This window comes from Rhopalosiphum maidis, chromosome 2, assembly GCF_003676215.2.
Source record: "Rhopalosiphum maidis isolate BTI-1 chromosome 2, ASM367621v3, whole genome shotgun sequence".
Lineage (NCBI taxonomy): Eukaryota > Metazoa > Arthropoda > Insecta > Hemiptera > Aphididae > Rhopalosiphum > Rhopalosiphum maidis.
The window spans coordinates 51474193-51546281 of NC_040878.1; the positions used below are offsets into that span (position 1 = coordinate 51474193).

The 72089-nt window shown below is 27.5% G+C and overlaps 1 protein-coding gene across 1 annotated transcript; it reads right to left on the reverse strand.

The window, feature by feature from the left end:
• Positions 1–3591: 3591 nt before the first annotated feature.
• On the reverse strand, positions 3592–54319 carry LOC113552058 (nuclear receptor-binding protein). Its single transcript, XM_026954723.1, has 10 exons — positions 54155–54319; positions 11813–12037; positions 10726–10856; positions 9270–9364; positions 8722–8805; positions 7233–7517; positions 6375–6528; positions 5343–5550; positions 4966–5085; positions 3592–4329 (listed from the first exon to the last, which is right to left on the reverse strand). The coding sequence occupies exons 1-10, from the start codon at positions 54317–54319 to the stop codon at positions 4126–4128; spliced, it is 1671 nt and encodes a 556-aa protein (XP_026810524.1). The 3' UTR covers positions 3592–4125.
• Positions 54320–72089: the final 17770 nt, after the last annotated feature.

Genomic DNA, 72089 nt, shown 5'->3' on the forward strand with positions numbered 1-72089 from the left:
TGATATAGTTGAAACATCATACACTAAATTTAATGAATTGTTCGAAAATCGAAAACATAATTATGTATTTATGTCAGTTGATAAAATAGGTCTAGATCATGACTTTAGATACAACTATCTAGTTTGAATAGAATACATTTTAATTAATGTGCAGTGCATGTTTTTGTGTTCAACGCAAAAAAGTGCCTGAATTGAAGAAATAAAATAAATACCTATCGTAGTATGAAGTATTTTTAATTAGCCATATTCATTCTAATGCTTATTTGTATAACATATAGTACATTAATAATATATTACATATATTAATATGTATTAATATTGCATATATTAATGCAATGGATATAAATATATAATAATATCAACTATATCATTGATATTAATATATTATGTATCCGAAGATTAATGTATAAAATATAATCTAGTAATTCAGATATAAATAACGTAGCAGCACATAGTGGAACAATAAATTATACGCAAACTATGAACAGCAAAACGTACTACTTCTCCACGATCCTAATTTAGCAATAAAATTGTATAGGACAAATTCCGAATTATAATATCGTTGTTGTCACTTATGTCTATATATAAATATTTGTAAACACGTATCCATAACTTTCTATTCAACAGAACATGAAGAATAAACAATAATTATGGCTTACATAAAAATATATAATGATATAGATAATATGTAGAATGTTGTTCTTTCATATTATTAAAAATTAAAGATTTTTATGTTTTTAATCTTTCGATCGCTTTGATTTAGTTTAATTGCATGAACATGTTTAACTATAAAATTTGAATTTTGTAAAAGTAAATCTTCATTTTTCACTGTCTATTATGTGTTACAAAAGTCTCACAAAATTCTGTATTTATTGAACTTATAATTATTAACCAAACGTATTAATCCATTGTTAATTTTATGAAATTCAATAAATAAAATAATTACTTACATTAATGATGACTTTATTTAAATTATAATTGTTCTCCCGTTTTTAAAGTCTCCTAGTTGAAAGCAGTAGATAGGTAGTTACTTAAATAATAATTTGGACTAAAATTTACAAAGTATAACTTCAGCAAGTATTTGTTATAGTTCTATACATATTCATAAATTTCCGTCCATTATAAATATAATTGATTATATTATTATATCTAAATAATAAATAAAATACTTAATTACATAATTTATATACTCAATTATTTTATATACTATGGTTTATAGGTTAGGTCACCTATTCAATAACGATACAATACCCTTGTTTAATACAAATCAATACTTTTTGGTAATTGTTGATATGTTTAATTATTAATTTTAGTTTTTCGGATTATCCGCGGAATTCGCTTATCCATGAATGCCCTGCCACCTTATTCCGCGGATAATCGAAAGTACACTGTATCTTTAACAAAAGTGATGACACGCACTTATAAAACTTAAATACTGCAAATTATCTTTATGAAAATAATAAAAAGTGAATTCAGAATTTGACTCACGTTATGTCTTTTGTCATTGTCGCACAAAAATAGTAACAATACATAGTAATACGATTAAAATAAAAAATAAAATGCAAATAAGTAATCTTAATTAAAAAAAACTACGATTAACGTCAATATATGTGGTATAATCTAAAAAATATTATAATTTAATAATAGTATAACGTAACGTTTATCACATATAATTAAGTTTGCATAACAACCCGATTTTATACAATTAATATAATAATAATAATATATAATACTACATTTACTTTAATATTATTTTTCCATTTTCACTGATAATTTTAGGATTTGAAAATCAAAAATATGGAAATGTAATATTTTTGAAATAAAAACATGATTACTTCAGAAAAATGAATTACTTACAGCAATATATAAATATAAAATAAAATATGCTAGACTAACAGATCGTCTACGATCATGATTTTTTTTTACATATTATGAAATTCTTGATGGTTAGTTTGTATTAAATATATACACACTTTATTAAAATCTCTTCAAAACTTTTAAAATAGATTATAATAATTGAGTAAGTATGCAACATAATATATTTGTATTATAATCAATTCAAGTCAACTCATAATGTAATAAGTTATTACTAATAACTAAGGCTCAGATTTCAATGTATTTGCACCTTTTTTTTGGAATGTTTTACAAATTACAATGTAAGACTTTTATGATTTTTTTCAAGCTATACATGTGTTTCAAGTGCTCCATGTTATAACTATACATGTTTTTGCGGCATTTTTAACGATTTTTGTTTTTTTTAAGACTTTTTTTGACCTATTTCTCGTATCATGATTAAAATATTGAAATATAAACATAGTACATAATACAAATGTAAAATACATAGTGAATATAAATTTAATTTATCAAATTTAAGTTTTTACTCACTTTTCATATTTATAAACATATATAACGGTTATATGCTTTGTTTTGGATAAATTTTAATATTTTTATTTCATTAATATATAATTTTTGTACTTTAAAAAAAAACGATTTAATATAAATTCATGTTTAAATTCATTTTTTTTGAGAGTTTATAGGCCATTGAAGTGATCAGATTTATTTAGTTAAGAAACTTGGACATTTTAAAAGATAAAACTTATAAGTGCTGTTAAAATTCCTTACTAATTTGATTGTTAAACTGTTAAACAATATAATATCTTCATTTTACAATAAACTGAATTAACAAACTTATATCATTTTCACCGTAAAAATCACTATTCTGAGATTTTTTTGTTGTAAGTTAAGCTTATTTAATGTCTCTATTTTTAATTTCTTATTTGGTAGTCTGTTCTGTAATTCTAATATGGATCTGAATAATTGAGTATTTCTCATAACTTCATTTTGTATTATAAAATTTAAAATAACCACGATATTAATTAATAATAAACAAAGTCATTTAGTTGTAAGTATCACAGTTTTTAATTCATCATTAATAATTTACACGTAATATTCATCATAATATTCAAAAATCATAAGTAAAATATAATAAAGCCTAAATCTAATATATTTTCTCTTCTTTTTTTTTTTTTTTAATTAAAAACATATCACATTTTGAACGCAACACACCGTACATTTGTTAGGCGAATGACATAAATTGGTACATAGTAAACGTGTTAAAATTGTTCTACATGTACTCAGTGTAAATAGCGGAAGGTCATACGACTTTTGAGACCATACATAATATAATATAATATAATACATAATTGGCCGAAAAAGACAGGTAACTGAACGACGAGTTTGAGAAAAGATAATAATAATATGTTTAAATTATGAATGTGAACAATAATAATAAATAGAGCACGTTGAATAAAAGCATCAATAATAATAATTAAAAAAAAAAAATAATAAAATAAAATAAATAATTATATAAAAATTACATTGAGCGATTCTTTTAAAATCTTTTTATTATTATTTTTTTTTTTGTTGGAATGAATATGATGTGATTAACATCAATAACAATAAAAAGTGTACGACGGATATTGAATAATTGAATATAATATTGAGTATAATATAATATTTATTATATAAAACAAATAATTTAGGTGTCTTTTACCATATTCTAATTAAACATTATTTTATTATTATCGTTATCTTTATTATTATTATTATATTATTAATATTCAGTAAAAAATATTAAGCTTATCGTAATCGAATATATAATATACTCTCGTACATACATGCATATATATGTATGTATGTATATATATATTACACACGCATAACATAATGACTCAAGTCTACGTTTTTACGTTTTATTATATTATAATATTATATATAAGTGTAAGCATATATTTATACACATTATACATATGTGTGTATGTGTGTGTATGTGTGTGTGTGTGTGTGTTATAAAATCGACGAGTATAACGTATAATATGCAAGAGGAGGTCGTTTTTATTGAATTCGCTTTTGTTTTTCGCACGTTTTGTTTGGTTTGAATTGACGCGGATGAAATATAGTTGACGTTATCGTAACGATGACGCACTGTAATGTGTTTTTTATACTTTTTAAACTTGGAAGAAGCGAATATAAACGGTACGCGGTTCGTTGCCGCGGGATCGTCGTCGACAGACGACGGGTTGGACGAAACCTAGTGACCAACTTGAGTTGGCCACGTAGCTATCATTAACTGCCGTCGCGTTTTACTGGCGACCGTATGACGCTGGGCCTGGACGACGACGACGGAGTGGCAGGTGCTGACGATCGTTTCTGCAACGGTGGCGATGATTCGACTTCCACGGGAATTGACGATTGATCGTCGTCTTCCTTGTAACGAGGACCCTCGGAAAGTGTCTCTTCGATGATTACGTATATCTTGTCTTTGTCCGACTGCGAGTGAAAAAATCCGATTAATTGTTTTACATCACCTAATGATTTTATAACAATCTATCTCGATCAGGCCTGCAAAGGCGCACAGTAGGAAAAACGAGATAACATGAAAATATGATATCTATTCGAAAATATAGTTTACTGAAGTATACAGCATTTACAACTTACAAGGATATATACTTTATGCTAATTAGAAGCTAAGGCCACTCTAATTTCTAGGTTAGATTAGATTAAGAGTGTGTTGCGATAAAATAATAACCCTGCATAATAGATCCTCAAAATTTGTGAAAATAATTTTCATGCTTTAAGTATGTTGTATAAAAAACGTATAAATCAGTCTTCCGTAAATATTATCGATAAAACTTATAAATGAATCAAATAACTTGTAAAAATCGCTTATCGGTGAAATTTGAATGTATAACTGTAGAAGTGCATGCAAAAATAAGAACTCATGAAAATTACGTTTAGTTATAACAATAAAGTGGTATATGTACAGCATAAACATTTAGAAGTAAACGTGGTAAATATATTAATTTTTTCTTAAAAAGGTTTGGCAAAAAAATAGACTGGCTTGTTTGTCATTCCCCATCCCTCAACGAATTATCATCGTTGGTTCTATGTTTGAATCAAACTCACCTCGTTGATGAAGCCGAAGTGCACTAATTCTTGGGAGAGAGACAACGCAGTGTCCGCGTCTGTTATGGAACACGTTAGTTGACGATTCATTTTGTCATCCATCCGCAGTAGAATTGTCATCTGTTTGGAATAAAAATTAAATCATTAACAGTTTGTTCTTCATTTTGAGATCAATTTTACTAAGTATTTTATTATATAAAATATTTTAATAAATTATATGATGCATATTACGTGAATCGATTTATGTAACAACAGCACGATACACGAACTAGCAGTTATATAAACCAATACATATTGTTAAAAATGTCAATAAGGAATCTCTAGTCATATTTTCGTACGTGGCGAGATTAAATTATAATAATTAATAATATACCGACCATAAAGTCATTTTGAGCATCGTCTCGTGGTTTGATGTTGCACATCGTGTTGACGATACGTCTGACTTCGACGTCGATCGGCCCAGAACTACTCCTATCCGATGGGATAGACTGATCCATGGAACCGGTCGGACTCTGAGGCTGGTACGTAGTAAGCCGTACAGGTCCCGCTTCCAGGGCGTAAGCAGTCAACGGGTAAATGCCAAATCTATATTTATGATAAGATAGAACAGAGACAAAGTTATATTATATACAATTATTTGGACTGAACAAAGTTTTCATAAAAAAAAAAAGGAACAACAATTAACTTAACATTTTGTGTATATTATGTGTGCGTGTGGGAGAGTGGGTTAGAAGTAGGAAGTATTGCTCTATACAGTTATAATATGTTTATATAGGTAGGATGTGCTAATAAGTGGCTTTAGTTTACAATTGAATACAATTTTAAACGTTGTTCATAATTTATATACATATAATATAATATGTTAAGTGTTGAATCGGCTTCACCTAAATGCCGCCTCTGTGATGTTTAATAAACGAGGTGGAAAATTTATTTTTGAAACATGACATCCATCGATTTAAGTTAAATATAATGTATAAGATATAAACAGTCACTCGATTCAATAAATAATGTTAATCACCTATCGTAGATGAGTGATAAATTATGTTGGATATTTAGTTAAGACATTTTATTATTAAACGGTAAATAATATTATTTTGACGTCATGATTTAATGCATACATAAGTTGTCAAGACTAAGAATTATGCATAGTGAAATCAGTAAAATGTGCCAAGTTAAATTTCGTTTTTAACCTTATCGACTTACTTATCATTATATTCTACGAAATGGAATTTATATATTAGCCAATACTTTATATTAATTATATACATCATAAGTGTAGAAAATACAAAAAAATAGCAAATTCTATTATTTCCTAGTCTAAAATCAATAATAATGATTAATGATAAATGGGTATAGTTATATATAGCTCACTATAAAATATGAATAATTATATTAAGTATTCCACACACCTGACGTCTTCGACGAACTTTTCAAGCTTGTTGCTATCTGGGACATCAGACATTTTAAACTGGACCGATCGAGTTTCATCGTCGGGGTGCACAATGTCAGCAATTACTTTTTCTTGAGGATATACCTCATCAGACAGTCTGTCGGCAAAATGTTCTAGAAAATAGAATAAATAAATAAGATTAATATGAGTTTTAAGAAGGGGATGCGTTTATTTATGACAAATAATATAAAAAACTTAATTTGGTCATAAGATAATTATATATATCAATTGTATTTTTAATGATATTAATTATTATATTTGGAAAGTATATACTTATAAAATAAATGAAAAGAGTAGTTAACTAACATTTTCCAAGGTACATCTTCTGACAATTTATCTAAATTTAAATACTTATGTTATAAATAGTTATAATTGAGTATTAATCAAAAATTGAATTTTCATATAGCAAAGTTCTAAAACTATTCAAATTTGAAATATTTTATTCTTAAATTAATTTTTATAGGTATATGATAAACATTTTTTTTTATAATAATCATACTATTTGAAGTAGGCTTGTAATAAAAAATACATGTCGTCATCCATAAAATAAAAATAAAAAATTACAACGATAATAAATAGTAAAATTATATTTTTCTTTCAAAAATATTGTTTTAAATATTTAGTGTTTCTCGATTAATTCCTCATCTTATACCTATATTATATATTTATATCAACAGTTATTACAAGATTATTAGGAAAACTATTGAACAATATTTTAACGCAAATTTTGCGTTAAATTCTAACGTTATTTTTAATTTTTAAATCCTTCATGCAAACCCAAATATACCACAGACCCCAGAATCCTCGAAACACTTACCAGTCTTGACCAGAGCGTGCGCCGCGAGTAATTTCAACGCGTGCACCTCAAACAGTACGGGGTGAAAGAGTAACGTTCGCGCCGTCGGACGTTTCTCAAAATCAGCCGTTAGACACTGGTAGATCAGGTCCTTTTGCAATGGATCGTCTAGCGACTCGATCGTGCGGTTGATGTGGTCTTGCGTAACGAGCGTACCACTGTCGCCGTTGCCTTGTATCTCCAGCGTGGCCATTTCTAACGCACACATTCCAAACGCGTAAATATCGATGGCGGGTGTCACAAAATCTGAAATCGAACGATGGTTCTTTTAATAAAATATAGCCCCATAAAAGTTGAGAGAGACGCATAGTAGTGTACGAAATTTATAAGGCAGACACGCGTTCTATGATATAATTGATACATACAAACTGCGCACATAGGAGTGATGAATTTTTTACATCTATCAATCGATATAGTTCTTTCTTTTAAGTATTCTTATGTTTTTTTACGAAAAAAATAATTTCTGCAAATTTTAGGAAAAAAACATTTTGGGTTCTAGGTCGAGCATTAAAAGTGCGAAACGCGGATACTTTGTACAATTATATACATTAAGTATACATATAATATAAGTCAGAAGTCATGACCAATTTTATTAAAAATGTTATTAAATTCAAATATTATTTGATAAATCTAAATATCATCCAAATTTCTACAAATAATACAGAACTAGTAAGCACCTACTATATAAATATTGTATTGTTATTTCTTAATTGTATATGTTTAAATAATTATAGTATATATTTCTTATTGTTAAAAATATTATTTTTTTTCAACAATTTAATATACCTATTGAAAATATATATTTTACAAATATTATAGGTACGTACTTACATATTATACAAAATAAGTATTTTTTATACATTTTTGTTAGGGTTTTTAAAATCTAATGATTACAAAGAACTGATTATTTTAACTCGTAGTTTACATAGTTATTAATAACGTTTGTAACTTACTTTTTTTTTATATTTAATTTTTACATCATATATATTATATATACATACTTACTACTTCGTTTTATATAATTTTTAACATTGATATATACGTTATGTATATAATAGTAGAAAGTGTCTGCCTCTTTAAACTTAAATTTTTATCTAACCGTATAAAGTAACCACATTATGCAGTTTTAACAATGTATCGTACAAAATGACAGCTTTATAGAAGCTATACAACTTTTTATTTGTAACCATTTGTAAATAATATGTATAATCTGTGTGTAGTAATTTAATTGGATGTGGAACTTTAGCGCATATTATTGGTGTTTCTATGAGAATTGATTAAATCGCTAATAGGTACGTTTGAAATATCTTAATTACTACAGCTATATTGAAATCATAAAAAAATAGCGGTCTAAGTACAAAACAATATACATGGACATGAAAAAAAATGAATCATTATGTAGTTTTAGTGTACCTATCTTAATAAATATTATTGAAACAAATTAACTTACTTCCACATTCAGGTGCAATAAAATGCATGTTTTTCATGTTTTCCCGGCAAGTCTTGATGTGCACATGAATGGTGTCCGGAGCAACTATAGTTTTTTTTTTTTTAAGAAAAGAATCACTATTAGTATCGTCGTAATCACAGTCGTGCGTCAGCTCGATCCGACCGCATGTACGTTTAACCCAATCATGTCCGGTCCTGGACAACCCACGCGGTCCTTAACGCCGGATCAATGTATACATCGCGAACGCGTTTACAATCCTACACAGAAATATGGGGTGGCCCTAGCATCGTCATTGCCTAGGACCGTCAGTCGGCGAAAAAGTACAGTGCGGAACGTTTCTTAGCTTTGGCACTGAAAAACAAGATTTTTTCCGTTTTGTTTTTAAACCATGCTTAGTATCATAACAATTATCATCACCTTCCATAATAATTGCATACTGCGGTATATATATATTATAGGTATGTTATAATTTCTAATATTTTTTTTTATATATAAATTGTTTGGTAATGTTCCCTTACATGGCATGTTTCGCTCGTGCGGTACTTTACCTGATCCTATTTTCACGAGTCCATTGTGTTGGATAAATATCGTGTCACAGGTCAGATTCCCATGGATGATGGGCGGTGAACATGAATGCAAGTAACTGAAAAACAAACCACAACTTTTGTTTTTGTTTTTTTTTTTTGTTTTTTTTTTGCTTTTGGGCAGCGGTGGTCTTTTTCATAGACACACACACTACACGGCTGGATAGCACAATTTTTTGCCCCGTAATTTTGGACGTTCGTTATTCTACACAGAAAAAAAACACCAACTATTGGCGGTTGTCCGGTCGGACCGGCGGCGCTCGGGATGACTATATAAATTATTCGGTCTCATAATATTATATAAAATATCATAATCATAAATTACTGCTAGTGCACAACACAATACACACACATATATATATATATATATTTGTTAAAATATATATAATATACATACATACATGTGTACACGTAACACAATAAAATGTACAATCAAAAATAGTAAAAAAAAAAAAAATTGTATATATGTATTATAAATATTATTTTATAATTGAGCGCCAAAACAGCAACAGACGAACATAGCAAGATTTTGTCGAAGTAGTCGAAGAATTGTTGTCGCCTGCACTTGCGACGAGGGAAGCAAAACCACAACGACTAAAACATTCTCCGACAACACGCACGACCAGCGACTATATTATGTATTACGACTGTACAAATAATATAGCTGGTAGACTATATTATATTATATTATTATTATAATTAGTAGTAGTAGTAGTAGAAGTAGTATCTAATTGTATTATATACACAGGTCGTGTGGTGGTGGTGACAGCAACGGTGGTGTCGGTTTGGTGAATCATTTTTTCATATTGATTATATCTCGATTTGTTTTTTTCTTATCATTTTTCGATTTTAATCCTTCTGAAAAAATACAATTATACACTCACTCACACACACAAATTATAATTGGGCGTGCGCGTATGACAGGAGATTATTGCCATCAGTTGCGATCTCGCTGTCCCAAAGGTGGTCTTCCACATCTTCTCTTGAGTATAGTGAATATTAGTTCTGCAATCAACGGCGGCTACGATGACGGCGACTATTCCAGTTATACCAGTATGATATGTTATTATAATATTATTTTATGTTTATCGAGTATTTATTATACTGTTTTATTATTATACTAGTTATACTCACATATCTATTATTATTATATATATATATACAATACCTAGCTATACATAAATATATATATATATATATTGCATAATGTATATACTATTGTTTTGTTGTTTATGTAGACAAAATACATTATTAGTTATAAGTACACGAAATATTTTATGTTGTTACTCGCTATTCTATAAAACGTAATGTATACGCTTTGCGTCGGTAACGGAAAAGCGCAACGGTAACGTGAAGATTAAAAAAAAAGTAGAATGATCCTAATACCAACAGGATCGGAGTGTCCAGTGCTAGCACATACCTTAGGGCCGATAGGATTTGCGTGCACCATCGTTTCCACGCGGTCAGTGAAATCTTCTTCACGTTGCGTTTGGTACGTTTTAGGAACTGTTTCAACGAGCCAGAAGACATGTATTCTGTGATGAATATGACCTGCGCAAACACACAATAGACGTATACGTCGAGGTTAACGGACGTAATTTATAAGCAATATTGAACAATAAATTATGAACAAGGTGATTTTTTTGTAGGCTCCAGTTTTCCGTGATAAAGTAACATGGCATGATAGTATTTATGTGATATGCAGCCGTGATGTAGGCATCATCATGTTGTTTTGTGGAGTGATCATATCAATATACAATATTATACGCATTGAATTGACTAATCAGATGAGGCGCAATTTGTGTGCACAGTCCATCATATACGGAAAAAATATCATCAAACCATGTTACTTTTATGATAGTTTTTCCCTTTCATTTTTGAAATAAAATGCCTATAGTTAATCACATTTCTGATAAATAACGTACAAATAATAAAATATCGAACCAATAATTAGTTATTTATATTATTTATAAAAGGATTTTATGTATTAGCAATTTATACGTCGTCTTGTCTCCCAGTATTTGTTTCTATCCTTGAAAACACATAGAAATATAGAGTAACTTTAAGGGTTAACATCAGAAGAAGAAAAAAATATTTTTGTTATTAACATTTACCGACCAAATGATTGCTGAGCGTCTACTATACTACGTCAACTAAATCACACCGTGAGCACGTACGTGAAACAATAAAGTATAATATGTTTTTAAGAAGCGCTTATCATTATTATAATATATAATAAAAAATAGAAATTGCTTGATGCAATTTCAAAGGGACCACATAATTTGATAGCATTGACTGATAGTAGGTTATATACAAAATTATAGACAAAAACATAGGCATTTTAGTTAGGACTTAAGATTTTGTACGTATAACAATTAATACGATAAGATTAATGCTAGATGTGTTAACCGATGATTTACTTAACTATTTCTACAGTATATATTTGTTTTGTTTTTTTTTTTAATCGGTGGGAGGGGCAAGAGGATTTTCGATCATATAGTAATTACGCGTGGTTTGTCGTTGTGCGTGTCCGTCCAGTACCGATGGAAGTTCACGATGTTGGGATGCTGGAGTTGTGTGAGACTTTCAAACACTTGTCGGATCTTGTCTTCTTGGGCCTTGTAGTTTTTGCGCTCCGAGAACTGCACCTCGTTCCACACCACCTCCACGCCCTCTTCAGTGTCCATGGCCAAGTACGCGCAATCGATTCCGGGAACATCTCGTTGCTCCACCTACGAGAAAACAAAACAGAAAGCACCCGCGTTAATTATTATACACTGTCATGATTCTACGGACACAGACACGTGTCGATTATAATATGTGTTTTATATAAACACTTCCTATGTAATTATGTCGTCCATTAAACAATGTTCAATGGCATTATTATAAATAGGTACCAAACACTACAAAAATCGGTAATTCCTAAAATGTAAATGCTTGTATCGTACATGCCAAGGACGAATCTATACTGTGCGGTTTACGATAAAATACACCCCGGCACGGATAAGTGCTATGTGTGAAAAAATAAATCGATGTTGATGAATATCAAATGAAGTGTTGTAGACCTGTAGAGTATTAAACCTCTTAGACCTAATAAGCATGTTATGCGTGACACAATAACCCTCGATTCATCCTAGCAAAGACTCTACATCATGATGGACAACGAACTACATAGACCGCGAAACTTAACGGCAATAACGCAGCAACGGTATATTGACGTTCTGCCAATTGTTACACGACGTGTTCTGACGCAATTAATGACGTAAACGGAAAATCGGAATTAACAAGTGCAGAACACGTCCGTCGTTAATACATATATATTATATTATATTAATAAATATAATATATAAATTGTATTATACTTATTCGAGCTCCATACCACGAAACACTTTCCGGTTGCTATATAGAAGGGATGACATACTCCTTATCTGTGTCTCACGTGAATGCTTGTATTGATGCTATATAAAAATATAATTTTTTGGAATACTAAGCCGATCGCAGTCTCATGTGAAAAATTATTTAAATAAGACGAATTCGTCGAGTTTTACATCGAGAAAGAATATATAAGCGTATTTATATTATGTTATATGGTTGTATACTTATAACTGTAAAAACGTGGAATGAATTTTCGGGAACGATCAATACACTACAATAATATGTATTATATATTACAAAATGGAGTCGTAAAACTACAGCGAGAACGCGCAGCAGCTTCACTGCAGTAACACAAATTACAATGTCATATTCCTTGAAACTATAATACATTTAAGTTTTTAAAATTTATAAGCAATATATGACACATGAACGATAGATTACAACGAGTGTTCATGGAGTGCAGTACATTTAAGATAATTCTTGTATCTTAAAAATTAACATACTCATAACTCGCTTAAAATTTAAATATTGTAAAAAAGGACAATCAGAAGGACGAATTCAAAAAATAATTGTCTATGCTATAAAATATCTGAACACATACTAACTTATTTTAACTAATTTATTCTTTAGAATACAGTAGATTTTATTATTAACATATTACAAATATATTGCACAGTATATTTCCGTTCAGCAAAACCAATTTTGTGTTATTAGATTAAACATTTAAATAGTACTCTAATTAAAGTGAATTAAATACATTTAAAAGTAAGAATATGGTATCTGTTTGTACGGTGACTTTTTACGAAGTTTTAATTTATATTTTTAAAGTATGCCAAATATTGTAATTTAAAAATGTTTATAATTCATTTTATTATAATATATATATATATATACATCATTTTATCATTTATATATATAAATGATAAAATCACACTAATATGAAAGTCAATAACACGTATAAGTATGACGTTTTCTTAAAATGTTTATAAAAAACTAACTCTATTGGTTACACTATTAAATTAAAAATATAAGTCTTCATTGTGAAAAATATTTGAAAATTATGAAGGTAAAAATATAAATTGTTTTTATAAATATTAAAATTAAATTATTTAAAACTATTCTGTAATTAAAAGTGCTCTTATACTGCATTGTTAATTATTTTATATAATATAATATTATATACGACTGCAATTATGAAATTGTTCTCTACAACGTAGGAGCCGGCACGACACGTGCAGCGTCTTGCACAATGACAATATTTACTTACATATTCTTTACTATTATACAACAGAGAAAAAAACCCGCTCACGAGTTTGGCATAAATCGATATATTATAATGCGACGACTAACTACTGCGACGGAAAACATCTTTGAGGTACGGATAGAGTAAATTCATTAGTCATAAGTACCTATTTAATATATAATTGGAACACCTCAACGAACACGCTATGTTTAAGGTGTAATTCATCTAGCTTATTGTTGGTAAAAACACTAAAAACCAACGAGGAAACTGCGTTTTACGATATTCTGGCATAATAATATAGTAAACTACGATATAAATAAAAACAACGAATGCAATGATCGATTAGTTATTTTTTCAAACGTCTGCACGAAAACATAAAATAAAAACAAGGATATAATAACAAAGATCACGAAAATTTTTCGAGATACAAATGTACAAAACACACGGTATTATAAGTAGTGTACAATTTAGTATTTACATATCATCGTTGTACATCCCCTTTAAGTATATCCATATCCATATCCTATGTGTGAACGAACGATATAAAAACAAACAATACAGCGATGGCCACTATAATTATAATATAGTATGTAGTATAACATATTAAAAGCATTGTCGTATAATCGTAAAATTATCTGTATAATTAATATATTTTTTATAAAGGTTTTTATAATTGTAGGTACATTATTAAGCAGCATTTGTACAGCAATCGATTATCAGACTTGGTTATAACTTATAAGTATATAATAATGCGGTAATGGACTTTTGAGAATAACACACATTAGACTAGGACTACTAAAAGACTAGGTAATAGGTGCACCTACTATATAGAGATTACGTTTTAGTCCTCGATTATATAGTTTTACAGGTGAATGAATGGAGTCCAAGCTTACACTTAAACGCGTTCCTTGAAATTTGTATATTATTGTATTGTTAATATAAGGCTTTCAATACAAAGGACAAGAATTTTCTAAGCCAAATAGTTTAAATAGATGAAAATTTTAAAAATAGGTTATATTATAAACTATTATATACTTACGGTAGCGTCAATAGCTATTAATGTTATGTTACATTATTCACTAATTTTGCTCGATTGGGTGACTTATGATCAAAAACATATAGTTAAATGCCATAGATGTTTCGTCCATGTAGTTAAATTATCATTGCAATAGGATATAGTGTGGTTTGGACTCGTTTTGATTATAACATATAAATATACACATATATTATATATATATATATATATATAGACCGGATATGAAAATTATATTCGAACATTTAAGTCCTAGTTATAATTACGCGGCGCTATTGTTTTTAGTCGAAAATATGACATCGAGGATGATTTGCGTCATATTAACGGAAAACGCGACGCCAGTAATCACTCTCAACGAGTGTTATTAATTATTATTTGACACATTTCGCAGCTATAAGCTTCTTGGCGCCGTATCATACATCTTTATTCGACCTGAGACAAGCTTCGACAAGTTGTCTACAAAATTCAAACTTAATGGTTACAAACAAAGATTACTATGTGCACATAAGTCGAACTGATGTTGGCTATATCGATGGAATCATTACTCGAGTATTACATTAATGGGTTTTGAAATGTAAAAAAAAATGTATACTTTGAATAAAGATAAAAATTGTTTTAACTGGCTTAAAGACTACAGACATAGATGCTCTCTTAAATTCTAGACGAAATATTATTACCTAACTCTGAGATGACAATGATCCTTCTCTTATCAGAGATAAAATTATTCCAAAAAATCGTCTAAAATATCTTTTAATCACATGAATATAAAAAAAAATTGATAATATCCATTATATTAATCTAACATCAAATAAAATGAATTTATTAGAAATATCAATAACTATATCAGTTTTAGCGTATATAATATATACAAAATGTTTTAATTAATAAACGCCTTTATTATTTTAACAATTTATCCAGTTACCTAATAGTTGCCTATGCTGTAGCTGTAAGAAAAATAAGTTGAAATTCTCGCCATTGAACAAACCAATTATGTTAAATTTTCGCAACGTTTCCTAAACGTTCACTTCGACAAACAACAACTTCTAACGATAATCGTATTTTTAAAAACACGGCCATTAAAAACGAACATAGGTATGACAATTGTTATCGAGACTACGTCACTTTTGACGTGTAATTTGAACAATAATATTATTACATTTTAACGCAGAAACAACGTAAACAACAATATGCATGTAATACGAATGGTTTCAAAATAAACTAAATATGAGTGAATTTATAATTGTATACAATCGTGAAAAGGATTCAGAAGTGGCAATAAGATAGCGACCTATAATCTCCTTCGTAGTATCAAGTATACATTTTACATTTTTAAAACACCGTTCATCTGAGCCAGTCACTGGCAAGACTCCGGGGCTATTTTGAATAAAAAAATCAATCACAAGCTTTGTGATAACTTTCACAACATTACTGAAATGCTGTAGAAATAGGTAAATAAAAGGAATATCTGTTATAGTATTTAGTAAAAACTATTTACCCAAATTATTTTTATAAAATTCATATAAGAAAATAAAACAAATTGATTATTTATTTTTAATTGATACAAGATATTTACAATATTTTTTTATTGTTCAAATTATACATAGTTTAAATTAGCGTTAAAACTAGGAACATGATTTTCTTTTGAGTATTTTTTCGATGGTGTTTTGTTCACGCCAACCCCGAAACTCGACCTTGCGTACACTGTGCTGTTGTTTTTACTTTGATTCCCCCTCCACCCCTTATAAAATGTATAAATATGTATATTTTGTACATACACGGTCCACCGGAGTCAGCCTCGTCACGACGATAATAATATACAGAGACATCGTTTGATTCGAAAATAGACGTGCGCGCAATTTAATTTTTGCACAAAGCACAATCGGCCAAAAACTTTTTTCCTCTTGCATAAAGCCATATGGTTTATTATACATATACATGATATAATGAATCTAATAGCACGCGATATAACGATCGCGTCGTGATGTCGGCCTTAAGGCATACACACTGCTCTATGTTGTCGTCATTACTATTAAAACTGTATGGTAAAAAAAAAATAAAATACACGCGGATTTCATTGACGAGGACACAAACTAACCGCAAAGGCATATTTTAACTGAAAAAAAGTTTTTGTTCGACTAATCGAGTGCACGAATTTATCTTAAATACATGCGACGACGACACACTTCATCATATTATATATACAAATCGAAATACTTGCCAAATAACTGTACCGATAAACGACATTCACAACTACTGAATTCAAAACCACTTTTGACTCGAGAAAACGGTAAAAATATAATATATATTATATTGCATGGTATATTGTAGTGATGAAGTCACTGTTTTCATGTGAGGTATGAATCTTATAAAGAAAAACGATTTTTCACAGGTCGTTTAAGCACTGTTGGTAAGTACTCGAATTTGCTTATTAAAAAATTAACATACGTATACGTTTAACCTCAACCCTGAAATCTTAACGCCAGCAGCGCACGGACGATTAATAACATTTGCCGAAAATAATTTCGGACAACGAATGTGCTTAAATAACGTACGGCCATAGAATGAAAAATAAAATGTAAAAAAAAAGGAAACGCACGAGTGACGAAACTTGGTGATTTCGAGAAAAACAAGCTATATTATGTGTGTACGTGTAAACATATTTACATATATACACAATTTTATAGTCACATTTCGTACTCGGTTAAACACTTTCATTTATAATAATATCATTATCACGCATCATACAATCCTACCGTTAAAATAATATACAATATTATATTTTACACAATAAAATTTGCTAGCGTATTCCAACTGTCGAGTTCTCGACGGGAAATTTAAATTATTGCTACCGGTGTTTATCGCACCCCGTTGTAGTGTTTTATTGCCGAGGAGTTATTTCGAAGAAGCTATAACATATCTGTAGTATAATGTATTGAATACACTCACACATTATATATATATATATGATAAACCGTTGTTTTTCGCAGAACGAAAATAAATTAAATTTCGGTGTAAATATAGCGTTCTTGGATGTTATAATCATAAGTGCGAGTCTTCTCATTCGTGACTTCAAAACGGCAGCGGTGACAATATATTATTATACGTATTATTTATTTAAAAAAAATATTTTAATAAACGAACAGATTATAATGCGTTTGATCTCATCAACCTTCCCACGTATATATAGTATATATATATATAGAGCCTACTTTCGTTGTAACCATCTAACTGATATTCGTTCGTTCGGTGCGAAATGCTATTATAGTACTATTATACCAATAAACTCGTTAAAATACAAAACATTACCTGTTTGTCGTCATTACTCGTACATTTTATTGTAACAGTATAGACATTAAATCATAACAGGGCATTGCGATTTGCGTTCGATTCAGAAATTCAATTACTTTAGTCGAAATGAGAAAATCTCAAAATACACTCCTGATTGACAAAGGTTAGGTTAGTTTTCCTTTACGCATTATGTCCTAACATACTAACATCCCAATATTTTACATCCACGTCACAAATCATTAATCAAGCGGGTAGGTAGTAGGTACGTTATAATTAAATTCTCGATTATAATATTCTGCTGTTTTATCATCGTGTATAGTGAAGCGTTACTCGAAAAGTATTTATGTAATATCAAATCATTTATTGCAATATAGACAACTTTCGTACGTTACGTTAAGGGTTGTTTTCTTCTATATAATAATGCTGGAGCCGAAGACACGCTACTCTCGCATAAATTACACGCCATAACAGTATACACCAACGAATGTAGACTATAATAGTATATTAAACATTACGGATCCACTTTTGATAATTAATTTAAAATGAAAAACGCGTCGAAAAGCTTTCTGCAGAGGCGTTGAAAAACTCATGCGTGGGATGCAAAAAAAAAAAACAAAAGTAACCTGACACTGTCGGTAAAAAAACTATCGGGTATAGAGCGCGTAAAATGACTAATATTCTCCATTCTCGGTCGTTTTTTTTTCATTTCCGTCTCGTAATATTACACACAAAACACATACACATGCGCTCGAACACCAGTAATACAACACCTTGTCGTATAATATTATATATAGAGTCAGTCGTAAATAACACAGGAACGGGGTAGGTACACCTTATAAATAGTATGTAATATACTGCAACAGTTTTGTCAATACACTATGCCACCGCGTCGTCGCCACAATAACAAATAACATAAATATATATTATTGTGTTATGTGCAACTGCGATAAAATCGTGGTAGTTGTGTTTACCCACCAAAGGGAGTGAAAAAATTCATTATAGCATCGAGTCAGGTCCATAATACTCTATAATATGACGCTTCATTGTCAAAATGCAGTAAAAAAAACTTCCTAATCGATGGGACAGATGAGTTATTATTATTATTATTTATTATATATCTACATATTTTTTTTGTCATCAAGATTTCATCGCAATAAATTTTATCTACAACGAACATGTGTTTCATTATCATAAATTGTACATCGTAATATATATATAATATAATTAAATTAATATAACATTTTAATTAAATTTCTGTTTATGGATGTTTAATATTTTTATATATCTAATATAATAAAACAGACTATTATATATGTAGATTGTTTTATTTTTATTTTTTTGATGCAGTATCACTATCAATTCACCGTATTTGTTAGTGCGATAACTTGTTTGCCTTATAAAATATTAAATACCTGACCCATATGCGATACGCATCAAAATCAATTATTATCAAATATTATTGAACGTGTATAATGTTCATAACTCTCGGTGGCATATTGAGAATCTTGTCCATAAATCACAGATAACTTAAATAATGTATGTTATTATACAATGAAAAAAAAAAACAATTTCTCTTTCCGACGTTTGACAAAGTATCACAAATAGAAAAGATACCCAATATAATATAGTAAATATACAATATACGGTACATGCGTGCATGCACCATGCAAATAATTTCAAAAAAAATTATACAACGCGACAACGTTTAACGGAACAGATTGCTTATGTTAAGACCGCGTGCTCAATTGACGGTTATTAACAATTTAAGATCTCGTTTGTTATAAATTATAACATAATTATTTAAGAGCGGGCATGGGACGACAGACAGACGACGGTAGTAAAAACCACCATATTGTGAAGATTCAGAAAAATACTGAAAAATAATAATTTTAGTATTATTTAAATGATTTAATGGTTTATGTACACATTACACATTTATCTAAAAGTTAAAGTTAACATCTGTCTTGCCAATCAAATAATAATATAATAATATTAATACATATTATATTATATTATTATATACGTTTTACAATGATTTAATTTTTTCCCGTAAATATCTAAACAACAACGTAATATATTCAAAAATCGATGAAATTTTAAAGCAATGATTCTACGAAGAAGTTTGATTCAGTCGGTATTGTATTATACATAATACATGTAAAATCAATAAAAAATCCGTAATTCCACGAGGACGGAGAAAATGTTCCAAAGGAATATCCTATTTATAATATAGCACTAAATTTTACCAAAGTTTCTGTTGAATCATCGTTCTAAGGAAGGTAGTCAAGTCGATGTTGACAACGTCTATTTAAACGCAAATGATTCACATTTCACAAGATACACGGCGTCGTAAGTGCGGGCACGACTGATGCGAGTGAAGTCATCGTATCATCAGTCGGAAGAATACGATTTATAAATGAAAAAGGGGGAAAACGTTATCTCGAATTACAGAGCACCACGTTGAGTAATGCGTGTATTTTTATAATATAATACGCTACCCGACAAAATACTATATATTATAATTTATAATATATAATGAAATACTATGCGTATTGTACACATTTATATACCTATACTTATCGACACGGGCGGCAGACTAGGTTGCAGGTTGTGGTCATGACACGCACTTATTGGCGCCAACAGTCTTTTCGTGATATGTATATTATTTATATATTATTATATATATTCACTCAACAGCTATAATAATAATAATATTGTTACCAATAATTTATGGCATATGCCATATAAAATGTCTAAATATAGGTACGTCGTGATCATATCATTGATTATAGTTATCGAAGGATCGACAGTTGAAAAATTTACTTGTTATAACAACGTCTGAGAACGCATGTTTTAGCGACTTTTGAATCGTCCATGTATAAATATTAAACACACTTAGTTAGATTTTTAATTGTAAGTCAATAAGATAAATACAATAAATCAATCATCATAGACCGGTGGGATTTGATCGACTATAAACATACATTTTACAGATATGTGCATTGTGCACGTGGTACATCGACTAGAAAAATGTACTCTAGTCCTAAAAAACCTTATGTATTCACAAATTAAAAAGAAAAAAAATCACATGTTTCATCTTAACTTCAGAAAGTCAAATATATTTTTGTATGTATATAAATCATAACTAATATAAGTGTATGCATTAAATATTGATATGTTATTATACGTTTAGGCGGTTGAATAATATAGTATATATAAATTATAATAACGGGTTAACGATGTAATCGGATTATATTATATACATATAAAATGTTTAATATTTGACAAATGTAAATTAAAATCATAAGTATCGTTAACATACAGATTCGCCAGTTGATCAAATAATATTAAAATTAATTAATATTTATGAATTTGATATACAGAGTGATCACCAAACATGCTAGCCCCAAGCTTTTTCTTCAATAATGAAGTTATTAAAAATCTTTGAATTTTTAAATAGGTATACTTAAAACCATATTTCTAAATTCTTGAAATTTTTCGCACTACTTAAGACTTAGAAGTGTACAAACTTCTGCGTTTCAAATAAAACCTCTCTTCTAATATAAATTATTATAAGTATTCTAATTATTAATGTAAGAAAGTGGGGTTCTTATTAGTAAAAATATAAAAACTGACCATTTTTATTTTTGAAAAATTTACCGATTTAATTATGTCTAAAATTACTTATTTAAAATGATTTAAAAAGTAATCAAGAAAATATAAGGGCTTTGTGTAAAATAATCATTGCATGTACATACAGCCCGATATAGAGCGATTAAAAATTTATGAATAAAATGTATAATATAATTTTTTTTATTAAGAAACATCTAAAATGATATTATATTAATTTTATATTTTTTTACAATATTGGGGATCAACTTTAAACATTTAAATGGGAATATATAAATTTATAAATTTTAGTGATTAAACAATATTAACTAATACAAAACTCTATGCTTGAGAGCGATTGAAAGTTTTTAAAAATTATACTTTGATCCCACACCACCAAGTAACATCTAATAATATCGTCCATCACACATGTGGTCAAAATCCAATTTTTAAAATATTTGTATTACCATTGATTATAAATACTTTAGTATTACCTACTGTTATTAAAGTTAATACCCTCTCTTTTCTAAAATGTAATTAAAAATATAAAAAGTACAAAAATAATTTTAGATGATTTTAAATAAAAAAACTTTTGTATTTTACATTTTTCTCTATTTTGAATCACTCTGTATTATAGATGTACCTATATAATATGACTCAACTATCGTTTTCAAAAATAATTACGTATACATAATATATACATATATATGACTCAACACATCGCCATCTAGAATAATAACAATAACACTAGAATAATACTAGGTGTATATAGTTATGATACTACTACAACGGAAATAATAATTACTGCGATTCTAGAATATAATAATTGTGTTTAACTTCTCAGTGGACAATAAACATCTTGTGAGCGTGAGTCCACGCGTGCGTACCAGTTTCAGTACAGAAGCTTACGTACACTACCAGAGATAAATAATAAATTAAAATTAAAATGGGGGAAAGTAAGGTACTAACTCAACTATATGTTGAATATTGAAATCATTACATCATTATTACATACGAATAACGATTCTGAGTAACGGCCAGTCAGCTTATATTAGTAAGTACATTTTCATGATACATTTATATATATAGTAAAAGTTAAAGTAATTTATTTTACTATATTGAATTAATCCTTGTCAGAAATATTGCATTTAAAAATTGAAATATTATACGTTTAAAGTTTACGAATAATATTTTTAATTTAAAACAAAATAAATAAAATTGTTATTTTTCATTTAAATAATTAATTTCGTTCAAAATTGAATTTAAAATGTTTATGAAAAACTTAGATTTTTGGAAATTTTCCTTACACGGTAAACTACTTAAGAGGAACTTGTATTAAATTTTTAAGCTTTTTGACTAAGCAAAATTATTTTATCGATATTAATAAAAAACAAAAATCAAAGTTAAAATATTTTGAAAAATATAGTATGAATAAAAAATGCAAAAATAAAAAGTCGGTGAAAATATAATGTGTCCACCTATTGTCTTTTGTTTTTGAGTCACAACAAAATCGATTTAGCATAAAAATTCTCGTTTATCCTTAATAAATATTTTTTCTCTTTTTAGGTTATTTTGAAAAGTATTAAAAAGCTTTTACTTTTGACCACCTAAAATACCAACTAGATTCAATTTTTACCAGAAACTTCTTTCAATGTTGAGAATTGAAGAATTAAGAATTTATTTATTCTGTTCCTAAAAGGGATGACCGACACAAATATAAAAAACAAATTTAAAAAAAAAAAAAGAGAAAAACATACATCATTGTATGGTCAATACTCAATACATTCATCGCTCCACTTAGAATCTAAAACCATCAATTAAGCATTAGGACGCCTAAGATATTTTATTATTGATTAAAAAAAATATATAATATATATATTGTTCTATTTTACGCGACCCCCGACGATAGTTTGTATATAAATGATACATAAAATCATAAAAAGCGTGAGCCATATCTATAACGAACGTCTTCCGTACTTCCACCGACCGGAAGTCGGGTCTCCAACACCATCACCACCACCGCTACCACCACATATCCCTACAACACGTCATACGATGACGATTTTTATTTCAGCGTCCACTTTTAAACGCACGGACAATAGCAAAATCAATTCATAATATAATTGATATCCGCCGGCAGATCGTAGTCATGCGGAAAGTCACATTCCTTTATATGAAACGTAGAATAAAATCTACAATAAGAGTTTTATTAATTATCGTGCTTCGAGTTCTTTGGACAGTTTAATAATATGTAGTATAAACTAGAAACTATGACTCAAAACCGTTAAGAGTGGCATCGAACAACAACGGTTTTCAGTGTTTTCACACACTTTTGTAGAATCGATACATTATTGTTTAGAAAACGATCATTAATATAGAATAAGATACACCAAGAGAGTATTTTTTATTACTTGTGTATAATGACGATTATACTACAAAATTAATTGCGTATTAAAATTACAAGTATAATATATTGTTAAGTATTTACGAGCGTTAAGGGAAAACACTGATATCTATGTACTGATAACTATAGTTGATAAAACATAATATACTACAATTTTTGTGCCGATGTAGTTGATATCAAGTAGACTTTACTAGTGATGGTTATAGTGGTTATACTGATGAGCGTGGTGAAATGATATTCGATCATAAAATATATTTTTTTTAACTATGAAAGCATTTACATTTTTCAAATGAACGAGGATACTACATCATTATTTGAATTTAATTCACATAACGCGCGTAACGCTTGTTTAATGAATAATACACAGTTTTCAGATGTGGCAAAGATCTAATGATGATGTTTTATAGTAATTACTAATTAATTAACGCAAAAGGACAATGACAAATGACAATAAACACTTGTCCGTGGTTAAGCAAGATAAATTTGCCAACAAGATAATTTAAAAATAATCTCAAATTCAAATTGAGTTTTAATAAACAATTGGTTCCACATAATTTATATGGCAAATCGAAAATTTCAAATAAAATATGTTGGGCAATAATACGACATGGCCGTCGCCGAGGTCGAAAAAGAACGTGGGATACAATGACAATCTAAATGACTACACAGACTACACGTCTGTACACTACACTACACGTTTGTATTGCATTCGATGATGAACCGATCCGAAATAATACGCTATAAACAGTTTAAACAACTAAGATACCATAAACCATCAATGATGAATGAGTCCACAACGAACAGTTTCATTAAAAAAGATCGAATACGTAAGGGTCAAACACTAGTATCTTAAATCTCAAAATCATTGCAAGGACGGTTTTTTACTCTATTGGAATTGACGTACGTACTTAGCGTTGTATGAAAATGTTGCGAGTATGTACATTATTGTTTTTATTTGTCTTTGGAAAAACAAAAAGAATGTTTTAACAAAAATATAAAAATATATATAATATTACATACACGTACGAGTATATGCATACTTTTTTGTGTATTGTGATAAATTATATACAAAAACAAACGTGACGTAGGTCCACGCATTCGGCGTATGTATTCGTTTCTTGGAGTTTTTCACTACACACCTATTTTATTTATTATTGCCGTCTATTGTTTTTATTTTTTGAAATTAGTGAGACTATTCAAAAACCTTAAAAAAAACAGCGACCTTATATTACTATTAATGATAATATTATCACATAACCACAGAAGCTGTCATAAAAACGTTACACAAATCACAAATTAAGTATAGTCCAAGTATGTAGGTATAGGTATTATTTTCATTTTTAAAATGATTATTTTAAGACTTTAAATAATAGGAAAGTAGGTATACAAAATATTAAATCAAATGTTTACATCACCGTGATGTACTAATAAACCTTTTTTTTTTTATATAAAATCGATCTAAATTCATGGAAACGAAGATAAACGTAACAAACAATTCATATCCAATATAAAAAATTAATAAATAATTTTAGTGTCTCGATTAATATTGCAATAGATAAATCCGAGGATAAATCTAATAAATTAAATATGTTTAATTGGATACATTTATAAGTTAATACTAGTATTTATAATCAATGTTTCAATGTTATATATCTTCATCATAATCTTATTTTTTTATAATATTCTTAAATTAACAAAAAAATAAAATATATGATTTTATAGTGAACAATAATGATTACCTAATACAATATGGAGAGCATAAAAGTAGATACCAAGATTAAAAAAACTGGTTTTTCGTTCTAAATTAGGTTAAAATAGTTTTGATTAATGGTATACCGGTTGTATATGGAAATCGTATAATAAACAGTCTTATAAATTATAGGACAGTATTTTGGTTAGTATATATAATATTTCGAAGACGATATCAAATTGCTCGATTTAGGACTCGCAACTATTTTGTTTTATAAAACTGAGATCAACAATGGTTGTTTTTTTTTATTTTTCGCCAGTAGAAGAGAGGTCATAGGTATTCTGTAAATAAAGAAAACCATCACATCAAGAAATCGAGAAAAAAATATAATAATTCCCGCGGTAACAGTTTGCATGTACAAACATAGTAATAAAACTAATAACAAAACATTACATAACACAGAATTATTGAGCAATTTGTATGTCATTATACTTATAGTAACAGTGTTTTTTCTATATTATATTAAAAACAGAACATTTTAAATATCTTTATTATAAAGACGTTTTCAATAAAATCTTGAATTATACACCTATAAATTATAATTCACGATTGATTAATGAAAATACATTTGCAGAATATGTAATAGACAATAAAACTGTATAATTAATACGGATGAAAGAGACAAGCAGGAGAAACCGCGTTAAATAGTAACCATCATAAACTATATATATCAATCGTTAATTCGTTTAAATATAATTTTTGAGTGAACCAAACAAAAAAGTATTTATTTAATATTGGATGTAATTTTTAACGAATGCATTTCGCACTTGATAATTACTATTAGGGGCGTCTTTCCATAAGTGACAAGTATTTTTTCATAATACAATTCTGCGTTTAAATTTACCGGTTAGGCCTAACTTAACCTAGATGGTTATGCTAAATCGATATGTATTAAAATTGTGTTCCAGTAATAAAATCAATATTATTCTACCGATATATTCAGCGTTACTTGAAAAAAATTATATTCGCAAAACTAACATAATATCTGATGCGCAAACAACAAAGATCAAATATTATATTTAATAATAATATTATTATTTGATAAATTATGAAACGTTTAATCCGAACAATGAATCTGAAAACTAATTGTTTCCACAGGCATACTGTCATGAGTGCCATCCGTTATTATTAAATTCATTACATTTTTACTGCGGAGGGAAAAATAAATACAAGTTCTCGGTATAATTCAGAGTCCAGGATTATTTCACACTCATACACGACGACTGGATCTGAAGTGAAAATCGTATGATTGACACGGCGTATGTATTAGTCCATAATGTATTATTATGACGTCTAATAAATGCCGCAGAGAAAATGTTACATTTAATGTTCTTTTAAACTTTCTCCTGAGCAGCGGTGACGGACACACGGGTCAATGTCGTAAAATCGAAAGAATACAATTCGCGGAAAATAATAATACGCATGACATTACTTTGCACACCACGCACCTCTCTAAACACCGAGGTACGCCATCGCCACTGTTAGACACGACTCTGACCTAGGACAAGCTTTCGTCGCGTTTAACGACAATTTATACATACATGTTCCGTGCTAACCTATACGTACCTATCTATACCGACAGTGCTAAATAAGGGGTGAGACACTAGACGAGTGTTATCGACCAGGCGGCGGCGGCGGCGGCGGCGGCGGCGGCGGCAGACCGGCAGCCAGACGACAGGCGCCCCCGGCCACAACATTATGCGTGTGATTTTCGTCTGGCACTCCCAATTCCCCACTCCGTCGCATCTGTCTCACCCCACCATTGGATCCGTCCAAAGCACACGCAGACGAAGGGGTTATATCTTGGTAGTGGGAGCGGTGATGGCGACGGAGAGTAACGGTTTTGGCTAGCGAATACACACACACACACACACACACACAAACAATATAATGTGTGTGTGTGTGTATGTGTATAATATACGCCGGCCGATGTATTTGCCGCAGACGACGCGTAACAATTGGCACGAGGAGGATAGACGGCGACAACGACGACGACAATGGGCAGAGGGAAATAATTGATCGCCGTGCATTATACAATTATATACGTATTTGTATAATGCTGAATTCCAGAGATCTTTTTTGTACAACACCCGGACGAAAATTTACCGAAATATATATATAATATGTTCAACGTACCCGCGTTCTGGCGATAGGATTTGCCGCGCTTCTATTCTGCTCTACTCGACAATATTATACAGTGACGAATAAAATATGCAAATATATCACGGGTACCTATTACCGCACCAACTGTAGAGCAGTGTTTCCCAACTTCTTTTACTCGCGGAACCTTTGTAGGGGTTTGAACGTTTTGTGAAATCCCCGTATAATTTTTTTAGCTTTTCATGTTCAAATCATAATTCAAATCAAAATTATTATTAAATAATATATATTTTCTCAAATTTCTCATGGAACCTTTGGCATCGGCTGACGGAACCCTTAGGTTCCGCGGAACACCAGTTGGTAAACACTGCTGTAGAGTATAGACATAATATAATTATAGGTACAGCATGCACAATGCACATATTTATATTTATTTTATTTATGTCCTAAACACGATATAAGATAATATACTGGTTACCCATCAAAAATTGATAAACGGCTTCTAAATTTATTTACGAAGTGACTATAATATATAATTATATAACAGCTGTAAAAATAACTACTGGCGACTAGCGTCCTATGATTTATATGTCAACATTTAGAACTAATTGTATTCTATTTTATACCTATTATATGACTATATACCCTTAGACAATTTATTTATATTATGATCCAAGTATATATTGTAGTCCGTAGGTGGTAGGTTTACGTTTTATTATACGATACTGCCCTTTAGATCGCTAAGAATTATTTTTTGCTAGTAGTTTCATAAGTCACCTTATCTGAAATCAGTAGATAACCAGTATAACATCTTTAATCGCGGTCCTCAAACACAAATGCAGTATTGTGTTTATAATTCATAGGTATGATAATATATATGTGGTAATGCAGGACTTTATTTCGGTGACAAAAAATCTAAATGAATAAACGGTTTTCATTCGTGACAACAACAAAAAACGAAGCACCCCCAAACCTAAGACAGTTTTATAGCTTGTATACCATAGGCCATCATGCACGTTTATATGTAATATCTGTAATAAAATATAAGATACTTCTGAATAATAATAATATGAATACGATATACAACGTTCTATACCATATAATTAATATTATAACTAACAATATCGGATATCCACCGTTATAATATATATTTTATGACAACAAAAGAATTTTATACAAAGATAATAATATTTTAATGTATACGTATTTTATCAAAATCGTGGCCAATGATCGTATTACAATAACTATAGCACAACACGAATTCTTTCATTTTTTTTCACATTTTCTACCTCTTGTATAAACTATAATATTATAATGAACGCATTTACGGTTTGATATTATAACTATTAAATTGATAGATGTAACGACTATAATGTTATCATTTAATGATGATTAAGTATGTAAAACACAAGCAATTTTTTTATAACGTTCTTTATCATACGAACTATAAAGTGTGTTGACGGTTAATTCTGCTATACTTTGTTTACTTAATTTAAAGAATACTGTGTACCTATAGTATACACATTACACATACACTAAAATAATGTTTAAAATCCAACGGATGTTTTTTTAATTAAAGGGAATTTATTAGGCGTGGGTTATGTAATCAAAATGTTGACACATTTTAGTAATAAAAAAAGTGTATTAAAATACCCACCATTTAACATATATATATATTATTTTAAATTTGTATATTTTAAAAGTACATTTTATTTTGATGGTTTCATTAAATAAATTTCTGTAACTAATAAAGATTATTTATTTATAATAATTGTTGAATTGCATATTTATAGTGTTTTAATTTATTTTATTAAATGTATAATGGTTTAAACTTTAAATATTGATTCTTAATTTCAGTTTGAAATTTATTCTTAAGGCTTTCGAAAGTATCTATAATTAATTCTAAAATTCGCATTAAACATCGTTCTACGATGCTTTAATGCCATGACCAGAATCCTAATGGTACGAGTAATTGAGTGTTAAAAAGACCGTATGGTACTATAAAAATACTTCAAATATTTTGAGAATAAAATGGTTGGATATAAAATTAAGATGCATGTTAATTGGCACCAACCAATATTTTACTCGTTATGTTGTTTAAAGTTTTAACTACTAAGCACAAAACTTTTTCATTATTATTTAAATGTTTAAATAATATTATAATATAATAAAATATAAAATTCAAGCGCACATTATGTTATTCGTTCACTTACTGATATCTAATCTATCTTTCTCTTCTAATGTAACGTTACTTATTTAATAGCAGTATCATAAGTTGCACATAATTAATTAATAAACGAACAATTTGATGAACTGGTTAAAATATGTTTTAAAGTACTTCATCTTGCCCCCAATTAAGTTAACCCCAGTACTAGTTGGCGGCGTCTCAATTCTACAACCAACTATAAATACCGCTATATAAAAGTTGTACAAACGAACCGGTTTAATTCCTAGTTTGCATTTAGAAATTACTGGGGATTTCCCTAAAATCAAGCAAAGTACCTATAAATTATATAAAATATACACAATATATTCGAGTGTTATTTTTTATTCGAGAAAATAGTGACGATCAGAATATCGGATAATCGAAACGAAAACATAATACTATTGTAGTCGTCGACAAGTGCGGAATATGTTAATGTCGAATCTGAGTAATAGAGGTACTACATACAGACCGATAAACTGAAGAGCTCTGAAATCTGAATAAAGTTTACAAATCATTATCAAAGATATTATTTAGTACAGACATTGACGGAATAGAAAAATAAAAAAACATGCATAAACAGTTAAACGACATGCAATTGATGCATTTCGATTATTATTTTTCTATTCACTTGTCATCTTGTACACAATACCGATATTCAGAAACGAAAACGTCTATAATAATACTACTATTATTTTACAATGTATTATATGTAAAACAAAACACATTGTAAATAATTATCCAGAATTACTTATAGATATGTGATTAATATAAATAATATTATAATTTTATAATGATTACGGAAGTAGATAGTAGGTAATAAGATGTATACCTAAACTAACAGAAATCTTTCATCGGCGGTTCACTCACTATCCAGTCGACCGCATTAAAGAAAGAGATGTTAATCTCAATATAAATTAAAATGATAAATATAATTATTATCAAATCCGAACGAGTTTATAACAAAGAAGATTCGACGACAGAAAAACAGAGTAAAAGTGTAAAAACTAAAAACTGTATTTTTAGTTGTGTTATGGCTGTTATGGCATTGACATGCCTAATATAATGTGACACATTGGCATTATATTTATATTAATTCTATGCTTTTTGAAAGTCTATTACAATGGATCAAATAATACTATCGTTATATTTTTCAAAAAAAGTAGTTTGATAATTAATATGTTCACAACTGTTAGTATTAACTGTTCATATAATACTTTAAGTCAGTTTGGGATAATATTTTAAATTGTTCATTTCATCATTAAATATTTGTCTTTAAAATATTTACGATTTTAATATTATTTTATTATACGTCAATATAAGAAACTTTTAAATTATTTAGGTAATATAAGTAAATATATCTATACTTAATAAAACATTTTCTTAGTTTATGATTGATAAGCGAACTAATTAAAATTAATATTATATAACAAATTGATATTAATAAACCCTGAGCCCTAATTAAAATCGGGCCAGATTAAATTTGTGACGTACAGCTAATAAGTAATAACCTGACATGAGCTCTTCAAATAGTCTCAAATTCTCAATTACATTTGATGTAGCTAGAAGGTATCTTCCAACCCGTTATCATAAATGGCATAAGTACAACTACTATATTTCTACTTATTATTTTGATAACTTCATTCCATTTTTCCTGGTTTCTAAATTGTACCTAATCTAAATCTTTTGTTTACAGCTATTGTTGTTTTATAATTATCCTAAAAATAGTATGTCGTATTATACGAGCATACAATATCGATTCTTATCATACAATGCACTTAATAATTAATGTGTATAGAAAACAGTACTTCTTATTTACTTTAAATCATATAGAAAAATGTTGTGAAGTTCAATTAAAATAATCGTGAAAATACGTACAAAAAAACCATTCAGATAAACAAGCCGTTTTTGAAATTATTTTTTTTAGAAAATATAGGTAGAAAAACAAACATAACTATTAACAACTAGTAATAATTAGTATACTAATTTATATTACCTATGTAGAAAAGATTACAACCATCTATTAGATAATGTTATCCCCTTAAAAAAGCTATTTTTAAATTTGTGAAAAATTTTATATTATAATATTTCATTTTTAAAATGTTAAAGTTAATACATTACAATAAGTAGTAAGTACAATTAAAAAAAAAAAATCAGAAGGTATATTATTTTTATTTAAGTAATGAACAAAATAACTATAACAATATTTAAATAAAGAAGAATGTCATTAATAACACACGTCAACTCATATCTAATTTCATTGTAGTTATGACGTGCTGTTAAGTTATTCTAATATTAAAATATCAATGATAATTTTTAAATATATATTTAATTATACGATATGCTTCCCAGATGCATGGCAATAACCAAGTATGATATAACAACATTTAATTTACTAAAATTGATTCCCGAATTTATAATATGGATGGCGAGAACTTTTTAAATATAGTAGTATGAACAAAATATAGCATATATGTAACACTTAATATAAATTAAAATTCATTTACCTACCTATATAAAATATTTATTTTTAACCTTTCACAATCATTTTTATAATGATTATTATTTTTGATAGTCTTAAATTATTCGATTGTTAACAGAAACTTGTATTGTAATTTAAAATATTATATTATTTTTTATTAATGTCACGTTTAACCTTAATTCATACACACACTACAGTGGGCTTAATGACTCCGTAATACATTTTTAAACAAAGGTAAATTCCACTTTTTAATTTCTGTCTATTGTAAATAAACACATTTATTTAATTGTCAAAATGACATAATAAAAAAACTATTAAGTCGAAAAAAGTACAATGTATAACTATAATAATAATACATTTCTATTTTATTTGGTATTGATTTAGTAAAATTACAAAATTATAATAACATAATATTATAATGTAATTCAAAAACTGGTAATAAGTAGGTACATTATATGTATTATTGTAATAGATAGACATTACACTATTACGACTTACGAGACAACAGTGACATTGAAATAAGATTAAATTCCATAAATTTTAAATAAAAATGTTTAATTGACACGTGGTTTTAATTAAATATAAATTGGTCTTCACATTATACATAGGGTTGTACTACTCTTACCAAACTAAAGAAATAATTTCGTCATTTCGAAAGGTAAAATTTTTGGGAACCAATATAGCATCTATAGGTATACGTTTTTCTTTGTTTTACATTTAACTTATATTATCTTACATCGCACTTAATTATCATCAAATACTATTTTTAAACTTGGTCGACAAATTTTAATATAATAGGTAGGATCATTTAAAATGTGTACATATACTACGTATGTACACATTTTAAATGAATAATTAACTATATGTATATTATGTTTTTAATAAAATTATAGTTTTAAATTTTAAATAGTTACTTGGTTTCATATAATTACAACCAAGAAAATAAATATTAAGTACTTTTATAATTTAAAAATGTAAAAATATTGAAGCAAAAATTAATACTTAAAATTAGATAGCAATTGGTTATCGCGCGTTTATCATACTTATTACATAGTGACACAGTACAGTTTAAAAATAAGAATAGAAAAATAGAAAATTTATTCAATATATTTCTCCCAGAAATAAAGATTTGAAGGACATTAAGTTCAGATTAATATACAATAAATGTATATAAAATATAATCAATTGTAAATATTTAAGACGATATCGCAACCGCATGTGTTGTCTCCGTCTTACACACGGACGGCATAAACAAAATGCATTTAAGCAGTCTGAGTAGAATTCGGTTAATTTTAGTTCTAGAGTAAATATATATTATAAAATTAAAAGTTGACAATATTTTAGAGGACAAGACGCTGAATTTTTTTTCATTATTCCACTATTCATTATATCGTTTAGAAATAGTGAAAATTTAAAAATTTTTTTTATTAACAAAATTTTTATTTAAAAATAAACTCATAATCGTACCCGCTAAAATATTGTCATCTTTTAATTTTATAATGAGTATATTTACTCTAGAAACAAAATTGATCTAGTTCTACTCACACTGCGTAAACGCTTTTTGTTTATGTCGTATGCGTATAAGACGGATACAACACATACGGGTGCGACGTCCTCTTAAGTTTAATGTTTAACTGAATATCTGAATGCATATTTTATGGTACATGATATATATATAATATATATGTATCATAATATTACCTTTATTTATAACAAACAGATAACATGCTGTTTTTCATAAAAATGTGTAACTATATTATTAATATTAGGGAATTTTTGCTTTGATTGATAATGATTTATATACATTGAAAGAACTATTCAAAAAAAAAAAACGATGTACCATTAATGGTTAAAGAAGACGAATGACTAACGCGCAGCTGTTTTTATTATAGACGTCTACGCCTGTCAATATAACTATTTAAAACTTTCACATATTAGTCTGGTTTTGTTTAATCATCACTAAGCATTTGTTTTGTTTTTTTTTCGAATAATTTCCATTTAATTCTGATATTGTTGTATATTTTCAACACAATCCTAAAAACATATAAAATATAAAATATTGTTCATAAAAACGTGTTCAGAGGAGAGAAACTACGACCTTAAATTATCTTTGATACTTCCTAATGGTTTTCCTGACGACCTCGTGACATAATATTATCTACAATTTCTGAATTAATAAACTATTAAAAATATTTCAAAAATAAAGTTGTCTGTTTTAAAATATTAATATATTATAGGTACCTATAATTAAAAAATTATTATTTTCATTACAAAATATGAATGCTTACGAAATTTAAATATAATAAATATGTTGAAAATATTTTAAATTATTACTAGTTATACGTCAATCATTAAGTTAGCGTGTTTACCCTCAGCTCCGTCATGTATCATGTGAATGTTTCGTAAATCAATTTTCAATGTCTACCAGTTACAGTTCCAATGAACGATCAGTGTGCATTGAAAACAAAATTGAACAATAGAATAAATCGTTATTATAGAATGCGATGTATTTGAAGTGTAGTTATATAACAACCCTGTACTAGAGTACATAACTGAAGCTTTAAAGTCGACTAATAATGTATAAATAAATTATTTAAACAAAAAATATAAATAAAATAAGTATTTCACAGCAAAACAATTTAAAAACGATAACGTATCACTCGCTCATTTTAAAATTTCTCATATATAACACACATAATATGTATATTATAGCAAAGTAGTAGCTTATATTTTGTTGTGTTTAATGGAAAATGGTCAATCACAATACGTAAGTATGGAGTTACGTTTAACTAAAAAAAAAATATTATCTTGATTCGAAGATATTATAAACTTTGGTACGAGTCAATATAAAATGATTAAACAAACAATTGAACAATATAGTTGTATTACTCATGAATCACTCACTAATAATAAAAATATTAGCATTTTACAATTTATTATCTAACAAACAAAGAAGATTTTAAACACACTCACCTAATTTAATTATACTCAATCAACCATTAATTATGATTTATGAGTTTATGACTCATAATTTATGAGTAAATAACACGTGTTTTATGATTTTATGAAATTTTTAAAATTATTTTACAGATATATCGCGCGGTGGTCATACATCATACAATTACATTATTGATTATTGGCATTTTTATATAACGACTTCAATTTTTTGTAGGGAGTAACGTATTTATCCGGTTCACTTGAATACTCACAATACGATTGTCATCAAAATTTAAAGAACTCGATAGGGGTGGCGTCCAATGACCCCGCCGTCGCGTCGCCAGTCATTTCCCAATGATCGGAAACAGCTGGCAACACATAAACAGACATAATATACAACTCATATGTGCGCGCGCGCGCTCACACACACAGCTACACACACATGCACGCGATTTTACACTTATGATCTACGTAAAAATAAATATATTTTATGTTTTTTATTTACCAGATTGTACATGAGACTACAGTATCTGGCGATATCCATTGCATATATCAGGGATGGCCCGTGTACCATTTTTAACTGGCCCGGTGGCCCATGCTAAATTTCAAATCATTTTATAAAAATATAAAATGTTAGTATTTTTCTGTTTTATTTTATTATATTTATTAGCTCGGCATTATTTTTATTATAAAACGTAGATATGAATTCTTATCTAGTATTGAACTATAATAAATATCAATTGAAATTTTATTGACTTTTTTTTTGCTTTTTATGCTTTTTAGCCTGCTAAATTTTCACTTTCCAAAAATTGGCTATCTAATACCATTGAGTTACCCATCCTTAGCATATATCATTATAAAAGAAGAAATCGTATAAAAATATTAGTATAAAGAAAAAATGTATTTTTTGCAATGCATTACTACTCATAACAAACTTCTACGATCAAATTATAATGATTGATTAAAAATACTATTTATATTTTTTAACTCATGTAAATAATAAAATAATATATATATCTTGCAGTTATCTATAAATGTATATTAGTTCTAGAGCATAATTCGAGTACGATAGAAATGATAAATTTGAGTAAATTAGAAATGAATAGTTTACATAATGATTATCTATGTTAAAATAATTAGTTGGCATAGCATTTGTGTTGGCAAATTTCCAAAATTCAATCAACAAGTTTCTTAGCATAATATCCGTAAAGGTGATATGATTCCAGGTCCTTTTTTTTAAAATCTTATTTAGGTCATTTCATACAATTTTAGGTACTTGTTTATTATCGCCCCGCTAGTATGCCGCATAAAATGTATCGCCCCGCCACTCTTGTTTGTTATCACCCCACCATAAATAAAATAAATTATATTTATTATTTTAATAATAAAAGGTTAAAAAATAAATGTATTGTACTTATAAATTTAAAAAAAATATGTATAAATGTATAAGTAAGTATAGGTATAAAATTTTATTTTATTTTATCATAATTATAAATTAGAATGGAGGCCAGAACTCTGATATATCTTTTAAAATAGTTTCGAATGTATCTTGTTTTCCGAGACGTTTTTTCCACATAAATTCTGTCAAATACGATTACCGAAAAAATTTTTTTGTTCCACGACGTTTTTTATTTGGCCATTTAGCAAAATGGACAAAATTTAGATAAAATAAACAATGAAAATTTGCATTTATATTATTTATTATTATTTTTTTTTATTTATATTTACATTTTTTTTTTTAAATATTTTTATATTGACCAACTATCGACGTTTAACGTATGAAATATAATGTGGACTGTATTAAATATTGTAATATTATACGTTTTAAACAGTTTTTAGACGGATAATATAGTTATATAAATTTGGGCGCCGATTGGACTAGTATTTTCAACGATTTTTATTATTGTATCCAGTAATCGAGCCACCAATAAATTTAAAATTTTTATAAAATAATATTAACATAAGTTTTATTGGGATTAATATTAATATTATTGGGTTCAATCAGAAGTTTAAATTAACATTTGAAGCATAGGAAACGAACTTAAATTCAAAACAATTATATTCTTAATGAAATTAAAAAATACAAAGAAGGGAAAAAGACAGATTTGAATTTGTAAAATCTGTATCATATTATTCAAAAAAATAATTGTATTTTAATGTACCTATTAACACGAAAATTAGTTAATAAACGTTATAAATATGTATATTTTTGTGTTATACATTTACGGCCCTATCTCTGGGTAGTAAAGGTAAGCGCATATTGTATATGAAGCAGGTAGATAAAATGTGGCCCAATAACCGTCCGCCCATAAAACAAATTCACTAAGCATAAATATACCAAATATGAAAGCGATATTTATAATTTTAAATTGATAAGAACAAATAATAAATAAAAAAAATATTAATTAATAATAAGCACACTATATATTTGATATTCTTTCTTATACTCAAAAAATATATTAAGTATATAATGCTATATTTTTCATGAAATCGTTTTTTTTTTTTTTAAATCTATTTCAAAATAATTTCGCGGCACCCTGGTCGGGAATCTCTGCTATATAGTTAAATAGTTGAGTTATATCCAAAAACAAAACTTTTTGGTTCACATAAAAAAATTAAATTAAATTATAATAACTTCAATAATTAATAATTAATACTATAATAATAAAAAGGTAAAAGACCCATAAATATATCACGTGTATTATCTACAGATAACAATGTTTGTAACTGTATTTAGTTATTATAATTTACAATTTAATGAAGCACTAAAGTTTAAAACTTCGAATTGATAGTACCTATACTTAATTTTTATACAACATATTATGAATTTATAATTTCAATTTTCAGTCATCGTGTATCGTATGAGGTATTATGTCGAAAAAATATTCTTTTACACATAAAGTAATACTTAGAGTATACAAAAGTATACTTTTTCGCAAATATTAATATTTTCTTTTCACACACTTACAATTACTTCATTAAATTATATACAATATCTACTTTATAATATTATATGTACCCGCACACATACCAATAATGAACAAAACAAATTTAATTTGTTTGTAAAATGTGTAATATAATTATTAAATTATATTAAAATATTTCTATTTACTTTATCTAATAATGTAAATTATCATCGTGCCTTGCATGTTTTGTGCGGTGTAAATCTCGTAACTTGTAAAATATGACATAGGTACCTATATTTTCAAACATTTGTTTTCCATAATGATTTCGATAAATTCAATATTTAACAGTATAATGATATAATGATTAATAGATATTAACTTTGGATGGCTTACAGTTTGTGCTGGTTTACTACTATTATCGTTTTATTAAGCTATATAACCATATGGGACATGGGTACTTGGCTTTTTGTCCTACATTATACCAATAGGCTGTCTCATCGCACCTCTCACGCTGCTACAGTCATCACCGCCACCATTGCGATAGTTTAGCCTTCACACAATATGTATATACGTTATTTTAACATGCATTGGACCCAAAGTACAAAACATATACGACTTAGTTTTTCAGCTGATTTTACGATAGAGTAAGGAAAATAAAGATTTTTAACAAACTCAAACACCGATGAAAAAGCGGAACAATTTCCAGTTATTATATAGATAACCAAAAGCATAGACGTTATTACTTCAATGTATTTTTATACATAGACGTTCATTTATAACTGTTACGTATAATTTAGCGAATAAAATTAGAAAACAGTGGCCGGACCGAAACATTTCAGACGCTAATAAATGAGTATAAATTCAAATGTATTCAAATACAAAAAATTCACAATTACAAACGTTTATTTTACAATTACAACTACAACTATCTATAATTGTATCGTAAAATACCAACTATAAAACAATAATCATGATTCCAAATATGTTAGTTATTTTAATTATTATAAACTAATACACCTTATAAGATGGTAATATGATATATTTGATATTATAAAAATACTTATAGGTATATGATAAATTATAATAAAAAAAATTGTTATTGATTCTTTAAATACGTCTCAACGGTAGTACTATTTATAGTACAAAAAACTACTACTCTCAACTGGTACACGAAGTCAGTTACATACCATCAAAAATTATAAGTAATAACTATTATGCTCATTTATTAAACGATTTTCTTGAATTGTAATATAATATGATAATGATAAATATGCGTTTATAGCATACAATTTATCATAAATAATAATATACAATGTATTTACAAAAAAAAAAATACACAATAATAAATAATAATTGTATCAATATGTAAGTAATAACTGTTCAACGGTAACTTGTCGTTTAAATTAACATGTCAAACACATCAATCTTCACATTAAATTGAAGACAAATTTTATCCAATCACTTTAAAAAACTATATTTATATTTGATTATTGGTTTCTTTATGGAGTTATTACTCATTAATTTTTAATTTTGGAAAAAATTATACCTAGAAAATAATATTATGAGTCTTAAAATAACTTAAAATTAAATTACAATGAAAAGTACAAAAATATTATCATTAAAATATGAATTATAGGTAATATATGTACATACTAAAAATTAAAATGTTATTACACATAATATTTGATTTAAAAATTTTAAACTCTAAATTGAGATATGTCAGTGTAGATTTCACTGCAATATTACGATATTACGTTTTCATGGCGTTCATTAAGTCTTTAAAGTTATTACTAAATTAATTAGAAAAAAGGGAAAATGTTATACATAAATATTTGAAAAAAATAATGATAATAGTATTATTATAATTTATAATAATAATAATTAATAAACCTTAAACAAGCTATAATACAATAATACAAATATGAATATTATGAAGCATATTATATCAGAACATAATATATAATATAAAGAACTAAATAAAACAAAAAAATATTTCATGTAAAAGGCATTTTGTTTATCATATCATTGACCTATTGGCTTTAATATTAGTATATAAGTAATAACTCATAACACAATGGTAATATAAACACTAAGAAATTTGTACAGATAGCAATATATGATATGAATGTTATCTATACCTAAGGAAAAGGCTAAGCCAACTAGACAATTAGTCTTAAAATTGTAAAAAATAAATTACTTATATTATGACTAAATTAATTTCTGTAACAACAAAATTATTATGGCATATTATAGGCGTGACCAAACTATACGCACAGACTGTATACATTATCTGTTTTAAGGATATAAAATGTACATGATATGTTGGACGTATATAGACGTATAGATTCATATTATAATATAGAAATTGTCACGTTTATAATTCTTATAAAATGTTTTGGCAAAGCTCAAATAGCGACATAGATAACCTTTTTGTTTTTTTGTTTATTTTTAATATTTTTTGAACGATGACCCCAAATGTTCTTATAAATACAGAAAATAAAATTGTAAAGTATTGTGTAGATAGTTTATAGTAATAAATCCAAACACAAAAATGTATTAACTAGTTCCTTTACAAGCGTTCGAATAAGATAAAACAAGAAATAAGTTTCTGTGACAAATTGTCATACAAATCCTAACAAAACTATATTAATAGTGATATGTACAACTTTTGGCTCTACTATTTCTAGTTCATTAACATGATTAATTAATACCAATATGCATAAGTATTGTATGCTACCCTTAACATACATATACTATAATTGTGCATTTTAAATATTATAATTTACGAGTAATGAGTATAATGTACATTTTCTTTTTTTTTTATTACTAAACCAAACTCAACTATCTCCATAACTACCTTCATTTTGTTGAATTTAAACATTTCAATTGACTTTTTTGAAATGTATTAAAGATTATTTTGTTATTTATACTTATTACTGATGGATAAGTATAATAAGTGAATAGTTTAGGACAGTGGAGTATTAATGAGGGGGGATAACCCCCCCACCACAAATGCAAGTCTAAGTACGCCACTGGTTTAGGAAATATGAAAATGGAAATGTACAATCACAGTTATCTTTCTGTATTGATAATGAATGTTTAAAATAACTTTTAACTATCTAAATTATTGAGAAACTGTAGAATGTAGATGATTTTTTTTTTAATTTTTAAAAATTGTTTTTATAACTATAGAAGACGGATTTAAAGAATAATTTAGTCTTCGTACACCTGACCAAGCTAAATCCTAACTTAAAATCATGCTAATTAAATTTAAAAAAAAATACCATTAATTTGAAAACATAAAAATAAAAAGCTTAGCGATAAATCAATAAGTTACACATTACATTGATTGATAATAAATATAATATTTAAAACGTTTTAATGTTATAAAGTACCAAAAATATTTCGTTACATTGGCAAGGATACAACAAAATACTATTTGTATTGATTTATTTTGGTGGTTAAAGGAATTCTTCAAATTCATGAAAAATAATATTTATAAATAGGTACAAGCAAGCCAAAATTTTTAAAATATCAAGTCATCAAACGTTTAAGAATAAGAAAAATAAAGTACATTTCCCTCCATTACCTCTATATACCTACAAGTTACTAGCTATAGCAATATTATTTATCAGTAATAAAATTAAATAAATTTATATATTAAACATATATACTCGAATATAAATACGTTTATACTAAAAATATATTAAAAACATAATATTGAGTTTAGAAGCTAAAAATTATTTATTATGTACCTAAACGATACAATCTCAATATTTTGATGATTTGAAAATAGTATTTGGAACTTAATTTTATTATGTAATAGGTGTACTTTTATTTTTCTGTCATATTATTATTTAGTTAAATGAATTCGAAACAAATATTCACAACACATACTTGCAGGTTTTTTTATAAAAATATAAAACTGGTTAACATTGGATGAGTCACGTAGACGTCGAGAATGTATCTAAGGATAATCCACATAACTTACTGCCTACTTACAACCATTATCCTTAAGGCCCACACATTTATTGTACAACTACAAGTTGTATAATTCTTTTGTCTAAAAATAGACATTACATAAAGTTTCAAAGTACACATTATTTTCTAAAAAATAAAAATTTCTACGTCTATCATATGCCAATATACATCCTTGTAGAAGACGACGAGTATTTTATTGTATGCAATAAAACTTAGCCTTAATATCGTTGTTCGAAATAAATAACCATCTAGTTTAACACATGTAACACATTAAATAATTCTTTCGTTGATATTGGACATATTAATTACTAGCTACAAATAATTAACAGACAATAGTAATAAATAATAAGAAGAATACTTTAAAATATATATGTAATCAATATATTAACATAGATTATAGATAAATAATTATACAAAAAATAAATAACGACATTTTTCCGTTTAAATTAGTATAATTTAATAATTTAACTTATAAAAAATAAATTGTTGAACTAAAAGTAATTACTAATTAACGCATTCGCGTTTTTTGTTTTCGAATACAACATACAAAATGCCCTAGATAATATTATTATCTTTAAATAGAGAGTATCATTCTAATATTAGAGCTAACTACACAAAATTATTATGATGTACGTTTGTAAAACGGACACAATACATGCGGGTGTGGTATCTTATTAAGAAAACAATAAATTTGAATATTACCATAATAAATAATTATACCAGTAAGTGTATACTTTAGTAAATATTGGCCTAGTAAAACTAAAAATCATACCAAGAAATGTGTATTTGTAATTTTATTTATTATCATAAAGGAATTAATTTTTTTCTCGTTTAATCTATTTCATTAATTTAATATAAAAGTAATTAGAAAACAACGAACATAGATTATGTTGATTGATGAATCAAATAAAGTTATGACTAACATATTTAAGTTGGTTCCAAGTCACATTTAACCTATCAAAGTTAATGTTTTTGAATGAATTTGTACAAAATAGTACCTTTTGTTCAAGGTCAAAAAATCTCAATGCGTACATCCGTTAACTCGATTGGGCGCGTCAAATCATAATACAATATACTACAGTATAGTAACAGAATTTAACATCCGCACTTGAACTGCACACATAATATCATACCATCATATTATAGTGTGAAAAATTGTCATAGGACCAATAGGACTAAAAGAATTTAATTGTATACAATTTTCATTTTATAATTTAAATAACACAAACAAAATATAAAGTATTCTTGTTATAATTCCAGCATGAAATAATTTTTATGCTAAATAAAATTATTTATGAGTGATGAGTAGATTATACTAAAAATATTAACCAGAGTTCTCCAACCTTTTTTACGGAGGGCATAATCTGAAATAATTAGAAATTAATAATATTGAAAATATAGATATATAAATATTTATATTTAAATGAATAATAATAATAATTTTACAAGACAAAAAATAATTTTAATTAATTTCATGTCTACAATAACTACTCCGATGTATATAATATAGTTAGTATATTGAAGTTCGACATCAAAACATTAAAACATCAGTCAGATTGGTACATAGACCAGTTCAAAAACATGGAAGCCATAATCTTAACAATTTATAAGATTAACGATTCCCTGACTTTTCAACAGTTTTGAGGCCAATTTTTAAAATGTCATATAAATTTTTAAAAAAATATGCATAATAAAATCTTGATAGGTATAGATACATTTTTAAGTACATTTTTGACCTGACTATACGATTGCCGAATGTATACTAAAATATTAAACAAATAATTAATATTTAAATTTCAACACATTTAAATAAGAATAAATAAATTTCTTTTGATTAAATCGCATTTATAATATATACATACTAGTTAATAATAATACTATTGCATTAAAAGTATTATTATTTATAAATATAAAACTTCAATTAAGATTAATTATTTATTTTATTAAGTAACTTAGTTAATCAGATATCATAATAATTACTGCAAGATAAAAAAATAATAATAATTAAATTCAATATACATATATACAAGCGTTACCTATAATTAGTGTGAATTCTTGATAAAATTTGTTATTTTTTTATTACCCACCCATGGTAATTTTCGAAATACACTGATTCTATAAATTTAGTAACCATTTTTGTTTTTAGTTATAGAGAAAATAAAAAAAACCTTTTTAACTCAGGTAAATTTAGCATATAATTTTCATGACAAGTATAACATTCACTGCAATATCTAGGTTTTCTATTTTCCGTATATGGTGGTTATAGGTTAATTATATAAAAAAGCTGGATAGCCCTGATAAACAACTACACAAACTAAACTATCTAACAAAAAAACACGCCAATACTGAACGCATCCCCAAGCGACCTCCTACCATTGAAATCAGTTCCATTATTATGAATGCAAGGTGTCACGTGGAGATGAGCTGAAGAACCGAAGTTCGCCGGGCCGCAACATGTACTCTCACTGAACAGTAAATACCAATATAATTATTCATAAGTTATATCAGTTAAATATCAATTTATATTATCATGATATTCTTAAAATACAAAGATATATTTACTTGTATTTTTTTTAATTAAAATTGAATGTATACACACATATTTATAACTGAACCGTATAAACGCATACTCTATTATACGAGTATAGCAGAATTAACTATTAATATAACATAAAAGTGTACCTAGTTTAGTATAGTCTACACTATCTATAGTAAATACTAATATATTATCATCAGTCTTTGTGTATACGTAGACAACGCCCGCTGACAAGATATTTCCAACCCTATTCAATATTTCAGTGTCACCAAATTTAAAAACATTAAATTATAACGATGGATTTGATGTTATACTGATTAACTTTACTCGATTTTGTTCTAATTAAATAGCCAATGCAATGCGTTTTTGTAGAAATTGAATTTATTTATTATACAAAAATCAGTATTAACATAATAGTCCTTTGTTCTAGTTTGATTGGTTTCCTCGACGTCCTTGAGCGCCGGCGTTAGCTTTATAAATTCACCATACCTATTTTTTCGATGTCAGTTTTGTGATAATTATGAAATCATAGGTATGCATATACAAACAGGATTTCGCATTAAAAAATAATTGTTTTTATTTATACATAAGAAATATATTAATTAACCATAATAGTACACAATATTTTTTTCGATCGTTTATAAATATAAATTATAATATTAGTTACCCATTAAGACAATAAAGAAGATATGCACGAATTCACAATCAATGAAGTCTCTAATATATACTACGGGTATACTATATTTATATGTATAACAATCAACAAGTAATAGCTAACAACTAGTACAATATAACCAACATTTAGGTATATTAAATAGGATAATCAAATTTAGTTCAAAATATAAAGTCGAAACCAATGTATAAGATTAAGACTGTGCCTATTAAAATAAAACTATTTAGTACTTACTAATAGAAACAGAATCCTTATGAAGTAATGAATAATAAATTTCGAGTTTTAAAAAAAAACCTAAAAATAAAGGCGTGTCCTTGATATAATCGCATTAGAACTTCATTAATTAAACTAACAACAAATAGGCGAAAATGAGCTAACTATAAACTAAATTTATATAAGGATTTATAATGGGTTAAAATCTCATATCTCTATACACAATATTTTTAAACCATTTAAATCAATAAGAATCATATTATAAGCTTACCTACATATCTCAATCCTATTACAAAATCACTTTAATACATAAATATTTTATTAGTTTAGGTGTAAATTGCAGTATTCCATTTTTTATAAGCAAATTTTAAAATTTGAACATTGTAAAATGTATAAATTAAATAAATTATATAGGTACACATGATAATAGAAAAAAAAAAACTGAGGTAAAGCAAAAAAATTGAATACAAGAAATGTAGACTGTAATATGATACTAAGAATAACAAGAAGCTTTGGAAATACGTACTACCTGCAGAATGATATCAATATGGTTTAAGTAATCAATTTTTCCACTACACAATCCGGAGGTTATAACTTATAACTGGCGGTGCCCACGTAGTATATCGCGGTTTTCATTAATATAACGTAACTATATTATACATTTAATATTCTAAACAAGGTTATGATTATTATACCAAAACATTTTTATCAGGTTCTGACGAAATTTGATGAGCCCGTACTCCAGGGAGCCAATGTCAAAATAATTTGTGATTCAAATTACGTCCCATGATTAAGTTAAGGGCATTTCAATTCATCCGTTTATGGTATTAATGAGTTTAACAGCTCTACTATGTCAATTGCTCAAATTTTAGAAGGTCAATCCAAAATATTTTATTCAAAACTTTTAGGTTGCCGACCCCAGGCCTAGGGGCAATTCCACTCTTTTTTTTATTAAAATTTTAATATGATATTAAACATGCATTTCAACCACGTTGACCACACAAAATACATAATGCGTCCAAATTATATTGTTACTTGCTATTTTTACATAACACAGAGAAATATATTGATGGATTTGCTTGTAAATTTGTTATACCTATATAAATTATTATAAGTTTTCAATTAGTATCTACCTCAGTTATAGTACTAAAACTAATTATTGAGAAATATTTAGATAATTACTTCTATAGTATATTTTTCAAGTCATTCATTAAAATATAACTATTAATTTCAAAGTCAATGTTGAAAAATATAATCAACTGATCAATCTGATTAACACACAATTAAATCAGTATTATTTTATAAATTAGTGCCAAGACCATGGCAATATAATGCTACTACCTAACCAAATATTTTATAATACCAATTTATGAATAATTGAACAATCTAATAACGTGATGAACATGTTTTTTTAATGTTTGGGCATTTATTTTGGTAGGGTAGATAACTTTATAGGTAGGTATATTACTTGTTGAATATAAATAAATATTGGTAGTAAGGTAACTCAAATTAATTAATTTTAATTTTTAATTTTGGTTTTTATAATATAATGACTAAACGGTGTTTGTTATTTTCAAAAATATTAATTAAACAGTTTTTAAAGTGAAAAAATCGAACTTGACATTTATTAAGCTGAATTATAAAAGAAAATTATAATTTATAAACCGTCTTCAGCATTTAATTAACCACGGTTGTAAGCCTGTTATGACATTTAAACACGCTTCTAAAAAATATCCGTAATAATTTCTCATTTTGTAGCATTTGAATATGTACAGTTAATTAATTTTTACAATTCCGGTACCAAAAAGCAAATGGTACCACATATAAAACCAAGGTCAAACACATAAAATATATAATTCAATGAGGTATTATTAATAATAGACATGTTATGTAAAACGATGTCCACCAATTTTATGAAAATTAAAACTTCTAGCAAACATACAAGTATTAATAATTACACCGAACGTAATAATATAACGTTATTAATATAATTAATATTAAAAATTTTACTTTAATTTTGAGAAATACATTATACAGAATAGAAAACAATTTTAAGTTAAAATTTAATTATTTATCACTTGTTAATGTGCTGAGGATAATACTGATTACTGATTTACGAAATGTAAATTCCACGTTTGTTAAAATGCTGGTAAAAACATTTCAATTATCTTATATGTAATGTTTTAAAAATAATAAAACTACAAAATATTCAATAAAATATAGAATAATAATTTACAAATGTGTGTTTAAAGTAGATTTACGAATAATAAATGCGTATATTATATGTCTTGAAATATATTTTTCTTAAACATTATATCTTATTTTGTATTAATAGTAAATACAGTGTATTATACAGAGTGATTCTTTTATCATAAAACATTCATTATTTTAAAAAGTATTCATGATTTTGAAAACATTTTTTTACATAGTTTCAAGTTGTTAAAAAGACTACGTTTTTATTAAAAAATTATATTTTTAAATATTTTTTATCCTTATATTTTTTAAGTTTTTTACTCTTTTGAATGATAACATAGTTTTAATTACATATTCCAAAGCAGAATAATTTTCTGAGTATTTTGATACATAAAAATCGAATTTAGGGCGAGTAGTTTATGAGTTGTGCATATTTAAAGTTTAGACAAGCGGAGTAGTGGACAAACATTTTGCGGGGTAACCCCGTATCACACCACTTCACTTGTCTAAACTTTAAATACGTATAACTCATAAACTACTCGCCCTAAATTTGATTTTTATGTATCAAAATACTCAGAAAATTATTCTGCTTTGGAATATGAAATTAAAACTATTCTATCATTTAAAAGAGTAAAAAACTTAAAAAATATTTAAAAATATAATTTTTTTAATAAAAACGTAGTCTTTTTAACAACTTGAAAGTATGTAAAAAAATGTTTTCAAAATAATGAATACTTTTTTGAAATAATGAGTGTTTCATGATAAAACAATCACCCTTGTAACCATTGTATATACTTTTTAATAATTACGAGTACTTATAGTATATTTTACTTATAATTCAATTGTTTAATATTTCAGTATAAGCTGTTCCTATAAAAATAAAAGAATTGAAAAAGTTGATCATATATTAAATTATTTATATTTTATCTATTTCCACTTTCATAATATTAAATTTAAAAAATATATTCACCAGTAATTATCTAACCTTAATTGTAACGGAACATTTATTGGGAGAAAAAAATTGTATAATTAAAAATTTCAAATATTTAGTGCATCATTTTTTAATGTATTTTTCACATTATTTATCGAAATATTATGTCTATTTTGGAATTAAACTGACATCCGTTAAAGAAAACAAAATTAAGATTATTAAAATAAAATGTAGGATAAATATGTGAATCTTTGCCAAAGGTTAGTTTTAAACTAAGTTTAAACTGTATTAACTAGCCACTGGTGTATTTCAATAAAATATATTTTCGAAATAAATATTATATATCGAATAAAATATAATTACTGTACTGACAATTGCTACTTTTGATTTATACTATTCTAAAATTATAATTGTACTATGATTTTCGTACATATAATAATAACATTTCAGTGTATCAATGCAAATAAATGATAAAAGATTTTTAACATTTTTAACTTTAAAAAAATTCTATTACATATATAGGTAAAATCAATTAAATTATGACAAAAAACAAGCTTGTTTCCGTAAATTTAGTTAATTCCTATTCAATAAGATTTTTAACAGCCACGTACCCACAAATTTAAAAGGTAAAAATAAATAAATTAAAGGCATATTTGATATTTTGAACGATACACCTTAATAGCTCAACCGGTCAACAGTATCGTCTTGTCAATCTTGAATGCCAAATGCTGGGCATTAAAAATAGTTGTTTTCGCCTAAATTAATGGATCGTAATAGGGAATGTAATGCTCGAACGCCAACGAGAGTAGTAGTGAAGAAGGGATATAGGGTTGGCCATTAACCAAAAATATTTTATAAAATTTAAGCTACAAATGAATTTTTCGTTAGTATATTCACAAGTTCTACGATATTCTTAGTAATAGTTAACCAGTTCTTATAATAAATCTAATTTTCAAATGTAATATGGAATAGGGAGATAAAATACTTTATTAATACAGAATTGAAATTTCAAAGGAAAGAAAACCTGCAGCTATACTTTTTACCTTCAATATTTATAGAAATTAATTGATAACACGCACAGCGTATACAGCAATGCACTGGCAGACACAATATAATTGGCACTATCCAGGGCCTACCATTGGTCGAGAAACACAAAACATTAAAAGTAGATACCCATGATAAAAAAAGAGAAGTAGTACAGATTTGGAACAACGATTTAATTATTAACGTAATGCTTATCTACCCGATCTACCTATAATATGTTCATGTGCACAAATAAAATTATTTTCAGAAAATACATCAAGATTTTAGAAATTATATTTGATTTTAAAAACTTCCCTATTTAAAGATCTCTAATTGAAACAATTTGTGTAAAAAAAAAGTATTAATTAAAGGACCAGTAAAATAGGCTCATAAATTATTTACGACACAGGTAACGCGCGATCTATGTGTATAATTAAAGTATAACACATTATGTAAGTATTTTGTAAAATTCTTTTTCTATAATTTTTATATAAATACACGAATGGAATCTAAATATTCTGAGAATTTTCTTAGTTAAAATACAACTTAAATCAAACTGATATTTATTGAGTTTTTTTTTTATTAATATTAAGACAATTTTAACATAATAGTATTTATAAGTATTAAGTTTTATAATTGCTAAGAATGCACGAAAGTTATGAATGTGTTGATTTTATACAAGTATCTTATTTAACTGAATATTTATAATATTATGTAAGATTTAAGAACGTTTCGGAAAAAATTGATCTAAATTATACAAGTAAATGTACTATTATGTACTATTACTTAAGCGTATTCTTTAAAATTGTTGTTTAAGAGTATAATTTCAAATGTTAATATTCTTAAATATTTGTTTATTTATTTAGCAAAAAGAAGCATCTATGTACCTTACTAATCGACGTTTACATAGATCTCTTATTATAAAAAAACAAAAAATTAAGAAATAAATAATATTAATGTATGGAAAATGTATTTCAAACTTGGTTAAATATAATAATACATATTTTTAAATATTTTTTTATACTTCAGTCTTTTAAGTCAAGGACATAAAGGACATAATACCTAAAGTATTACTGATAACTCATAATGTATTGATGATTACCTACCTAAATTATATTTAATCTTAGGACAAAGTTCACTTTACAAACAATCAGATTCTAAAATTAAACATTATGTCAATAAATGAATTCATTTCTTAAAGTAGACCCCCTTATAACAGATAATATTATCATACCCAGAATAATACATATAAATTATTATCTATATTTAAATGGGCAAATAGAAAATCATTTAAAATCACACATGTATAAAGTAATGCATATCAAATTTATTTAGCTGTATCTACTGACATATATTTAAAATTAACTTAAACGTTATTTATGTTCACCCTATTTTAATCTCTCACTACAGGTAAGTGAAAAAGTTCTTTGACAGTTTTCTTCTTTGGACCTACATACAAAACTTCCAAATCCAAATAATGTTATAATTACGGTATAATGACAAATATGTGTAATTTAATATTATGTTGATTCTAATTATGAATTAAGTATGAGAAATTCAATATTTACCGGTATTTTTCGTTACGTATACAAGCATATCAATTAAAACAGATAATAATTTTAAATTTAGTTTTAAGTAGTACTTTTAATTTTGGATGACTATAATATAAAATGTATAAATAATAGGATTAATACATATGAACTAATTCCCTTATGATTTCAACTATACCCAGAACCATTGATTTTAAAATATGCCAAAACTAAGAATATCTTATAATCTTTAATATACCTCATATGACTGTAGATTATACTTTGATAAAAATAGTCATACAAAATTAATTGTAAAAACTAATACAATTTAACAGACTATTAATAGGTAAAAAAAAGAATAGTATTTGCTATATATATTTTATTAAAATAGTATAAGTAACCAACTAACCAAGTAAGTACATACAGCACATCTTAAAAATTATTTTTTATACGCAGAAAATCATGTATATACAATGTGTTAATATAACTAATTAATAAGACTAAAATACTTTATAAAACATTTATTTATGTACCTACTACCTGGTTACCGAGTATAAAACTGATGAAATAGTTGAATTGCACTTATTACCTACAAAGAAATGGTCGAATTGAACTTCGAATGAAAAAAGATAATTGTCAAACTGCACTCGTCCAAAAAACAAAAGAGTTAAAATGGAAAAAACGTGGAAACTTGTTAAGAGTCGAACGTTCAACGTGTATAGTGAAAACCCGTTAAAAATATTACGAAACTTATGTCTACGAACGCTTTGGGCTACCTATTTAAGGGCATTATATATTAGTTCATTAATACCATTTAGATAACGCAGCCACGCAGGTTATTATTGTCGCCAAAAATCGACAAAAGAATCTAACCTAACTGAATAACAAATAGTTATCAATAAACATATAAGATTAATACTTATATTTTATACCGTGTACTACTTAGACCTATGTAAACTACAATAAATTAGTACACACTTTTACGTCGCTGTGTAAATATGAAAAATTTAAAAATTATTAAAAGTGAATAAGGCAGTAACTTAATTGTGTATCAAAGTTATACATTTTACAAAAAAAAACATGTAAATGATGGTGTTATTGTTACTGTTATATCTAGATGAATGTTATTACTTATTTTTCGGTGTGAGTTAATACATAACCACGAAGAACCACTTAATTTACCTCGGAAAATGATTTACCCCTTCAAATGCATGATAATTTTATTGAAATACTTTTTTTAAACCCAAGTACAATTCGACCATACTCGAAACTGATTAGGGTAAGAATCAAGTATCGTAAAATAAAAATAATATTCTAGTGATTTATACATGAATAATGGATAATATCTTCCTCATAGCATGTAGTATGTACCTACTTTTTATTATAAATTCCTAAAATACAAACGATTTTAGTATTGGGGGTACCTATCGCTTATATATTTAGGTACTATTAGATAAGTGATTTAGGTTAATTAAGTTTATGTACTTATCACACGTGTTAAAAATTTTCACACAACTAGACAATCGTGTACATAGTGAGTTATAGTTTTCACATAAATTGTTACACAGATAATAGGCAGGTATTATTTTTTAATAATATAGCAAAATAATTGAATTAAAGCCATTATATATAGAGCTAAAATTTAAATAATTTTATACTTCCAATATAATATATAAAATATAGCATTATACCTCTTGATCGTAACATCGATTCAAATATTCCATTATACATTTAAATCATTTAATTGTTAATTGTTGTAATTAACACAATATTTAGACAGCTGTCACGATAACAAAACGATAGTTTTTCAGGACTGGAAATCAAATAATATTATGTCGTACCGATCACACGGGTCAAGCTAACCAACAACAACGTGGAATCGACAAGACAATTATTATATCATCGGTCAATAATCAATATAATAAATTATAATTTACATATTGATATAATATAAATTATTATAAAGGTGCGGTTTATTATTATATTTAAACGAAAATAATAACACAATGTGCCGGCAATTATATAATAGTGCGTAATGACAATATAATTTAGTCGTGGGCGGACGTTGCCGTCTACTAGTGGCAGTCAGTGGTGGTGGTAGCGGTGGCGGCGGCAGTTGGGCATAGTTCGATTTGGAACGCATGTTTTAAAAAAACCGGCTTATCACGAAATCGCTTATCAACGATTTACAACAACGATCGACGGCGATGACTACTACTACCTATAACAACGGCCCATTAGAACTGGTGATTAGTGATTACTGACGACGACAGTCACAACTGTTTGGACGGCGGTCAATTTTATAATAATAATAAAAACGTATCATCCTGACGTTATTACGTCAACCCCTTTCGTTCCCATCACAATAACAACTAAACGATACCGATCGCCTACAACTTTGAATTAATCAAGTCGTTTAAAATAATTTAAGAACACTCACCACTTCACGTCTTTTCAGCCACCGGCCACAAGGGCTCTCCTCCAGGATTTCGCTTTCCTCTTCCGAATCGTCACCGCTTTCCAGCGAAATCTTCTTGATCGCGACGGCTGTTGCTGCTGCTACCGCGGCGGCCGTCGGGTCCAGTCCGCGGCCACTGGCCGGCATCGCTCGGCAAGCTTAATCTGCCGCCGCTACTGCGACTGCTATTCTCACTCCACGCACAACCGTAACAGTTACAGCGGTCACACCCGGACGGATACCGCAGTTCGGCGGCGGCATCACCGTCGTAGTTCGGTTGACACGCGATCGATACGTGCCAAGTGCAACGGACGGGCAGCAATACCGCAATGGTACTATTCTGACGGGCTCTGTTTGCTCTCCTTAGAGATCGGGTGTAGAAGGATTTTCTGAGGGATTTACCACGACTGTGGGCCACACCGATCGACCGACCGCATCGTATTTTCACCACAGAGGCGCGATTGAAACCGCTACAACGCGGCAAATGATGGGGGGAGGAGAGGGAAACGAAAAAAGTGAATTTCGTCGGCGCGGACTGGGTAACCGTATTCGCGCACACACTCCTCGAGCGATATAAAGTAATAATAATAATAACTATAATATTATAGATAGTACACGGTTTTAACGCGAGTACGCGCGCGCGCAAAACGAACAGACGACCAGCAGGCGCGCGCACACACTCGGACGACGGCTTGCAATAAAATATAATATGTATATCTATCCGATTTAAAACTTTTTAGCAGACGGACGGGCGCGCGCGCACAAAACGCAAATGCGGTGCGACGTACGAATGAACAGTAACAACGGGTCGGACGCAAATGATCTGCTGACGGGAAATGCACGGACACGTCGGAGCAGCTTACAGAAAAACGCGATAGCGAGACGGCCGAGACTGACGCTGCCTCTGCGCCTGCTGCTAGACATCAGTGTCGGCGGTGGCGGCGACGACGGCCGAACGACGGACGACCGAACGCGAACCAACCCTCGCTTCCTCTACCCACCGTGCGACACGAACGACGTAATCACGCCGTCTCCGTGTGGGCGTTCTCCGCGTGCAGATAACGATTATCGTCATAACCGCGGCAGCCGACTCGCCGGAGGAGGGCCTTATCACAAAACAATTTAAATAATCATGTTTCGTGACCAGCTGTTCGTTTATCATCAATTCGCCACCGACCGTTTCAGACGCGTTATCAAATTTGACCATGGTTGTGTTTGTGCGACCGCGGTTCTATTGCGAAGTGCGTCAGACACTTTCATGTCTAGACGGTGCAAGTCACCGCTTACAGATAGCGCTAGACATTCCTCCTGGGGCAGACATAATACTAAATTTCTACAACTACTGCTGATTTTGTATTATATCATCATCATCATCATCTTTAGATTATATTATGGGCGGTATTGGTATATGATAGATTTTCAAAGATTTATTACTCGGATCACTGATTGTGCGTTTTCAATAAAATGTATTTTTCTTTCATTTTTTTTACGCCTTCATATAATTTTTAGCTACCTACTCATTAACTGCGATCGTCTCTCGGGCAAATCTGAAGTCACATTTTTTTTTAATTTTAAATTAAAATAATTAAACATTTAAACAGCATGATTAATTAATGACATCGATAAAATGAATAAATTATGTTATAGATTACTACAGAGCAATAGAAACGTGCATAGGCAACATAAGGAAATTTATATTTTTATTAAAACATTACAACAAATGTTTTGTTACATGAAATAAGTACTTGTATTTATGTTTCAAACAAGTTTTTAACAAATTCTAATTTGTTTATTTTTATAATTTGGAATGAATAATCATAAATTCGTAAGAACTTGAATTTTGTATAATATTTATTATACATATTTAATTTTTTTTTTTTTAACGATATAAAAGTTACGATAGAAGTAATAATGATACAATATCATTTAAATATTTTTTAAACAGTTTTTAATTATTTTTTTTATATTCTGTAAATGGTAATAATAATTGTATTGTATTAATATCTATGTAACTTTTATAATAAAGGTTTACATATTGAAAAAATATTTACACGGGATATTTTGACGTGTCACCAATTTAACTAGCTCTTCTAAGACAGCGTTGGTTATGAAAAATTAAATAATCATGGATTTACTCCTTCTTATATCCAAAAAACTTAAACTGTATATTCAATAGACTCGTTTATACTTAGGATTTTTTAACTTAATATACAATTCAGGTCTTAACCTGACATCACACCTTTTTTATTTATATACTTCAAAACCTTTAATTTCATTTTTTAATTATCTAAGTAGTTTTTTAAAATTAAAATAGTAACCTTAAGTTGTTTTAACTTATTAAAACAACTATTATTTGATCTTATTATTTTAGATTTAAAGTTTGAAGTTCTTGAAAGTTGAAGTTTTGATAAGCTTTTTTTTTAAATACACTTCTATAAATACAATACTCGTTAGGTGTTATACCGTAACTATTTATTCTATAGTTTTAAAAACCGAACCGAAATTCTGCTAAGTTGTTATTATTAATGCAAAATCAAGATCACGTAGCAAAAACGAGTGTTTTATTTGTGGAAAAACATCATTACTTTTTTCAATTTTTTCATTTTAACAAGTGCCATCATTCAGAGTAATACGTGGCTTTTATTTTTTCCCTCGCAACTGTCACAAAATAAATGGAATTCCACAACAACAAAATTATTAATGTAGTTAGTGTACAAAAAAAGTACACATCATTTGATGTTTTTCTTGCCGTTTCCTCATGCTTAAAAACAACAAAATAAATTATTTATATTATGTTTAAATTATGACATAAAAAAAATATAAAACATACCTATTGACATAATATTTTCATAACAATTCTTTCGGGGTAAAAAGGTAAAACATCCAAGACAAGTGCCTACTCTAAAATTAATGAAATTTTTAATTATTTCATTTGAGATATGTGCCTCGTTTGCTAACTACTATTTATTTATCGTTATTAAAATTGATGATGTAATGAAGTTATTTTTGTAAAATATTGGTCATGTGTCCTTTCTGTATTTACTGATGTCATAGAAGTACATAATATAATTTATAAAATTTAAATGTTTTCTTTCAAAAAACTGCAAAATAATTTAGAATCTTAATACTTAAAAATTTATAAAAAATAATACAGGTTTATCTAGTTTTTTATAATTATATATAATATTTTCTAGAAAATCTTGATTTTTTTTTTATGAACGTTTGAAATTTGTACAACGGTGAATCTGTTTAACTTTACGATGACCTTGTTTAATATTATATATAATTTTGGTTAATTACGTCAACCACTCATGTACACTTACACATGGTTATAATATACTCATACGGTATACAGATAACAACAATAAATAAAAATAAAAATTGACTTAGAAAATTAAATTAGTGTGATCAGTTTGAAAAATCTTTTTCTCTCACTAGTCTCACTACACATAAAAACATATACTCAACACATTTCATTATTTCATAATCAACCAATAAATATAATGTAATCAAATCATTTTTTAGAATCATTTTCTAAATACGGTAATGTCATAATATAATTATAGCATATTCTATGATGTCAAAACAATAATACAAATAATACGACTAACTCAATGACGAGTGATTCACAACACAATAATTGTTTGGTCTGGTTCACACTTTTTTTTTCTATTAAATTCTATTCTTTTAAGTATCAAAAATCGCCTTCACACTTGAAAATTAAAATATTTTTACAGTTTCTAAGCGACGTCAGACAAAAAAAAAAAAGAACACGTCATTAATAAATCACTAAATTTATTGCTCTGCTTAAAATCTAAAAGGGTAATTTTCATTTAAAAAAAGATTTTACTGTCACAGAAACATTACTAGAACCAATCAGATTTTTAATAAATGCATTATTAATTGATATAAAAAAAAAAGTGAGCATGCTTGATGAATCATCCTATATTATATATTTATATCTGTGGTTAAAATCGTGACAATGAAATCTTCATTTACAAATTACAAGTAGTAGTAGCTATACAAAATTAATCAAAAATTATTAAATATTTACGTAAAACTACTATTATCAAAACCGATACCTTACGTCACCACACACCACATCTGAGATTACAACAAATTGATTGATGCTTTATAGGTACAACATTTCAATTAAATGTTTGTTTTTACAATAATTAAAAATAATTTGTATATGTTTACTAGTGAAGTTAGAACAAAAAATACTTTGTTTTAATATTTTATAATATATAGGTACTATAATAAATCATATATTAAATTATAAGACTTAAACAACTACTATTATTAAGAATAACTTCACCTCAATGTTAAAATAATAACTTAAATCTCTAAACTATTTATAGTGGTTGTATTAAATTTTACTTAAAATATCTTATTTTTTATTTGTTGATTAAAAAAAACTGACATTGACTATTTAAATAAAATAACAAATTCATTAGGTTATACACATACAATAAGACAACAAATGTATTATAATATATTATAAACTATAAAATTGTTCTGATTATAATATTACATACTAAAAAATTATATTTTATAATTTGAATTTTGAATAATACTATACTAACATAATAATTGATAGGTCATACAAATCAATCAGTAAAAATGATACATTTTTTTGAAGGACGAAAGTTATTACTTATAATGTTATTTTCAATGTAGGTAAATATTATAACCTTAAATTTTCTCCAGAGTATTGTGAAAAATTATTTTAGTTTATAGTTAGAATTTAGTATTATATTTAAATTATTGAATGATAAATTCAATTATTTTATTAATATTTAGAAATTAGAATTATTGCCGATTATCTAAATTATAATATTATAGTGAATTAGCTGTGTTTCGAAAAAGTTTTCGATTTGTGCAAATGTACTAATAATTTAATGTCCTCAAAATAAAATAATATTACTATATAATTATTTAATATGATAATACGAATTTACAAATTGTATACACATATTAACAAGCGTGTAGGCAGTATATGAAGCCTGCACTATGTTTGTTCAGGCGCACCGTGCACATAGACATTGCAGACTGCAGTACCTCATTAAGATTTATAATAATATAAGTAATAATAAAAATAATAGAATATTGCTCATCCAAATATTTACAATCAAAGTTGTAGAATTCACGCATAAAATTATTTACTAAGCTATACCTACATGACTACATTATTGTTTTTAAAAATAAAATAAAAATTTGAATTCATTGTATTATTAAAATTATTTGACGTTTAGGCATTATTGCTGGTCTTACTATTCGAACATACGTGATAATATTTGACTTGTACCATGAGTATTGCATTTGTTGAAGTAGATATGAATATTGCGTACTATTTTATCGTGTTCTGCTTGTATAGAAATAGCTCTAATACTGCTATAGCACCAGCACCACATATTATTAGTAGTCTAGTAGTGTTACTATTATTATATACAGTATACACCATACATTAGTGCACACAAATTGCCTCTATCATTATTTGAATTATTCCTTTTCGTTTGTGTAAAAAAAAAAAAAAATAGTCATTCGAAATGGATATTATGATTTATGAGTACACTAGATAAATCAGTAAATACTGAATACTACTTATTGCTTCTCAAAATTATTCTAATAGATAAGTTACGTCTAGATCATAAACATCAAAAACAGTTTATAGCCTATAGTTACGTCTCATAGTATACCATTTTTTATTGGCTAATACCTAAATATGTTACTAAAAAAATAATTATTTAAATGATGCACTTCGTTAATATGCGAATAATATCTATTGTAATTATAAATACTAATATGCTATAGACTACAATTATATAAAGTATTAAAATAATATAGAAAAAAAAATTTTCACTTTCACTAAATATTGCAGACTTAGATAGTATTATGTCATTACATACAAATTAATTTTGATCCCCATTAAAATTTAAGAACATATTATATTTAACACATATTAAAAATAATAGTTTATAATTGTACATAATAATATATACCATCATAAAAATGATGACTATGATGTCAATTTTATCTTATAATAGAAATATTTATATTGTATATACAATAAATTAACAAAGAATAATTTATATAATTATTGATTTAGCACTCTAACGTGAATATATTTATATATATATATTAAACTTCAGTACTTTACCTATAAAGTTTCTTTAATCTATAAATTTACTTGTAATTTTTTAGAACATCGCTAATTAACGCTATAACTATATAACGTATATGTAAATATGTTATATGTAAGTTTAAAGTTTATACGATCCAGGACATAAGAAAAAAAAATATTTTGTAAATTAATCGATTGTTAATTTACATTTTAGATTCTGCAGAGTGGAGTGGATGATTTATGTATTGATTTTACAATACTGTGTTTTTTTCATTTTCATTTTTTTTTATTTTTGTGCTTTATTTTACATGATATAATTTTCAAAATATTTAGTCTATTTTCGGCCAAAAACTTTGTGTAAGCATTTGAACTTTGCAATTAAAATTCTAACTCTTTTTGAGCTAATTATACGTATAATAAATTTTCGATATGTTTTTTTTTAGGTTTTTAAGTTTTTTTACTTAAAAATTTCGATGAAAGAGGAAAGAATATTCACTATTAGATCATAATTGCCAAGCCCGAATTAAGAGGTTCCAGGGTCCATTATTTTGAGGACTCATCTTTATCTCCAAAATACATCTTTTTAATGCGTTTTTAAATAGTTTTAAAATAAATTATTTTAATGGATTTAGTAGGTAATTAATAATTATAAAATAAAAATGTTCTAAATTTTATATCACGAAAAATTACTAAATGATTATAAATATTAAATTGATATTACTATAATAAATACCTAGTAATAAAATGAGGTTACAAAAAATAACCATTGCAAGAAATATTCTCAAATATTTTAATTGCTCTTAGATTATATTTAACTATCCCAGTGGTCAATTTTTCGACCGAAAGATCATTTTCCATGTCAACAAGAATAAAAAATAAAAATAGAACAAACCAGATTCAAGAAAATTTAATATCATTAATGATAGTGTACTCAGAAAATGATATTTTGCGATTGATTGATTTCAATGAAACTATACAAAAGAAAAAGCAAGGAAAAAAATTAAATTATAATTCTTTAGTAACAAATAACAGCGTTATATATATATGTCTATGATAAATTATTACATAATTATTAAGTTATATAGCTTTATATTATATATTTTTTCCTATACAATAATCTATTGTTTTTAAAAGTTTAAAATGCAATGATACAATTTTTTTGAAGTTAAAGTTTTAAGGAGACCCACTAAGTTTATGGTTTTCTGAGGCCCAATTGATTCTCAATCCAGACTTGCATAACTTATAATTCTTAAAAATATACAATACCCCACAAATGTATAATAATATTAAAAATAATACATGGGAATAATTTGTTTTTTTTTTCTGTGTGCATTTAAAATTTAAATTTGGACAAAATTACATATTTAAATGATGATTAACGATGTTCATTGTTTTTCTCATAAATTATAATTTAAAACCATTATTCTTGGGGAATTCAGACTTTAACGTATATAATGAATTTTACTTTAAGCAATGGCATTTTCAAAATAATATTTAGATTAACAACTGTCAGAAATTACCTATTTATAGGTATACTATGAACCTCTTCGGATTGTTAGGTTAAGCTTACCGTAGATAGTGTTTACTTCAAGTTAATAATAATAATATAATATGATATAATTGATATAAACATTAATTTATAATAAATGGAATGTTTCAATAGAAGCTAAATCAACTTATCGTTATAGATTACTTTAATAACAATACCTATATTACAATGCATAATATTATGAAATGTGTTTAGTGGTATATAGCCACATAGGTTAAATAATGATATAACCGAAACGGGTAAAAATATGTCCATTGTCCATCCATAATCATTTATTATTATAAAGTTTTAATCAACTGCGATTTAAAATTAGTTAACTCAGTGGACACCGTCTCGCTATATAATTTATATTATATATTTATATTATCGTGACTTCGGATTCAAGACGAATCCGACGAACATTTCATTGTATGTAAGGTTGTTAGTTGGTATTACAAATATAAATATAATATTTATTTTTTTATAATTTTACGAACGTTTGAACGATTTCATCTTGTAAAGTGGGCACGTACTCAGCCACGCCGGCTGTGTCCTACTACAGTCCGCAGATGTTTCGCGACTGGACCGCACTCGTATACGATTATGTCGGTTGGCGGCGATGAGGAGATATCGAACATGCCTTTGTTCGTCGACCACTTGCAGATGTGGCCGATCAATTTCCACCAGCTATGTAGCCTGCCGCCTGGCCACGCCTGGACACGTGCCGGACGAGTATGCGGTGCTACAACGCTCGGCGGGCCGCATCACTCGCGCTGGCCGGGCTCGAGGAATAAATAATAACCGGGGCCGATCATCGCTCGCGCGGCGGTTACCTGTCCGGCTGTCGGTGTCGATGCCCTACGCGCTATGGACGATGACGGCCCCGAACGAATTCATCCATAGTGAACACACGGCGATCAGTACGCACCGCGGGGCAGCCTGTGCAGCACGATCAGTGCGCCGTTCCACCGACCCAACCTTTGGCGTGTACGGATCCGCTGCACAGCCAGCTGCTTGGTGGTGGCCAGGACACATTTTTTCCACTGGGCTGATGGTGTACATGGCCGGCAGCGGCGGGCCTAGCTGTGCACCAAATCCCACCGTCGGTCAGCGACACGAGAAAGGGCGCAGCGTGCGATTGGACGAGCTAATGTTATTTATCCACGACGATCGGATCGCTATATTACCAATCACCAGATCTCGTGAAGTAAACAGAAATAACGTAATTCCAAGTCTTTTCTTGGTAAAAATACTAAAAATTACGGTTAATGAATTTTTTTTTTACTCATATAATGTTATAATGTACGCCATTCCCGTAAACGTTCGAGATTATTATTGAAATTCTCACGACAATCAGAAACAGAAACAGCGAGCAACAGGTTGAGTGATTTATTTTTGGAAAAAATTACTAATTAGTTATAATTCCCATCGTATTATTATAGCAGTAAAATAGAACACCAACCAGGTATATTTATATCATACGATAAGGTATTCAAGAAATATTATGACGATTGATTCTGCTTATAGAAGCGTTTTTCGTAAGTAAATTTACACAAGTATGCGACGACTTGTCCATTTTTCATCACAAAATAAAAACCATATGCAAAAAAAAAAACCAAAATTAATCTTTATAAATCGTTTTTAATCCATCTCATCACGATTATTAAAATTAAATTTAAATATATTAATTGGTCTACTATTTATATTTACTAACACTAATCTCCTTTATTTCTTCCGTTATAATGCTTTTATCGCTAAAGATACCTTCTGTTATGTCTCTCTATAGTCTATTCTTGTTTAATATTTCCACACTTATACTTATCTTCATTATTAGCTCTTATAATAATATATTATTTTATATTATATTATAGTTTCAACAGTATTCAGTTATTATACAACAGTCAACAATACATTTACTGTAATTGCTTACAATATTATATTTTATGTAACGTATTTATACCAATGGTTGAGCTATTATAGTAATAACTAATAACTAATAGTAAATAATAAAAACAAATTAACACAATTAATACATGACCAACTCGATGGTGAAGTGCACTTGACACCAAATATACACTATGACTATACAGCGAATCGAGTTCCTTGTCTTTATTTCAAAGCAACGATTCCTAATCACACACATAAATTACAAGTTTGTGGTTTCTCCTCACTTAGTGGTTTTTTTCTAATTTATTGCTATCCGGTTTAAATATTAATTAGACAAGATAGCTTACTCCGTCATTCGTGATAATAACTCAATTCAATATTCGCCACTTTTGTGAGAATCGCGGTTTTTTTTATCATTAACATTCGGACCATTCTTTAATTACCAAAAATATTATGGCGACAAACAACGGCTTTGTTCACATTAATTCCATGCAAAAAGGATACAGCCTGCTATAAGCAATCTAGTTCATTATGACATTATCTATATTGACTATATCTGTAATCACTAATCTGTGGTATATTCAATTTTGAAGATGTGTTATTATTTTATTTAAATTTCAGTTGTGTTTGTGTTGTATATATAAATCTAAAATTAATTAGATAAACTAAAAATAATTGGTTTTTTGTTAGATAATATGAGTTGCTTATTGTTTAATGACGATGTAATATGAACTATTATAATTAAAAATAAACAAGTACTTAATTTAATATTGTATGATTTTTTAATTGAATATTGCTCTGACGATTATGCGAAGGTGTACAGAATATAACGCGTGTAAAGAAAACTTACCAGGATTTGAGATGCAATCATAGAGCGCATGTGTGAAATATGAATATATATGTAATGTATATAGACGCAACTAGGTTTAATTTTGGTTTGTGAAAATAGTAAATAATATTTAAATAATTTCAGTTTTAATGATTATCTTGGCTTTGAATTTTTGGAATATCATGTCGATTGCGTTAGCTATTGCTTAAACTAGTTAAATTTGAATATCGACGAAATTAAAATTAGTTAACGTCGAGTCTGAATTCAAAACCAATGTAAATTATAATACAATAATTAAAGTTTAAATAATTATTATATGTTAAATTGAGTTGTCTAATGCTAACATTTAGCGTGAGGATAATAATATTTTTGGTTTTCTAATTTGGTGTATAGATGATGTTAACGTCATAATATAAACTTTACATAACTGTTTCGCCCAGCGTTGCTTTTTCTCAATCAATTAACCGATTATACGTATTATTCCTTAAAAATAATCAATTATTCGAATAATCTATTAAATTAATCCCACAGTCCTGAACATAATAAAGAGGTAATATTGAGGCCATTAGTCGGGATAAAAACTAGGTATCCTATCTTATCTTATGATGGAGACTAAATCACACACATCGATCATAATTTCATAAAAATCGGTTGAGTATAGTTTCGGAGTACATCGCGGACATACCCATTGTACACCAAATTTTTATATAAAAAGATAATATATGTGTTTATGTATTATATATTTTTTTTTACAAACTCATGTCAACACATTATTATTTAAATTATTTAAATTACCTACATATTAATTAGCGGTTCACAAACTATGGGCCGCGGGCAGTGTGGAACTAGGCCGTGGACCATATACTATTGACATTATTAATATATTTATTTAAAATAATATTATTATATACCTAATCATATTACATATTATATCTATACGTATATAATATATAGGTATGTTATTAGTCATTAGTGGGCCTCAAAGATTTTTTACAAAATTGGTGGTCTGTACAACTAAAAAGTTTAGGAAACCGCTAATATAGAAATATAGAATAGACATCGGCGTAACTAGGGAATTCTAGCGGGGGGGCTCAGCCCCCCTGTATTTGTATTTAGCTCCCCTATAAGGTTTTACTTTGTAGCCTCAATTAGCCTTCAAATTATTTTTTACTATTAGTAATAAAATATGCTGCAACGACAGTGTACTACAATAATATAATTTAATAAATAATAATATATTATTACATTTTCAGGATTTTCACGACTTTAATCAACTTAGGAGCGTAGATTTGTGGATATCGATCCAACACGTCTAACATATTCGTCGGTAATTTGTAGGACTTTATTTTCACTAAAGGGCCAATTTAGATTTTTACACTTGTCAAGTCCACGTTGGTAGTGCAACTGCAATGTTTGCAGGGTCAATGCAATGTTGTAAGTTGTCTCAAACAATGGCTAACACATTAAGAAGAACATGTTTTATTACAAAAAAAATATCCCAATAATCAGTTGTATACGCATATATTATAAGCTGGTACATATAGTATGTCTTGGGTGCTTGTTAAGACTTATTTAAAGTCTAAACGTGAACAACATCTTAAAAAATAATAACCGTGTACGGATTATATTTATATTGGCACGTGCGCTGCACTGTCGTTGCCCGATCTTTACAATGGATTTTGAAACATTATAAATGAAGGACGTCGCTCAAACATTTGCTGGAGTACGAAATTAGTATAATACTTTAATAACAATACAAAATAATGATATGCGTATATCTATTATATTATATATTATAATGTATGTATAGTGAATTCGAAAAAAAAAGATTAAAGTAAATTCGATAAAATTGAATTCTACTGCAAGGTCTCACTTTTAAATTTGGTATTAAAGAAGACGGGGCATTGAGAGTTAAAACACTTCGAGATATTTTTTCGCAGAAATATGAAATAAATTGTTACTTACATTTTTGAATACTAACGTTTTTATAACATCTAGTTTTTATTATTTAGTCTTATAAAATGTAATAATTTATAGTTACAGCCTTGAGGTATTGCACCTATGTTAATGTTATACTATTATAGCAATGTTGAAACTTATAAAGAAACTAATATTAGTTACTATTTAATACATTAATTTATATAATACGAGTAGGAGGTGTCTAGTGATATATATTTTAACTTTTAAGTGTAGGAGAAATAACAATAATGTTCTTATTTATTTTTTGATCACGAGAAATAAACGTGTAATAGTTTATTTTTATTATTTTTTTTCTTTATATTGCTTAAAATATGAGTATATCTGCGAACTTAGCTCACCCACTCGCATAACAATTAATTTACTATATTCGAGGCAAAAAGTAAGAAAATAATACTGAATCGATTTCTAAAGGTAGCAAATTATATTCCTTATATAGTTAGAAAATATTTTGATCATATGTTTAACTTTAACATCCAATAACTTGAACTAAATCATTTTTCTAATTATGATAGAATGATTTGTTATGTACAAGTCGATATGTTAAACAAATTAATTAAGATATTATTTGTTAAATGTTTACAAAAATTGGCAAGAATTTAAGTAAATTAATTATTTTTATATGCCATAGCTAAATTTGTGTACGTTAATATGCGATGGGCCCAAATCAATAATAAATTATAATTTAGGCGAGGTAGCAAAAAATAGTAAATAAATCAGCATAATATCGGGAAGCGTTTTAAAGGGTTTTTGGAAGGTGGTTATTATTAAGTTTATTCTACTAATGTATATTATTTTATATTTAGTATAATCATATGATGTATTTACCTTGATCTAAGATGAATTGTTTAATATGTGGACGTAGTGTATTTGAGGAGATGCTTTTACGTTTACGGGGTTAAATTTAGATTCACTATGATGTATGTTTATATTACGCAATTTAATTTATATATTTATAAGATAAACTAGTTACGTATTGATAAATACTTCTTTCCTGCGCTCATTTTACGAAGCTGACGTTATTCAAACACCGTTTAAATTAGTTAGCTTATACGATTTTTATTATAATTATTATTTTTAGTGTGATATTATAAGTTATATATTTCTTATATTACAAGCTAGCTTACTTATAATAGTACTTATGAGTTTAATTATAAAGTATCTTAGATTCTAAATAAAATTCCTACATTTGTGGCTAGTACACGTCATTTCCAGACATTGATTGCCAACGGAATATAAACTATTCAATACTAATATATTGATTAAATCGTAAATTAATATTATAAGCTTTTAACAATTCTTGCACTTGTGGTTACCATGCTTTGTTTCTAGAAAATTGAATGCACCTAATTTTTGTCATGTCATAATTAGCTATGTACTGTGTTTTTAGTTGAACATAAATACATAATTTAGAAATATTTTTAATAAATACCCACACTTAAACGCATAATATAGTATTATTAATAACTTTTACAATTTACTTTTCCTTTATAAATTATTCTTCAATTTTAATAATATGCATTTGTAATAGTATAGTAATTAAATTTAAATAAGTCATAACTTAAAATAGTACTCATCAGTCAACTTGTGTCAATATGACTGATAGAGTAGGTGAAATTAATGGAATAATCGGGTATGTTTCTCATAGATAATTGAAGATTAAACATTTCTTTTATTATTTATGATGTTTACCTTTGATAAATATTTTATTTTATTGGACTTGACGTTTGACTGTTCCAATAATCACATGCATTTGAATATCATTATATAAGGTCTACCAACTATGATGATGATTTTATAGAAAATAATACATAAACAAATCATTATTACCTTACTACTAATTATTCAATAGAAATGAGTTCTAATACTATACCGATAATAAATTATTAAGTTAATCCTCTATATTATAAAGTGATAAATTGAACATTTTTGATTCTACAATAAGGATTGACGATTGTATATTAAACGTACAAGACTAAATGAATAATAAAAAGAAATCAGTCAATATAAATTGTATTTAACAGATATAAGCGATAACAAAATCGCGAGGATTACGAAGGTTAGAGCACATCGTCCACAAGATTTTGGGCAAAGTATCCTGTTCAGGGATAATTCTGAAATTGTTTAAGAAATGTATTGGAAATATAGAATTGTCAATTATTTTAATTGATTTATTGATTGAAAATTTTCAGATTTCTTAAAATGTTTTTTTGGCATTGCGTACAATGCCCTTAATATAACGCAACATTAATACAAAAATATAATAAATATATATAACATTATACATTGTTTTCTTATTAATTTGTGTTTGTGCGTTAGGTTAGGTGTCGTGCTTATTTACAATAAAATTCAAAATGGGCAAATAGGTAGTGACTTAACCCGTCTGTGTTAATTTTTTTCCTAGTATTCAGCGGTTCACGGCGTCCGGGCTTGTTTATTATATACACAATGTATTATTACAGTATATACTTATCGGCCGATTTTTGTGTATATCGCTTTGTTCGTTCTCAAACAAACGAAAAATGTAGTTATGTATATAACCCACCAGGCACTACACTATTGCATACAAATTTATAATTTAATGAGTTATCCGTACTAGTAAGTGCGCGCGTATATATAGTGTGTGCGTACGTGTGTCAAGGCAATAATTTTTGCTACAACTGTGACGTATTATAAGTACACTGGAATCCTTAGGACGAATACAATGTGTAATGTGTATAATAGATATTATAGGTACCTATAACATTATATTATATTACTTATATTATGTATAATACATGTCGTGATGCTCTACGAGGCGTCGTGCGTATTTTGACGTCAATGAAATTCGAATCGCGTATATACATATTATATACTCGATGAAAGTTACCTAATAGCATAATATATTAAATAACTATTAAATTGGAAAACATTATTTAGCAAAACCGTTCATTAGTGATTGCGAAGAATACACTATGACAAAATTAATATGGTTATTACTTATTAGTTATTATAATTATTTTATATGAACCCACGGGGACTGAATTTTAAAATTTTAATTTCGTTTATGTTCGTATAAAGCATTGCGTGTACTTTATTCGACACGAATTTTATTTAGGATTTTATCAATCGGTCTAGACGAAGTTAAAATTAAATTTAATAAAAATACGTTCAGAAAGTGCCAGACCATTATATGGATTACTGTGCAACAGGTTTCTTAGTATGCAGTACGCATATTCGTCATATGTATTCGATGATTAAGTGTATTGAGGGAATCTACTGTTATTCTCTTTAAAGATTTTGAGTAATTTATAGTTGAAGTTATAATGTAAGTTTTTTCATTGAACACTTTTCCATAAAAAAACAAAATCATACATTTTAATGTGACACTATTTTAGATCGCAGAAAACGAAACATAGATATTTACTCAGTATTGATTTATGGATGTGTCTAAGGCCCAACACTGAAAAGATTTGCCCGCAGATTAACAATATATTACATAATCGTCTATACTCGATACTATATAGACTATAGAGTCTCTGATGGTGGTTACAGGGCTATAGAAAACATATACAGCAATATTCGTTCGGCAATTGGATCACGAAACGTAATCATCAATCTGGGTCGCGTACGGTGTACCTATTTATTGTCTTATTATTAAAAAAAATCAAAAAGGAATTGAATCACAATTTATTGTGTTTTGGAGTGAACGTCATTGTATATATAGTATATATCTTACACAAAGACAAAAATTCAGTGGGAATGAAAATTATGAAAAATATATATTCATAAAAAAGTATGTCAACAGCGTAAAAATGACTACAATATAAACAGTATTTTTTTCTTCATATAGGTTTTGGACACACGATAATATTCTCAACATATGTATTAATATACATACTCATCGTACGTTATTATGAAATTAATGGTAATTAATTATATTTTAAATAATGGTAAAAAAAACTTTCTTTAACGTTTGTATAATATAATCGCATATTGTTATAAATAACGAGTTCTCAATCGAGAAAAAATATTTTTTTTCGTTGTGAACCGTGACAATTGTGCGCAAAGGATTCAAACGTTTCATTTTTGTTTTTGTTATTTCAAATCGATAAATACGCGTTTTGATTAATTTTTATGAAATAATAAACCAACTACTAATATTGTTTTGTATATTATACAATAATAATAACGTACAATTATGTACACACAATACGTTTTGTTGCAATCACATGACCACATATGGTCTCGTGTACGATTCGTATAACGTGTGAACGTATATTATACATTATTATTATTATATTAGGTATTAGGTACTTTATATGTCTCGTGCGTACAAAACCACGCGCGCAAGCACATTACGAAAATTAATGAATACAAAAAATGTAGAGATGCACATTAATTCCGGTATAATAGTACCTTACCTATAATAAACTACGCTTAACTGCATGTGGTTTATATTATATCAATTTATAGAAGAAATATATATATATAAATGATGTTTATAGACGCGTATTGACTGTATAAAACGATTAAAAACACAAATACTCCATTTGTACGTATTTGCACTACAGGTTTTAGAATTTATACAGCAGCCCTTAAAGAGATTAAGAAAAAAAACTTTATGTCATTTATGATTTCATTTTTTTATAGCTCTAAGGGTTGCCGTAAATATATTCCAAAACCTCCCATCAAAATACATATTTATATATTATATATTATAATTTCCAAATTTATGGCTGATTTTTATTGACAATTCGGATGCTGAAAGTTGATGACATACGTTTTAAATATGTAAATATTACATTTTATTTTTGACTGAATTTATTTTTTAGCTCTTAATCGCCAAATGGTACAACATACACACATATACAGTGGCAATAAGTGGCATATGTATATATATAAAAATCATATTGCTCATTTGCTGAAATAATAATAGCATGACCAATCGCAACTCCCCTTGTAATATTGTTATACATATTATTTAATACAATAATTTAATTTAGCAGATTAAATTTTTATTCTAGTTATCATCGCATTTGAAAAAATAGTACCTATTCTATATTTATTATCTACCACTTTTTATTATAATACTATATCTTTTATTTATATTTAATTACTACATTAATGGTCATCCATCAACACATCTCAAAATATGCACTTCTAATAGTCATTTAACAATTTATGACTTATACAGGGCATACCTAAATACAATAAAAACTTGTATATAGTGACTCTAATTAAGTAAATTCAATAACTCCTATTATTTATCTGTATATATATATATATGTTACTTAATAATAGCTCAAATATGTAGCTCATCTACTCCTAAGGGTTTAATAGTCAACATTTAATATTTTATCATTACCTATAGTTTGGCTTGAATCTTCAATAAATTTGTTAGTAAATATAATTATATTTATATTTTCAAATGTGTAAACAGAGTATGTATAAATTATACACAAATGTATATTTACAATACATTTTTAGTGTTCATGTCCGTGGTAGGTGTAGAAATTATTCAAATTTATTATTAATGTAATTTATAGGCTCCAGCTCTTTTTATAGGTAGAATAAAAATACTTTGGTTGGC

Bases quoted from the DNA above. Each gene is read 5' to 3' on its own strand.
- LOC113552058 (XM_026954723.1), bottom strand. From the start codon at position 54,319: ATGCCGGCCAGTGGCCGCGGACTGGACCCGACGGCCGCCGCGGTAGCA. The intron at 12,038-54,154 runs GTGAGTGTTCTT...GTTTTCTCGTAG, and splicing joins GGCTGAAAAGACGTGAAGTG to GTGGAGCAACGAGATGTTCC. The intron at 7,518-8,721 runs GTAAGTTAATTT...GTTCGATTTCAG, and splicing joins TATTGCACCTGAATGTGGAA to ATTTTGTGACACCCGCCATC.